At 37.8% G+C, this 72089-nt stretch overlaps 1 long non-coding RNA gene across 1 annotated transcript; it reads right to left on the reverse strand.

Annotated features, from left to right (window-relative positions):
* Nucleotides 1-38391: 38391 nt before the first annotated feature.
* Nucleotides 38392-40895, reverse strand: LOC128090133 (uncharacterized). Its single transcript, XR_008210812.1, has 3 exons — nucleotides 40658-40895; nucleotides 40433-40524; nucleotides 38392-38628 (listed from the first exon to the last, which is right to left on the reverse strand). It is a non-coding gene; the product is annotated as an uncharacterized LOC128090133 (long non-coding RNA).
* Between the last annotated feature and the right edge of the window lie 31194 nt (nucleotides 40896-72089).

Below are 72089 nucleotides of genomic sequence, written 5' to 3' on the forward strand. Positions count from 1 at the left end.
CATCTGAGCCTTCTCTTTTATTTCTTTCTACTGACTGCCTACCTTTAAAGTACAGCAGTTGTCATTTTTTCATGAAGATCAGCTGCTGATAGTTCTGGGGGCCCTGAGCTGGCAGCCTTATGCAGACTGCCTTGAAGCAGTGCATGTAGAGGCTTGGGTGCCTCATTCTGGGTCTTGATTCTGATTCAGGGACTGGATTTCTTAAAATTAGGTATTTCATCAGCTCAGCTGAGAAAGAAATAGAAAATAAATATCAGGAAAAGGTGATTTATCTTAAAAAGGCACCTCAGGTAGGTGAGATTAAACACTATCCAGAGATGCCTGTCTATCCTAGCTGACTATTATGGGAGTTCAGCCTGGATTTAGGTAATTAATTTTTAATCTTCGAAGCAGATAAGATCTCACTCTTTGGTTCTTTGATCCATTCTGGTATGTGGCCAATCTTACAGCCAGTGCCTGGAAACCACGGGCAGTGTTTTGTACATTCCTACAGTGGGATAGCAGTAGGTGTCTAGTAGTGGTTAACAACTTTATCTAAAATACACTGAGGTCATTAGACTTGTCTTCAATGGCTTTGTTTTGTGAACTGTTAAGATTAAATGTATGTAAGTACATCTCTGTGTGTGCTTGCCTCTGTGCGTGCATTAATGTATATATGCATACAGTTTTACATGACACGTATGTGGTACTCTTCTGTAATTCCTTATTTCTCTGTGTTAGTAGCAGATCTGGTTTGTTATTCATCAGTCTTTATCTTCATTTAGTCATATAGCACAAGGAGAAATGCTTAGTCTTTTTTTTTTTAATTGATGCTAGTGGAAGTAGCAGTAGTAATTTTTGCTATTGGCCTTACAGGCACAACTTTATAGACTATTACCATTAGAATCACATAAAGAGATTAATATCAAGCACCGTAAAATACAAAGAAAAATCATCATTGCTATGCCCAGAGCTAAAGAAAACCCATATCTGCATAATATTTGTTCTGTACCTTGCTTTTCAAAATTACTCAAATGAGGTTTTAGGTAATATCTAAAGACAAATAATGACATGGCAGAAAAGCATCAGGACCAAGTTTCAATTACAGAGGTATTCCAATCACAAGTATGCAGCAGATCAGTGTATTCAACACACACAGCAGGTATCTTTGTCTATGGCACGAAAATGGACTCAGGCTGGACCAGGCTCTGAGCAGCCTGATTTAGCTGTTGTATATCTGCGTTTATTGCAGGGGAATTGGACTAGATGGCCTTTTAGGATCTCAACCAACTTAAATGATTCTTTGATTTTGTAGTTCAAATGAAGGAGGAAATCTTGCATAAAACTGTTTTCATCTGTGACCTGAGCAGCTGGCCAGACGTTTGTTCTTGCAGGTTATTCCTGTTGGAGAAAGCCATTGATGCTACTCTACTAGCAGAAATGTTCACAAACCTGTTTTCTTCAAAAAAAAAGTGCTTTCAACAACTAGAGGCCATTTCCTTGCCAATGGTATGAGATCTTTTCTGCCAGAACCCTACAAAGACTGTTTGAGGGTACCTTCCTGGGGGCAATGTTATTGTGCTTTTTTTGGGCATATCTCAATAATTCCTCCTCAGGCTATTTCTGAGCTGAGATTTTCAGTTTGACTTTTCTTTATTGTATGCACATATTTATACATACACACTCATTTATCTAGCTATAGAGCTTGAAATCCCAGGGAGATACAGGACCTTTTTTGCCTGAGGTAAAGATCTAAGTCAATACTTTAGATTTGGAAAATACTGCTATTTCAGCCACCTGCATCCATAAAAGAACTTATTGGAACATAAATGAAACGTAGTGAAGACTCTTTCAATTAGATTTAAGCTGTTCTATACCGATATTAAAAGTATTTTGGTAGCAGTTTTCAGAGGCCATTTTAGTGAAATGACTCATCATTTTGGGACTATCTTTGCTTCTACATCATTCTCAGAAGACAGACTTGATGAATGCTTGCTTATTAGAGAGAAACAATGCTGTAAAGGTCCAGCAGCTAGCAACTTAAATATCACATGGGGATGGAATTTTTCTAGATGAAGGTCTGAGATTTTCAGAGGATAATAAGTGTGTGTCCTTGGGAGTTTCAGATACATTAAAGAGAGTTTCTATCCAGCTGATAAAAAACAGAATTAATAAAGATCAAGGGTCGCCTCAGAAACTTTGTATTTCAAGATATGGAAAGCATCACAATTTAATTCTCTCAGTAGATATCATCACTAGTCTCAGTGCTTAAACCAGGAGAAGAGCATTCCTCTGAAGTAAAATAAATTACCAAAATAATTATTTTGCAACAAAAAACAGTCTATTTTGGAGATAAACAATAAGCTCCTGGCACTTATGTGTATGAATTTATATCAGAACCTGTGTTAGTTGCTAGGCCAGACTACAAACACTAAGAAACTTAAAAAATGTGTTGCTACAAGTTTCAATTTTTGCTGACCTTTCAAATGAAGATTGTATTTCTAATTCAGGATGATTCTTTATGATAGTATTTTGCAAGAACAAATTTCTTACAGATTGTACCTCATGGAAAAATGTGTTTTCTGATTCAGTTCAATTTTATTTTATACTGATTCTTATCCATTATTGAATGGATAGCATTATTCCATTATAATATGCAACTGCAATAATACTATACCCCTGCCAATGTGTCTGTGGAATGCTACAGGGTAATCAAAAACCTCCTCAGCAGGTAGTTCAGATATTCAATATCATTTTCTATATATTTTTTTTCAATGTTATTTTCTATATAAGTTTTCTGTACAAGACATTTCCACTTATCCACTGATTTCTTTAAGACTTTTCTATAATGCAAAGAAAAATGTGTAGTTAGATACGAAAGAAGGAGCATGGAAAACAGTTAGGTTTACAGTATAAAAGAATGGCATGCAGAGATGCTTATTTTGGTTTAAAGTGATGAGGAATGAGTTTGATCCTTCCAGAATGATCAGACTTCAATAACCACTTAAATAAACAGAGTATGCATTCCAGCAGGTCTCCACTTCAGCAATATTGACAGGAAGATAGGCTATTCTTGTCAGATATTTTGGGAGTACATGACTAACATGTAATCAGAATACATAGACTAGCCCTTCCAGAAAACAACTTTTCTGAGAACAAAAACCCTAATGATGAATGTCCTACACTATGACATCAAGTTAAATATATCTGCAGGATACTTAATTCTTCCTTACAAAGGCTAATGCATATTATGAGCAGAGTTATTCACATGATGTAAGCATAGTTACGGATACACATAACATTGAATAAATTACATATCATTACATACTATGTATGTTAGCATGTTGTGTACTCAGAAGGTTTTGGCCAGTCCCAGCAACCTGGGACAACTGAACCTCCACTACAGTTTTTCAGCTTCTTTAGAGTGACTCATTAAGTGAAGCTAATTTATGGGCAAGTGGTACCATCCATCCTAGGAAGTGAAGGCAGATAAGAATCTTATCTGTCATGGATTCAACCTCAAACTTCTGTACACAATCAATCTTACTTGCCTTAGAGTTTCTCAACTGCCAAACATATCACAAAACATCTTAAGTAGGAAGGAGGTTATTCTAGATTTCTAGGGCCATAGCTGAACTTATGTCCCAAACTAATTGTAGATCTTGTACTCTAGAGTACATCTTTGATACAGCATTGCTGCACTCTAATGATCAGAGAGGAAAATAAGAAGAAATCTGTTTAAAAGTTCATGCTTTGTGTTTTAAGTATTTTCTTTCTATTTATTTAGTATTTTTTCAATTATATCATTGTAGAATAATAATATAATGTGTGTTTAACTGTTGTCTACATATTATGTAAAGATATGATTATACGTATGTAGAAATGTATATTACTGTATGTATCAGAGTAAAAAGGGTGTGGTTTACAAAACTTGAAATGTTTTGTATTCCACTTACTAAGAAATTAATTCACCTAAGTCTTTTGTTGTTTGTCTTGCCAATAATGTGATTGGTATCCAGTGTTAGTGTATCTAACTACTTTCCTGGAAGATGATTTCTAGCAATCAATTTTACTTTCAGTTCTTTGGCCTTCTATCTGTGTGGTCCTTACATAGAAGTCATTAGCATTCTTGAAAAATATTTTTCCACTGCCTGTTATCTTCTGCTCACTAAACTGAGAGCTCACTTCTAAGTTATTTGATGCTCACAGTAACATGAAACAATCAGCATCTATCTAGCAGCAGTACTTCAAAGAGAAATCACTACTTCCCCTGCCAGTCCTGCCCTATGCTCAGCAGCTCCTGGAAGCAGCTGGCTTGCTTTGAACTCAACTATAGCCTCACTTCCGAGCCAGCTTAGGGCTCTGATGCAGCATGCAAATTGGTGTAGCAAGGTGGTGTAACCCACTGTTGAGTGGGTGTTACAAGGCCCCCTGTGCTGACCCCTGGCATCTGGGAGTTGTTATAATCTCTGAGCACAGCTCCCTACTTCTTTAGTTCACTCTGGAGTAACTTATGCTTTTCCTTCTGCACATCCACAGATGAACCTTGGTAAATAATGCTCACTGCTAAGTGTTTGGACCCCTGGGGACTAGATCTGGGGGAGTCTCCATTAAACAAACAAAAATTCTTTGAGTAGAGGAAATGCACGGGTAGGAATATGGTGCCAAATCTATTTCCTTAAGTTTTTCCCCATAGCTACTATTCCCTTGACCATCCAGGCTGTGTATTTATCAATTTGTGCTCCTCTTGAGCTATATTTAGGAGCAAGTCAGCCTGTTTCTTAGGAAAGGAGACCAGCTTTTCAGATGGTTGCCCTGGGGGCTGTAATGCAGTCTTCACCTTTCTTCAAGCACTTTGAACTGAGGAAACATATGGGTGCCAAATGGCAGCCAGAAGCTCTCTGGGTTGATGATGTGGTTGGAGACACAGCCAGCCCAGTCTCAATGGGGACAGTCATGGGAAGGGCCAATATGGGCTGCCATGGTCAGACGAGGTCTTTCTGCAGAGGGAAGGCTGTTAGCAGCAGATGTATTCAGAACATATTGGTAATCATAGAGAATCCTTGTTGTTATGAGGCTTGACTCTTCCCTTTCTCTGGTGAATGCCCCGTGGCCAGCCTTTCCTTGTCAGGCCTATTGGTTTTTTTAAGTCAAGAAGCCTTTGAAAGCACACCTGTCTTGGATACAGTCAGGGCAGAGGGTGCACCTAGACTTAAAAAAAAAATCAGTTGATAGAAGGTCTTGAGCAGAGGAGGGAACAAAAAAAAGCTTTATTTGCTTTAGGAGTATGTAGTAACTTCTCTACAAATGAAACAAGCAGAATTTTCTGACAGATCCCTGAACAGAATTTTAAACTGGGTATACTGGGCCAGAGCTTGTTGTCTTACAACTTACCATTATTAACCTGCCTGTTGAGTGCATATCTGCTTCCTCCACTCCAATCCAAGAGTAGAGAGCTGTGGCTTAGGGTACGATTATCAGCAAAATATCTTTGACTGGCCAATGACAATATGGTTTTAATAAATCTATTCACTGAAATAATATGATACAGAAAGAGGAGTGCCTTTCTAGCAGAAAAATTGTGTGTGTGTTTTTGACATTGTACATACATAATTGCTGGTAGTGGTTCCCACCAGCCCAGTAAGATGAAATCTCTACATGAATCTTTAATGAAAAAGACAACATTTCTGTCTGATAGAAGTCCTTCAGGATTTGTTTGCACAGGAGCTCCAAATAGGAGCCAACACCTTCTGAAGGCTCTGATATGACAACATAGGACTGTTGTGTAATTTAGCTGAAACAGAGTGACTTTGTCTTGAACAAAGAAAATAATGTTTTATACAGCACAAAAACAAGTCAAATTCTTTTCTGTACACCAGCTGCAATGAACACTGTTTCAGTGGGAGAAGACAACTTTCAGGAGATGTCAGAGAGCTTCACTGCTGATGTGGGCTGTGACAGGGCTGATGGAGACCTCCAGCAGAAGCATAGAGAGTTCTTGGGGCCCCATTTTGCAATGTCCTCCAACAAGACAAGCTCGGATCCAGGCGAATGACTAACATGGAATAAACCATGTACCACATTTCAGGAAATTAATGGAAAGCAGATGGCTGAAAATCATGGTGTGGAGGACAGTTCTTAAGGAAAATCTGAATCTACATGGTGTCTTGTTTGCACATTCAGGGGTAGCAGAGTATACACAGAAGTGTGAGTAACCACAAGGAAAAGAGGAGGAAGGCCCAGAGCTGAAAAAATCTAGCAAGCTAAATTAAAATCTCCAGTGCACATGGTGTATTTGATTTGATAACTTTTTTTTAACTATACAAGCAAAGCATTAATACTTCACACATTGTGAACACAATCATGCCATAGGAAAAGATCCCATGAGCAAATACAGCCTGACATAACTCCTTTAGTATGTATTACTTTCCTTTCTTATATATAATTCAGACAGATCCATCAAGTCTTCACTGAACACTTAACTTTAACATCTCTCATCTAACACTTCTGGTAGATGGCCATATTTTCTCCATTTGCAGTGCATTCCTCTTTTTTGAAGCACTTCAGATTGCCAAGTAGCAGCTTAACACAGAGGGTCACAGAGCAGGGAAGAGGCTATGGTGCTGCAGAGCAACCCAGTAGGATGCTCCCAGCAGGGCCCCAAAGGTCCTGCCCCACCCTGTGACCCAAAGGGCTGGGTTTGCTGGTCACACAAGGCAGCACAGCATGATCTAATGTGGGGAAGTGGGAAACAACGAAGAGATTTGGTTAAAATTGTGCAATTTCTGTGATGTGACAGGACCTTAGTTACCTAGATGTGAACTACTTAAATAAATGGCAGTCATGAAGGAGAAAAACTGTCCTCTAGTTTTGTTTATTGCTTAACCACATTAGGAAGAGTGAAATGGCTACTCTGGTACTACATCATTTACGAGGGCTGAGGATCTGGTCATTCAGTATAATTTAACAATTTTCCAATCCCTTATTCAGCAGAATATAGTCTGAGCTGACCTCTTGCATGAACCTCCAGGGGCCACAGAAACTGAATACTTCCCAAGCTGACCATCTGACTTATCCTTGTGAAAAGTTACTCTGTATTAGAAGGTCAAAAGAAAAAGAGAAGAAAAGGCTCCTCAGCAGGGAGCTGCCCTTTGGGATGTTAGGTAATTTAAATTAACTGGCACCATGCTGAGCAGCTTACATTTCTATATCTGTATGTGAGTGGGAACAGTTCAGGTCAAAGGGTCAGTCTCTTCTTCAGCAGGAAGATGTCCCTCTCTGCCCCTTCTTCACTGAGCATGATGCTGAACATCAGCGGTTTCTTGTGGGGTCTGCTCTTGCATTCTGCATGTCATGGCAGAGTACATGAAAAAGTGAAGGTAACAACAAAAGTCAAAGGAGATTCCTCTTTCCCCTTACTGCTGCCATTCAGGACTCCTTGTCAGAATTGCTCAGAACCCTCACATTTACAGTAAGGATATAATGCCTACTCCCTTGGTTGGGAGAGGTTGGGGGGGAGGAGGAGGAGGAGAGATTTTGCAGAAACTTAGCATTAACTTGTACAGCTACTTGAATGGAGAAATTTGAAGTAAATGGATAGAAAAGAAGATATTAGGAACTTTTTAAAATGTCTGACCTATATCTGTGAAATTAGAAACATTATAAAGAGTCAATGAAGTTTTCTGCTTACAGTGCAGTGGGAGTTTATGATCTTGTAGCTTCTCCACCCAGGTCTTTTAGGAGCCAGAGTCTCTGGCACTGTATCAGACTTTCTCCATGATGTTGAGACTCTGCAGGCTCTGCCCAGTATGAGTAAAATGGAAGAAGCAATAATTCAAAGTGATTTTGCAGTAAATTATCTCATTTATTCTTGGAGAAGTATTTTCACATTCATACATAAAATCAGCATATTGTTTCAAGAGGATCAGAAGCAGTTCCAGAGGAGTTGTTCTTACTCAGATGAAAGGTTTGTTTTGATTTTATTTGGTTCAGTATCACTTGATTCAGTTCTGCTCCTATCAGCAGAGTTCTATGCTTAGAACAGTTGTTTTTGGTGTTTTTTTTTCTTTACCTCTTCTTTCTATTTGAGAGATAAGGGGGGAAGTTTGCATGAGTTTTTGAGATGTGGGGGTTTGTTCATTTTTCATGTAAGGTATGTTAGATGTGCTGTGTGTCAACTAAGAATGGGAAAGCCACAGAAATCATCTTTCACCTGGAAGGAAGGACAATATTCCAAAACCATATTAATGGCGTCTGTGATGCTTCATCCTTTATTCACTGGAATTATCACTAAGAAACACAAACAAATGGCTAAAATGTTTCAAGCAGAGCACTTCTTTTATTACAGTTCATGACTTAGCCACGGACAACTCAATAGCCTCTTTCCATATGTCTTGTGATGTAAAAGAAAAAATCCTTCAAGGGATTTCAACCAGTTCTCCTTTAAATGCACTGCCCAAGATCATACAATGCAGTGTTGCAGCTTAGCAGACTTTTCAGGCTTTTGAATTTCCTTGGTTCCAATTGGTGTTTCACACCACGTCAGAGGTGTGCATTATCTCACTGTAGCACAGTCTTGTCATGTCTTGTTGCCTAATTAAACTCCTGCATATCAACTAAATCTGTTAATGGATGTTTTACTAATAAGTTTATTAATAGAAGAACCGGTCAAACTGATTTGGAGGCAATAGCATATCTCTAAACAGAAGATTGCATTAGAGAATGAAGGCAGGGCTGTTTATTTCTGTAATTGCCCTATCACTGAACTGTTGACTAGTGCTGTTTTGTAATTCAGGAAATCTTCCCATTGTTCTTGCCAGACTGAACTCCAGAAAATGTATCACAGACTTCAAATTGCTATATAGATTAGGATTCTGGCCAGTAACCAGCTGCAAAAGGAGTGAGGGAGATATGGAAATGAGGACTGAGGCACACATGCAATGAAATCTAGGCTACATCTTTAGATGTCTAAAGCCACATGTGTCAAGCACTGATGGTCTACTTGCAGCCAGTGGTTTGAAGAGTGAACCATCTCACCTGACTTTGACACCCACTGCGGAGAGGAAGAGGTGAATTGCCCTCCAGGACTGCCTTTCTCTTTCTGGTGATGAGCCTTGAGTGCCTAGTTTACGATTTAGACAAACAGCATGTAGATATCGCCATCCTGTAGATGAATCCTGCGCTGTATAACAGGAAATAACTGCCCGACAAGTAATTACCCCATAGGCAAAGGTCTGTATAGAGCAGGGAGAGATATATACAGGCTGACTTTTGCCAACAGGTTGAGCAAAGAGGGCATGGTAGCATAGACTGCATAGTTGTGACACTGTAATTTGGTCTATACTTTACTAGTCCGACCTGAAATCCATACCAGTTTCTTCTTTGACATTGCTGTCCATGCTTACTGAATTGGCAAGATGCACCCTCATTCTTCAGTCATATCTTCCACTTGCAGGATAGATGTGTCCTACCTAAATCTGTGATCCACACATGTCAGGGAGCACAGAAAGGTGTTTTGTCTCCCAATGGTCATGACTGATGTTAATCCTGTCAGACATTAATTTCTTTCCATGTTTCCAAACATCTTTCCAAAATGTATTTACTGGATTGGAAAACAACTTCCTTAAATTGCACGAGAAAACGTCATTCCCGCCAGGCTTCCCAGTTACCAGGAGACAGACCTTCCCTTGTCCTGGGACAACCAGATCTGAAGAGAAGTTCAAACCGCTGTTGAGCATGTGCCCTCTTGGAGAAATAAGATGATTGATTTCATATTTATGTGATGTTAGGCCTGTATACTCGAGGACTCAGATGAAGCCAGAGACCAATAGTAACTCAGTTCAAATAATACCATCACAGACTAAACAGCTGCCAGCAATTGCCAGATGATTATACTGAAGATCCTATCTTGATTTATAGATGAAAAGAGCTAAGATAAACAACTGAAATGTTTATGTAAACCATCACAGGGACCCAAGAGCAAACCTGTTAGCCAGACTGTGCTCAAACATTGTGTTAACAGCCCATCTGAAGTTGTTAGCAGATTACTTTTACCTGATCATTTTGTCATTGGAGTAAAATACAATTAATCAATACCAAAACACAATTTCGATGGGAGGAAAATGGCATAACTTCATGCAAATATGCATTTTCTTTGCCTCTGAATGCCCTTGCTAAAGCTCAGCCATGCAGCCATGGGCAGGGTGCACTGCAAGTGAGAAGACCTGTGTTTTCTTGTAAGTGCCTTCTATGTAGCAGCAGTCACTGGGCTGCAGAGGTGTTGCATTCTCATTGATCTCAAGGAATACAGAAGTTGATCATTAATGAAGGAGCTTGCAGTTCACCTCATCTTGCTCTCTCACACCGTGACTCTCTTGTGATTCCATAGATAGATAGTTAATATGTATTAATTATCTTGTTATAAATGCCTCTTGCTTTTCTTTGCATTTTTCAAATGCATCCAGAAGACACTTTGAAAAGGTTGGATGAAGTCTAAATGAATCTTAACACTGGGAAAAAATCTTCAGTTTTGTCTATTGTAAAATAGAGTCAATTCAAATGAATTTCTCCAAAGCAAAAATGGCAGGAGTGAGAGCCTTCCATTACATTACATTTGAGATGTTGAAGTAATCCGTTCATATAAACTATGTAAATTGTGGAAAATTAAAAGAAAAAAGCTCACATTAGATTTCTTTATTACTTTCTTATCACTTATGATTTTAGCTGTGATATTCATTCCATAGAGTAAAATTACTTTTACTTTATATCACTTGGTGCACAAAGTACCGGTAGAATCAAACAGTTGGCATACAAAGTACAGGTAAAATCAGATGCTTCCTAGCATAGAGACCAGATTGTCACATTTACAAAATACTGTATTTCCACTGATTTCAAATGATTTACACTCCCCAGTAGAGAATTAGATGTTTGAATACATTCTGAATAGATTTTTTATTTTCATTTTCATCTGTTAGCAGAAAGGTTTGATTCTTTGGGGATTTGAAAGCACACCTTATTCCTACAAAAAAATGGAATCACTGCACATGTTTTTCATCATTTCACTGCAAATGGGAGCGCAACTCTTCTGTGCAGCTCTACTTAACCAGAAGCATTCTTATTTCATTATAAGGTATTGCTACAAAAAATGTTCTCTGAGAAAGAGTGGGGAGATGTGGGCAGTATGTCTACGACCACATATGTAAGGAAAAATGTGCATAGATGTATTGCAAAGGCTCTGCTATTGCACTGATCTCCACGTGGATTTAAGTTATGCTTGCTAAGGAAGCAAAGCTAAATGTGCATAGATGTTAAAGCTAATTTATAGCCCACTAAATATGTAGCCCCAGAAGCCCATATGGAGGTGTGCTGACCATGAAAACCTTTTCTCTAATAGTGAACATTTTTCTGCATTAGAGGGAAAATGGTGGTACTCAGAGGAAATAAGCGCTCTTGTAACTTACTGAGCATTCATCCATTCCTAAAGTCTCTGCTCTGCTCTTCCCAAAAGTGCTACATTGTTCTTCTTATATTAAAAAAAATCCAAGCCCTGAGAACCTAAACACAGAGGATGAAAGGTGAGCAAAAGAAATGATTAAAAATAATGTCAACTGGGAAATTATATCTTGAAAAAGGTGCTTTGGTTCTCAGGTGTGAAATATATCTCCAAAGACAGCATGGTTTGAATTACTCTTTCCTTCTTCTGTCTATCAACATACCCATCAGTCATAACAAATCAGTGTAAATGGTAGGAGAATATGTAAGGTCTGTTTCATGCAGTCTGCATCTATGTGGGGCTGAAGATGATAGATTTTCCAATGGGCTGTTTATCTTTTTGTGTATTTGGAGATATTTCCGTGGATTTCACCCTCTCCATCTGACTCTTTGTTCTCATTTTTATCCATTCAGAAATGCTCATCCTTTAAAGGACAGACCTCTTAGGCCAGATCCTGTCCTCTCCCTTCCAGGAGTGCTCTTGAAAAAAAAAAAAAAAAAAAAAAAAAAAAAAGGGATTATTCTCATAACTTTGATGTGTTTTCTGTGACAGCAAATGTCTGCAGTGAGAGTTTCTCCTGTCTTTTTTTCATGTGTTCAATGTATTATTGATCATATGTGGATTTGAGAGATGAGAGAATCTTTTCCCCACTGTATGTTCATGAACAAATTACTCTGGCAAAAATTACAGGCAGGAAGAGATGAAGAAATCAGGAGGAGAAATACAAGTCAGTAGGAGTTTACTGTGGCCCATTGCAAACCAAATGAGGAAAACAATAGTTTGATTAATCAAGCTCTGTGGCTGGAAATAAGTGATTGACAGTCTGAAATCAGAAGCTCCACTCCCCTCTAACTTTCTCCAAGTCGTGATTATTTTCCTAATAAATATGTAATGGAAATTCTCATCCATCAGGAAAAAGGAAAAAAGGCCTAAATGAAGAAAGTGAGAGGAAAGGAAAAGGAAACATGAATTTGTGAACCTTGAAGATGCAGAGTTATGATTCAGTTCTTGGATACATTTTGTGCCATATAATGTGAGGATATAATGATTATTGCTGAGGTGAAAATGAGTTTAGACATCCGATAAATAGATGGAAACATTTTGCTGCATTTCACAAATATAATACTAGGTATGGCTCAGATCTTTACTCATACACAACCTGAAGTAGTAATTACAGCTATACATCTGTAAACGTGGCACTATTTCAATTGAAATTATAATGACATCCAAGTTATTTCATCGTTTTTCAGTCAGACTCTTCTGTTTAGCAGGGGACTGTTTCATACTGCCTACTGCTTTCACAATGAGCACAGTAAATTAATGGTTGTGTATTGCAATACCTGGGTTATGTATAGCTCAGAGACACAAATATTTACAGTTATATATGAATTTACCTGGGGCAAAAATCCAGAAAGCTGTGTAACATCTTGCCTAACATCAGCACCAAATCATTCTGTAGAGAAGAGTGTCAGGAATGTAGATGAATCAATTTGGAAACTACTGTATGTCCCACATAAGAGAATAACTCTAAGCTGTTAACTGAGAGGGCTTATGGTCTTCCATACTTATAGATGATTCCTAAACCTGAGGAGATGGATCCTGAGAAACAACCTGGAACACTTCTGTTTGGTTCCCATCAATAGTGGGTCGTTCTGTAAGCACTGCCTACCAAGGTAAATGTGTGATTTTATCTGGGCATACCAAATGTGTTGCAGTCTGTGCCACCACAGTCTGTGAAGATAGAATAATCTCTGATTTATAGAGGCTTAAGGTGACAAAATTAATGAAATTTGCATAAAATTGCATAAATGATAAAACTGAGAATAATTCTGGATTTCTTGTGCCTGTTAGGGTCTTATCCCACCCAGTTCACATGGGCTACAGGAGTTAAGAGACATAAAAACCATTTTTATATAAAAGATTTTTTTCTCAATCAATATAGGAAGAAGCCAATGCCTTGTATTTTACTTTTTTTCCCCCAAAAAAGTCACCCCATTCTAGAAAGAAAAAAAAAAATTGTTTTGGAGAGTAGAATATCTCCTGTGCTGAGGATAGTCCCTCATGCATGCATATTTCTGCCATGCTTGACTTAAACTTGGGCATATTGAAGGAGCAAGCCAGGTTATATTGACCAAGCTTTGCTGCTCGTTCTATCAGAAGCAAGCTTTCATTCTCACTTTTTAACTGAAAACTCCATTCTTAAACCATTGCTTGAGATGCTGAAAATGCGAAGTTTGGGTTTTGTGGAATTGGCCTTTCCTGACTAGAGGCCAGGTGGAAAACCCCCAGCCAGCACTGCCCTAGTGGAAAAGCGCTCAGGCAGTCACTTGGCTCTGACCCAGACCCATTTTGGAGCTGTGTCCTTCCCTTCCAAGCTCGAGGTAAGTGCATTGCTATTTCTGTCATTTTGAATTCCTCTCTGGCTAGTTACTTCATTGCTAAGTGCCATCATTATGATTTTTGATAGCATTAACATATTTTAAAAATCAGAATAAACTTAATTTGTATGGGTGTATGATTATTAAGGTTATTATTACAGCACTTCTAAAAAATCAAATAATGTATAGTAGGCTAAGGTGAAATCTAGGCGACAACTAGGAAAGGAAATCAGGAGAAAAGTATGTGAATTTCCCTAAAGATTTCACATATAAGAATTTAAGAGTCTAAAAAGATGCTAAGACATTTGTACAAAAGAGATGACTTCAGTCATAATGATTTCTGTAGCATTGTTAAAGTCTTCCAAATTTCTTACTTATGTAAGCCAAGAAGTAGTGTTGTCATAGAGCACTGCTGTGATTTTACAAGATTTAGTTAGTTGAATATGTATTTTTAATATAGTTAAAAACCAAGATCACAACTTGTCCTCAGAGCAGAATAAAAGCTCTGCAGCCAATTCCTTTGATTTGCTCAGAAAATTCCCATTTACTTCACTTGGTTCTGTAAGGGTGTAAAAAATCATGTACTGACAAAGCTAACTTACTTTGGGAAAAGTTGTCTGTTTAAATGGTCAGATTAGACACGACACAGTTAGAATTATACTGTTTTTTTCTCTTTATTTCCAGTTTCCCATGAGTGTATTTATGGATCTCAAGAGGGATGCTTTTTGTCCTGTTAGCCTTAATTGCATTTTGTTTAGTTCGATGGTTTAAACAAAAATCTCTCTCCAGCATGGCTGAATTTATGGATTTCTAGTTTCAGTAAAGATTTAGTTCTTGCTGTAAGCTGACTCTTCATACTTGTGAACTATTTGGGATCCTCTACATTTTAAACTACAAGTGGGAAACCTGACTTGTAGCTATAGGGAAAACAACCAAAATCATCACTCCAACAGAAGTTGGAAAATGTTTCAAAGATACAGAAGTAGAATTCAAGTTTTACATTTTCTATCACTTTAATTTAATAATTCAGCCTAAGTATGATTCATAAAGTAAAGTAATAAAAAGCAGGACAACATCTGTTCCATGCTAAGTGAATAGGAGGGAGTTTGGACATTCAAGAAGTTGTTATGCAGACGTTTCATTCTACATGGGAACATATGAAGAGTGTTTACAGTAAAAATAACTTCTGATGCCTACTTGTATTTCTTTTTAAATGTATACATATGCCTTAAGATTTTAGTACACAAGCACTTTACCTTTTATTCTAAATTTAATTTTGAAACCAGACTAGAATAAAGGGCTAAAATCATGAAAAAAGACATAGGTGTATGCTTTTATTTTTAAAAATTCTTTCATGTAGTCTGCTTAATGGAATACCATCCTCATGTTTCTATATTATTTCCCTGATTAAAATTCCAAGATTCCTCTGTGCAATTCAGATAATTCATGTGAGAAATACATCCCAACCTCTCACTGTTTTATAAAGCTTCCCAATCTTATATTCATTGCAATGTTAACCACTAATTATGACTACTAATAAAATCCCATGGTACACTGATTTATAAGTAGGGATTGCTTAATTCCAGATCAAAGCCAAACCTTTTTATTCATATCTTGTGAGATGAAGGTTGTAATTGAGTTCATATATGGGCTGTTAAGTAACTTGCATATTTACCTCATGTTTAAAACTGCTTCCTGAGCTGGTATGCTAGCTCTTTTATCCAGAGGTATAGAGTTCAAACAGTAACACTACTGAAAGAGAGCCATAAAGAGGGATAGATTGGGAATCCCTGCATCCTGATTACCCAAGATAAGAAGGTAGTTGGGAGTGGAAGCAAAGGTGGTGAGAGCTAAATTAGCTGTCTTTGAGATAAAAAGTTAATTTCCTTAAGAGAAGAGCCCAGCAGCTAAGCAGTCATCCTTTTTATAACTAAATGCTCACAGTTAAGACAGCAGCCAACTTTTAGGTTTCTGGAGATAATCATTCATGGATCTGGTAGTTTCCTCTACAGATGATGGCAGGCAGTGGTATATACAAACACCTCCAGAGATAAACATCTGCAGAAGAATGCAGGCTCTCTGTAAAGCAGTGAATACTGAAATGAAAGAAAAAGAAAGGAAATTAAAAAAGAATGAAAAAAAAAAGAAAGAAAGAAAGAAAAAGAAATAATACATGCATGAAATCACTTTTACCATCAAGATAAAAATATGCAGGATTTTCTTGTAGAGCTCCAGAATGATTATAGCTGATCAGAGCACTAGCTCAGAGAAATGCCAATTACTGACTTTCCAGATTGCTTGGCATAAGTGATCAAGTGAATGCACAGCCGATAGATTTACACAGAAATGTTGCAGTGTGCACACACACTGCAAAATTCGGTCTCTGCATATTGAAACCTATTTGTAAATATTTTGCTCTGATTTAAACAATGCTTTTGTGTTTGCGAGCAGCTGGTGTTGTACTGTTACACTGATTTCTATGCTGAGAAAGAAAACAATTTATGATTGATGTTAGCAGCAATTAACTGTGCAGCTTTGTGTGCGCTTAAAAAGCCTTTTATATTATGGTATGTCTTCATAGACAATACAAGAGAGAAAAAGACAAGGAGACAAGACAAGACAAGGACTTTTCTCTGAACATTTTTTTTCTCTCTGGTCTAAAATGTCTTCATATTAATGGGGCAGGAATGTGAAGAAATCCCAAGAACAACACAAGATATGTTTCAGACAGCTTTGCATCCTTCATCTGTGGCCAGTAGGGACAGGGAGGTGATTGTCCCTCTCTGCTCTGCCCTTGTGAGGCCCCATATGGAGTAATGCATCCAGGTCTGGAGCCCCCAGAACAAAAAAGACAGGGAACTGTTGGACAGGGTCCAGAGGTCTGGAGCACCTCCACTATGAAGACAGGATGAGGGAGCTGAGCTTGCTCATCCTGGAGAAAAGAAGGCTGCAAGGAGACGTCATTGCAGCCTTCTAGTATTTCAAAGGGAAGGAGGGAAATCAACATTTTACTCAGGTAGATAGTGATAGGACAAGGGGGAATGTTTTTAAGCTCAAGAAAGGAAGGTTTAGATTGGATGTCAGGGGGAAGTTCTTTACAGAGAAAGTGGCAAGGTGCTGGAACAGGCTGCCCGAAGAGGCTGTGGATGCTCTATCCCTGAATGTTTTCAAGACCAGGTTGGACTGGGCTTTGAACAACCTGGTCTAGTACCAGATATGGAGATTGGTGGCCCTGCCTATGGCAGGGGATTGGAACTTAATGATCCTTGGTGTCCCTTCCAACCCGAGCCATTCTATGATTCTATTATCCTCCCTTGCTTGTCTGTGAAGTAGTCTCAAACCCATCCCAGTTTTCCCCAGTCTTCTCAGCAGGCTATGGGGTGCCGTTTGCTGGGGCGCTAGCTCCTGTGTCTTTCCTTTCTATGGTCACTGAGATAATCTTTTTTTCAGTGGTAAATATACTGCTCGGTATTTATAGACCTATATCTTAGAAAGTGCTCTCACAAGCTTACTTACAAAGTTACAGAGATCCATTAAGTTCTTCACTTTTAAACAAAAGTAAAAGAATGAGCCTGTAATTTTCTTCATATTGGATAAAAATATACTTGAACCTGGGTTAAAACTCAGTTTTCACACTGAACTTCTAGTCCTTGCTAGGAAGCTGCTCATCTTGCTATCACTGCAGTGTAAATATAGGCATTTGCCTGAATAAAGACTTGTCTGCCGCCTGTCATGTTTTAGAACATATTTTTTTTCATTCATCTAATTAAGCAAACTGGTTCATTATGAGCAACACTAAGGTGTTAATTCAATTCCTGCTTGTGATTTTTTTCAAGCTTGTTTACCTGTGAAGCCAAGTGTAACTAAAGAAAATCCCCACAGCAAGTGGTGGGAGATAGAGGGAGAAGAGGCCTCACCACTGCATTTCTTTAAGCTTTAGTCCAAAATCTCCAAGCCCCCAAGGTTTAATTATCGTGTGCAGTCTAGTGTTGAATAGGAAAAAGGGACTGTAGCACGAAGGAAAGATTTTCACACTGATACTCACAAAGGAACAGGAGCATTAAATGAAAAAAAAAAAAAAAAGTTCTAAGGTTCTAAGCGCATTTGAAGCAAATAAAAGGGAAATAACTTTCAGGAGCTGAGCAAATTATGAATGGAGTCATAAGCGTTGAGCATACATCTTTCCTGAGTGAAATGGATCTTTAAGCTTATTGCAATCAAATAAATAAAGTAGAAGAGTACAAGCTAGATTTTTTTCAAGCTTTCTTAGGCCTTTTCTTTATCTCATTTCAAGTTAGGTTACTAGCTTAACAGAACTCAAAAGGTGAGAAAGACCTCACACTATTATTCACTTTAGCACATGTGTGACCTGAAGAGGATTAAAGGTTTGTTCAATCTCTATTCATAGTATTCTTAAAGAGTTTTCAAAGGACCTTTTAAACAAAGGTTGCCAAACAAAGCACTTCTTTTGTTGCTACTTAGCTGAGGCCTATTGTCAATTAATAAGCAGTCTTTCACATCAGTGTAATTAGGGTTTTCAATTCTAATTACATTACATACTATAGGAAATGCAAATGTAATATTAATAATAACATAAAATCATACATATATGTATGCAGAGACATACGTGCACATTCTCTACAAGCAACAGCACGCAAATCTCCATGTAACATTATTTAATGCACTGTTACAACAGGTGCTGTGTGTCACCAAAGACTTGGCTGCATTTCAATAGTACCTTCAGTCTGTATCTCTAAAAAATGCTTTGATGTTTTACAGATAGGCTGTATATGTAATAATTGTGGTCAAAGAAAGAGTAGGTGCTGTGGTTACTCCCGGCATCAATGCATTTTCCATATCTATAATTAATTTCATTTAATTTTCTAGATTGAAATTTTATTGACTATTTGGAAAATTTTCAATTAGAGACGTTCCATTCTATTTTGATGAATTGAAAGTGAATGTGTTTACTATCCTTTCAACCTTTTCCAGTATAAGCAAGTCTTGAGCTGAAGTACCTCATAACCTTGACTATAACAAAAGGATTGTCTTTTAGAGAGGAAAGGAAATTTTGTTTTGATTTGACCACATTATAAGATTTTGAGAAACCACGTATTCTATGACAGTCATGTCGGACATCTGGAACTCAATGTACAGATGTACTCGTATGCACTCACGTGCCCATATATGGAGAGCATATATACATGTGCACATGCACATATTGTATGGAGGGATAAACAGAGACATATATGATGTATATGAGGACTGCTCCAAATGTAATGCCTCTTATTTTATTATCTTGGTCCATGACATCAGAAGTGGATGTGGTTGGCATGGCAGTAGGTGGTGACCCTTCCCACCAATATTCCATTACATTTTGTTGCCATGTGACAGATGGTAGCAGAGGGGCAGTGTGGCATCTGACATGGATGAGTGTATGAAGAGAAGGTGTATCACTGAATTCCTCCATGCAGAAAAAATTGCAGCCATTGACATTCACTGATGCTTGCTGAAAGTTTATGGAGACCAAACACTGGATGTGAGCACAGTGAGGTGGTGAGTGGTGCATTTCATCCACGTGATTTGAAAGACAAGCCACATTCTGGATGGCCATGCAGATTTTTATGAGCGTAGCATGCAGGCTTTTGTCCATCACTGGTGAAAAGGAATAGTTAATGCTGTGTTATATAGTACTATGGTACTACAGTACAAATAGTACTTTGTAGCTGCATATTTGCTCTATCAAATGGTGTTATTGTGCTCTTTGTATCTGTTGTAGTTTCCACGGAAATAAAGAGGAGGCATTACTTTCAGAGCACCATAGATAGATACATTCACAAGAGTTCTTGTGGGATCTTGATCTCTTTATAAGAAATAGCAATTACTTATTATAAGAGGATATACATATATATAAGTAAATTACATCCATCTATGCATAATTAATTTAGACCAAAAGGGAGGTGAAATGAGCTAGCTGTCAACAGATCTGCAAATGCATGAGATTGGCCTAAGTTTCAACCTCAGATACAAAGAAGGGAGGGCTGCTTATCTACAAGAGGTAGAAAAAGATATAGTTGCACTTCCTAAGCATTTACAAGAACCAAGGCAATGATGCGCAGGTACTATGAAGCATCAAAGTCTATTGTGTTGCCCATAGATATGACCTGAGTTTGGGTGGAGATTCTGTTCATTTTCTTAGCTATAGTCACATCAGAGCCTAACAGAGGAAGAGAAAAACTTTCTCCCATGTGCCTTTCTCTCATTCAGAACATTTCCCTCTACAAATCCCATTCATTTGCATTTTAAGGATAGAGGAAGGTTTTTGCCTGTTTCATTTTAGATTCCTCAGTATAAATATCACGTGTCAGTTTTTATCCAACTGTTTCTAAATTTCAGATTTGTATGCCCACTTATATCCCTCATTGTTATTCCTAGTTTATTGCAAGATGGAAGAATTTATACAACTTTGAAAAGAAAACTCCTTAAATCTTCACTTTCTTTCTTTAAAATCTCTAGAAAGTAATGTGTATTCCTGGGATCATAGAGTAGCAAATATTGATTTTTAATGTACACACATGCCATTGCTAATATATATATATATGTGTGCTAATGTGCAATTTTTCAGAAGCCCAGAACTGGATGGTATAAAGCCAGAAGGTGCTTATCATATGCAGATTCTGTATGAGTAGAGACTTATCTAGATTTGAATGATCTATGCAAAGAAAATAACATGAGGAGAGCCTCATGTTTATGCAGTAAGCCTAAAGGATTTCTTAATATTTAAATGAAATACCAATATATAATTCACGTCAACTTCTCTGGTACGATGCAGCTCTTGTAAAATGTAGCTCTGGACATAAGACAACTTTGCCCTGAATACTGTGAACATCCTCCATAGAGCACTACGCTTTCATACCTTTCCAAGCACTTAAACCCAGCAAAACCTCACAAAATTCCCTAGTATGTTTGGAGGGAAGATGATCCAGCTTATTACATTCCTCCATTTAGTAAAAATTCATCTGAGTTTTGTTAACACTGATATTCAAATATATATTCCACCTTAAGAAGTGATTGATATCCTTCAGGTTTGCTCAAGTCCTTAGGACTGTCCCTGAAAGTATCAATAGCAATAAGTAACATGAGGTCAAGATGACAAGAAGCTCAGGATATATCTCATGCATCCGACTCCAAAGCACAATAGCCCTTCCTAAGGTATTAATGATACAACTGGTAGTATCAATATCCTACAGCTACTTTAGGGCAAAATGGCCTGAGTAAAAAGTGTGTCAGCTGTTGTGTACCAGGAGTTTGTACTGGTGTCTGTGCAGCATTTGAGTTTGGCTCAGCAAAATCACTTCTGAGAGAAGATAAAAACTATAAGTGCTGAAAACTAATTTTTCTGCAGTACCTATAGATCTTGTCCAAGAATGCCAGATGAAGCTGTTAAAAGATTCAAATGTGATATAGTGCATGGCATTTGAACTAAGATGCTAAAATAAGTTTAATTAGTTCTTCATTATAAGAAAGAGATGGCTCTGAGATCCAGAAACAAAACTTGCAAAATTCTGTGTTTTTCCCTTCAGTAAGGCCTAAATGTAATTATTTCTATGGGTCTCTGATGGTATAGTCCAGATAAGTTTAATCACCAACAGGATGAGAGGTTTGTATTCACATAACCTCTGAAAATGTGTGCGCAACTAAGAACTGCAACAACAGTCAGGGAAAGGTCCAGGTAGCCTGATCCACTCTACAAAGAAGTATAGAACAAAGAGTATCAGGAGAAGAGGGTTTACAGACTGATTCTCTGTAAATCAGCTTTTGGCATTCAGAACTTCCAGGAATTTTTGAGCTGTAAGCTTTCTATAGACTCTCACTGAAGCAGTTCCATGAAGATCTGTCCTTTCTGACGTTATCTTGTGTCTTCCCCTTTGCTTGTATTTTCAAATACCAAGCCAAAGCTCAGTCCATTTGCATTTCTTCCCTTTGTTTTCAAGCTGCCACCTGGAACCCCCTTAGTTTCTCCTACTATTGTTCTCCAGTCACATTCTTCATTACATCATAATTTTATTTATCTATGACACATCCCCCAGAGACTTTTTTCCTACTCCTTCTAGCCACTGCTCTTATGCACCTTTGATCAAATTTTCTACTTTTCTGACTGCTCCAATATCCTTTTTGAAAGATTATGCTCAGATGGCCACACAACATGTGAGATGTAAGGAAAAGGATGTATACGGCAGTAATATTGCTTTCTGCTTCCTTTCCCTTTTAATTCTAAGTTTTTGTTTGCCTTTTTTGCTACAATTGAAAACTGAGTCAATGCTCTCAGAAATGCATGCATCTCTGTCGTAGGCTAATTTATATCAGTCAGTGTCTATGTATTAATGAGTCTAATCACATCTGCATATATATGCCATTTTACTATTTAACCATCCAATATATTGAAATCACCTACATGTTTGACTATTCCAAGTTAAGTCTGTATCATTTACTGTTTTATTAGCTTCATATATGCTCTCTTTTCTGTAACATAAATAAATGTGTTGAATGGCACAGATCCCAGCATAGATGAAATCCCTAGAAGTGTAAAACCAGAGACGAAGGAGAAATTGTCTCCTCTGTGATGGTTTTCTTTCTCTGTAGTAATTAAAGGATACAAATGTCAAAGATAAACTTTAGCAAATCCATTGCACTTAATCCTGATAAGAAAACCATCCTTTGAAGGCCCAGATGCCTGAACTATGGGAAAATATTTCTATGGAGTACCTTCAGTTTGCTATGTGGGAAAATCAAATAACTTTAAGACAACTGTCTCTATTCATGGGGACATTATTACCTATGTAAATAGATTCTGCATATTACTGTATGTATTATGTAGTATAGGTATGTGATAATTACATAATTTGTAGCCATTAGGTAGATTCATCTGCACAACTGTCTAAAATTTAGACTGAACACAGCATTTTTCCGGCTTTAGTCACTTTAACCTCAATTGAGTAGCCAGGCTTTGCATATAGGCTTGTGCCACTGTTGTAGGAGAGGTGCAAGTCCGAAGGATGTCCCAGACCATCCTAAAAGAGGTGTCTCAGCCCAGCAGGATGATGCACTGTCTGGAGAAGTGCCCACCCTTCTCCATGGACTACAGACAGCACTTAGATGATCAGATAGACTGGACATCTCACTTTTAAATAACAGACAATGAAGATGAATCTTACCCCTCATAACTTAATTCATTTAATATTCATTACAGCCGCAGACTGCAAGCACAAGCAGCTGAGTTGATGGCTATGGTAAAAGACATCTGTAGAATTTATTTCAGATAGAACCATTTCCTCTGTAAAGACTTCCAACAAGTCCTGGATCTTAAAGACTCGCTTACATGGAAAAGTAAGTGATTCTGACAACTTTTCCATGTAAGTGGAAATGATGTCAGTTTAATTACACTGATAAACTCCACCTGGAAATTTGCATTTTAGAGAGAAGGGCTTCCAAGCTCACCCTTTTCCAAACATCACAAACAACAACAACAAAATTTATAAATGTATTTTATCACAATATGAAACTTTTAATCCTTGACAACACAGAGAATCTTAATTTTACTGTTAATTTAATAAATTTGCCTTCCCAGTCGAAGAAATTGGGAAGAATTGGCAGCTGCTATTCCAAGCAGCATGCATGCCATTTTTTGTTACTCAGCTGTTAGACCTGATACTCCAAAACATTTAGGAATATAAGCAGCTCCTATTTCATGAGTTTAACTCCAATGGCTGGAAGTCTGAGGAAAAAAAAACTTAAGAGGAGCAAAGACAGGAGATGGATATCGCTACTACCTCAAAACTTCTGCTTACAAAAACACCCTTCCAGCAATCTGCAGCAAGCCAGCATAGAGTCAAAGTTGAATTTTTCAATCTGCTCTTATGATGTGTGTTCAACATCAGTGCCAACATACACACCCTGTTCAAACAAGCTTCTATAAGTGATAGAGGTTATCTCTGAGCTGTTGCCAGGTTCTTTTTTTTTTTTTCCTGCAGTTGCTTTCTGGTAATAATAATAATAATAATAATAATAATAATAATAATAATAATAGCAATAATAACAAAATAGTCCTCCAAATCAAAAATTTCCCATGCTAAAAAATGTAGATGTGCAGATATCTGCAAAATGTCAATACTTGTTCCTGGTGTGGAATGATGATTACTAGAGGAAAGAGGATGGTGTCCCAGCTGGCAGTGATGATGCAATGGGTGAGGCTGCTTTCCTACTTCTAGCTTCATGAGCTCTCACACACTCCTTGAAGTATCCTGAGAAGTACATCCCAATAGATTTGAGCTGCTGTCTGGACAATCTAACTGTAGCTGTGGCAGGGATTTTCAAGAATAGTCAATGTCATGGACAAGCAATATATTGCTTTAAGATACTGGAGATGTTCCCCTTAGATATCAGAAGGAGCAAAGCTTTGCTTCCAATTAAATCCCCTCTTTCCTATGTTACTCCTGAAACAACCTCTGGCCAAACTGGTACTAAGGGTACTCCAGAAATAAATGTCACTGAGCAGCCAATGCAAGAAATTAACTCATGTATGCTGTTGTATGCTGTGTTTTTGTTGTTGTTGTTGTTGTTTGGTTTGGTTTGGCTTGGTTTGTTGGTTTGGTTTGGTTTGGTGTTTTTGTTTTTTTGAAGAAAATTAACCTACATATACATACATAATCTAAATCTTCATTTCTCATGAAATCAACTCAAAAAAAAACTGAGAAATCTGGAGCCAGCTGTCCAGCTCCTTCGGAAAATGACAACTATATATCCCTATATCCACCCAATTACTCTCACAGAAGGGACTGATGCTTATTAAATAACAATCATATCAGCATGCCAATGATCTGGGATGCCAGTGTACCATCAGACACTCATGTGAACAGTCTCTCTGTGTGCAGTTATACAAATTCCAGGAGAAAATGGCTTCCAGGAGGCTAAACTCTTTCCTTGGAGGTTTTCAGTAATTATCTGCTGACAGCCAAGCATTTGTTTAGCTCTCTCATTAAATATTACGTCACTGCAATGAATTATGTTCTTTTTTTTCCACATAAAATTCCCCCATGCAAGCCAAATTCCTGAGTCATCATTTGTTGTGGATGTAGAGATGCAGGTTCCCAGCCAGCACACCAGCACAGTTCCTTACACCAGAGAATTAATCTGCTTCCTGAAGTTGATTTCTTGTCTCTTGGCTACTGAGTGTATAGTAATTCTCAGAGCTATAAATGTCACTATTTTATTAGTATTCCCCTTTATTTAATTTGTCAGCTTTCATTCTTATATTCATCATCTTATTAATTCTTTTCCATTATTTTATCTATAGTTCATAACTTCTCTGTCTAAATAAAAAATAATGTGTGCCTTGACTCTTCAGTCTATCCCCAGCTAACCTTTGGCTGAAGAAAATCTAAACTCTTCTGTACTAATTTCTTATTTACATAGGAAAGATGAGGAGAACCTAGTGACTTAACTGCCTATCCTCTCTATTTATTGTGAAGTAGCAGTCACTAGAAGAACCTGTTTTCATGGTAGCCATTATTATTCCAGCAGAGGACCAGGGACACAGAGATGGGGTGGAGTGCATGGAATAAGCCCCCCCCCCTTTCCTGTCTTTCCTTCTCCTTCTGTGATGCACCTTGCAATAGCAAATAAACACAGTAACCAATGTTTGATTTGACTTTGCAGGAACAGAGTAAATGAATTGAGAAACTTGAATAAAAAAGTTTCCAGAGTTAAAGAGCTTTGGATATGCCAACAGACACTCAAGGTTTGAAGAAGCAGTACATGGAAAAAGAGAGGTATTTGGTTAAAAACAAAGAAAAAGAATTATACTGTTTTAATTTTACACACCTGTGACTTTCTTTTACCCAAAAGCCTAACATTTTGATCTAATTTTGTGATTAGCTTATAATGTAATAAAAAATGGTGGGTTTTTTTTTTCATATTCAATTCAAATTCTATCACAATTTAAGAAAGTTTTATAAAATCAAAAGGCTCAAAGTTTGCTCAAAATAGATTTCATCCTGAATGAGAGAAACCACAGAAATCCTCTAGGTACTCCATTTTTTTAATACTTTCTACATAAAGCACTCAGATAACATTGTTCTGAGCAATGCTATAAAAATGGAATACGAAAAGTGGAAATAAATGAAAGGACAAGGACTTTGTGCAAGGAGCACTGCTACCTTGAAGTTTTTGTTACCATAAAATATAGTTAAGACTTGTGAGATTTTTTTGTAACAATCTGAAAGTGGTTGAGGTAAAAAAAAAAAACAACACATTGAAGATCTTCCTGAAGATTTTTGATTCATTTTGAGCATGAGCTGAAAGAAATTGCTAGTATTTCAATTTATTATAGAAGTGGAATTTGATGAAGTGAAACCTTGAAGTGGTTACTCACACTGGAGAGCAGGAGGAACAGAGAAGAAAATAACAAATATAATATCTTTCCTGAAGTTCTCTTTAAAAACAAAACAAAAAAATAATAGTAAAAACAATGGAATTTGTGTGGCTAATTCCCATGTTTACCTGGAAAACCTTAATTAGTGGCTATAAAGAAAATAATTTTCTGAATTGGGAGAACACCAGTTGTTCAGCATTAAGGAAAAAATATTTTTTCTATGACTATTTACTACTCTTATATTAAATCCTGTTTACTGAGAATGTTTCCCTTCAGCTGTTGATAATGAATGGGGACAGATTGTGTGCATCTTGCAAAATTGCCAGCAAATTGCTCTGGGTTCACTTTCAAAGAAACCCTCAAGCCATCAGGTAAGGAGAAAAAATGCTTCAGCTGTCACCTGAGCCAGAGAAATACAATGATGAACAGAGGTTTTGAATGGTAGAAGCCATATGGTGCGACACAAAGAAAATTATTTGCCTTCCCAGTAACAACCACTTGCACCTTTTTCCAAGGCTCCCAATGCACAATCCTTTCAATATGCTAAACACGTTGATGTACTGAGTGCAGAAAAAAGCAGATATTATTTGTACACATTAATAACAGGCAAAATATCCAAGAAGTCCACCGTGCACAGCCTCGTCTTACTTTCTTTTCCTCAGTGTTTACATTTTGTGTTTACACAGACCAGGGAATGAAGATGATTTCTCTCTCTCCTAATTTTGATCATGTGGAAACTAGACTTCTAATTTCATGCCATGTAGTCAAAGGAGACCAGCATGACCAGGGTTCAGTTTGTCCCAGCTGTCTTTGGATGGGACAAATAATCCTTTGTAGGTATCAGTCTCTGTTCATTAATTATAGAGGGAGACTAGGTGAGTAATTTAGACTAGACATATCACTTGTAGATGGGAAAGCTAAATGAGATGGATCAAACACTGACTTCAGTGATCAAGATTCAGCTCCATATGTGAACTTTCTAGGAGTGATGAATTCCAGGAGTCTTTGTGCTAGCCAAGAGAGTGCATGTTATATTCAGCCACTTTGAGTACCAATTGGCAATAATAAAGAAGATAGCTAATATAAAACATTCTTACAGGTTATAAATTAACAACACTAGAGAAGGTTAGATAAAATTGAACAAAGAGAAAGGTTTTCATGCACACTGAAATACTCTCCAGTGTTCTAAAATTGCCAAATTGTAATTATGATCACAAGGGTCTTGTTTTAGTTTATCTTCTGGAACTACAGATCTGCTACATTAGAATTTTTCTCAATAAGCTCATGAGGATTGTTCCCATCAAAAGAACATTTATATGCTTTTTTTTCCCCTGGAGAAAAGCATGTGTATTGGCAAAAAAGTTTGTATTTTCCAATGAGGAGAGACAAAATAAAATCTTTTATTCATTTCTTAACAAAATTTCATAAGGAAGTTGAAATATTTTTTAAAACCTTCATTCAGAATGATCTTTCTGTACTTCAGAGAATCTATTTGGAGTGTCAAAAATGAGTTTTGGATTATTACTTCAGAACATCTGACAATTTTGGGTGCAAATACATTACTTGACATTTCCAAATTTAAATATAAAAAATATTTATTCGATGAGAAATAAATGCAGTTTGACTTCTTGTTCCAGTTCAAAATTCAGAAATTGCAAAATGTCAGACAACTTCCTGTGTGGGGGAGACTCCATTTTGAGAACACAGGGTTTGGAGTCCCTAATAAAGATGAAAGCCCCATTATGTGACTTGCTACAGTAGGAGAAGATAGTCCTCACCCAAGCATGTATGAAGTCTGGCCCACCAGTTGTGGAATGCAGAGGGTTACCTGGTTTTCCGAGGTCACACATGAAACATGTGGCAGAGGGAGGATTTGTGCTCGTATCTGTTGAGCAGCAGTCCGTTGCTTCCAGCAAAAAGGTCCCTGTAGGGTTATGTGTACAATTTGGACTTAAATACTGTTATTATGTTTAAGTTGTTGTGTTTAATTGCACAACCCTAAGCGGTTACTTGTTTTCTAAGATGGACTAGCTCCTTGAGCTGCTGTGAATAGGAACTCCCAAACTCATGGTGAAATGCAAGATGCTGAATGAGGTCATTTCTAGATGCTTTTCACCACCTGACTGCAGTCTTCAGAGAGACAAGCTTTCAGTAACCTCAGCTTCATTTCTGGTCATTGCCTGCTGCAGGAGCAGTTTCTTGCTGATAAATCAGATGCTGTGACAGGGCAGCAGAAAGCTGTTTACCACTTGTGTGTATGTATATACCCATAAATTTATATATATGTATGTTTGCAAATGATAAATATAGTTAGGGTTAAGGTTATATATTTAGAGTTATATATATAGATATATACAGTTAGCAAACATATTTTCAAGTTCTATAATTGTCTAGGAAAGATGGCTGGCTGGATTTTTCCCATAAAAAAACAGTGGTGCTTGGCAGTGCTGGGTGTGGGAAACCACATCTTAACTTGAAATCCAAAATACTGACCTGACACCAATAGGATGTAGCTTGTACTTGGTTTCTGGCTTCTTTCACAAGCAGATTTTAACTCTGTCCCTTCTGACATCATGCTGAACATAACCTGACTTGCTTACACAAGGTCAGGTTTTGCCTTCCTGACTCATATCAGCTTCAGCTGAGCAAAGCCCTTAAACTTAAACACATGCTGGAAATTCAAGCACATGTCTAAAGCTAACCACATGATTATGTGGGTCTTCAAATAGGCCACAGAAAATGTCTTTGCTTTTATTTCTTTCTCTTCCTTTCTGTTTTTTAACAGCTCACCAACAAGGAGGTGTGCTTTACCTCCACTTGCTGAGGTGAAATTCTGAATGGATATACTATACGAACATGGTAAAGGTATAAACTAATCATGCATAAATAAATGGGAAGTAGATTTATCGTAGTTCCTAATATTGCAAAAGTAACAAGATTTGGGCATTTGAAGATCCTGAAGGATCCTGAAAACATCTCAGAAGTCCAAGTTGTGGCTGTACTGTAGTCCACACCCAGACAAACCCCTGAAATCTGACTGAGGTGGATTCATTCCACTTAAATTGTATTTTTGACTGTACTGCAAGTTGCTGCAGCAATCAGTTTACTGATCTAACAGCCAAGAAGGATTTCAGTATTTCTTTCATCCTTGCATCCTATTCAAAGGTATGGCTTCTTGCACATTTGGGAGGCTTATTGCTTTGAGAAGCTCAGATAAGATATAAAACAACATCAGACTTCAAAAAATTTCTCTAATGTATTTCATATTTTCAAGCCACTGTCCAAACATCAGCAATCTAATCCACACCATCTTCTTCGTAAGTGCAAATACACTATTAACAAGACCCTATGATTTTAACACATTGAATTATTGCATAAATATATTAGAAAACAATTACTTGCAGAACTATACCTCTCTTGTAGGAAGTCAGTAGGTTGTGGGAGGACAACGGAATGATGAGACAAGGCCACCCCAAATTTCTGCAGCTGGGCTCAGAGTTCACCGCAGCTCCCAGGATAAGTCCAGTTGTAGCCAGGTGTAGGTGTAGGTGTATGTGGCCATACACCTTCCCTCGTGACAGTCACTCCCTTGATGCTATGTAATGCATTTCTTCCATGTAAACATATTTGAACGTGATATTCTCTGTGAACCTGAGCTTGCAGCTGCTCCATTCATGGGAATATATTGGAATTAAAGATGAAAACGAACGCTTTGTGTTAAAGACACTTGGTTTTTCTTGCACTGTTTAATATTGAAGTCAAAGCATTTTCTGTAGTTGTCCACACTCACACACATGCTCACTGAAGTCCTGTGAAGGTTTTACAAGGATTAAAAGAGAAATTCTGGGCTCTGGTGGAGGACTTTGGGAACTCTAAGACAAACAGGCAGGGGAAGCACATTAGGACTGTGGGGTAAGAACAGGCCTGGGGAATTTTGCTTAAATGGCTAGCAACTGAATTAGCACATTTGGATTTTAGCCTTAAAGGGACTGTAGAGGATTGTTCTACTCAGATCATTCCACTCTGGTGAAAGCGTATTATGTATTTTCAAAATGGCTAAATCGAGCATCTACAGTAAATGCCATGACTGTGCATTACCTCAGCTGTGGAGATGAGTAACGGTAACAATATTCATATTTTATGTCAGCTGAAAGCTCTTTGCTTCTGGACTACAAAGCAATGTGCATTGGGCAAAGGATATTACACATCCATAATCACAGAAGTGTAACCAAAGTGGTGTTACACAGTTTGTATAGCGCTTTAAGAAATATCCAGCAATAAGATTGGCTGCAATATTTAGAGGAAGAATTTAAAAGTATGTATTTCATGTAAAACATTAGGATCACAGAATTTAATATATTTTAGCACCACTAAACTGAGCAATATTCTGTCTGCTGTCTGTTGACCTCCCAGGGTCCAGAACTTCACTGTCATATAAACAAGGGGCATGTTTGCCTCTGGAGGGCAGCTTGCAGTGCTGGCTGTGCAGTTCCAGAATCCCTAGACCCGGGTTAGGCTGTCTCAGGCTAACCCTGATTAATATCATTTTATGTCAGAGAAGAAGCACAGTTGCACAGAGCTGTGATGTCTCTTTTTTCAGAGTTCCTTTTCATGTTTGTAGGAATCAAGGCAGCATTAGGAATGACCCAGCCACTAAACAACAATTGCATGTCATTCTGGTTTTGATTTTATAGCACACCAAACTAATTTCTTCTGACAAAACTCATGCAGGATCTTTTCTTAGAATATCTTCTAATTCACCACAGATGGAAGTTGCTGTGTATCTGCAAAGGAAGGCTGCTCATTACTTGCTAAATATATTTTATCCTATGTGATCTGCTTTGCATATGTGTTGCATATAAATTATATGCATGCATGTGTTCCTTTGATTACAAATACAAATACATACAAGAGGCATACAATATGCATGTATAGCGACATTTTACCTTTGCTTGTATCTATAAAACTGTACTTTTGAGAAAAGCACTTTAAGCAAGGATGACAAATATTTAGCAGAGCCCTGACATTATTAATCAATGTGATTAGTAAAATAAAGCAATGCAGACTAGATTTAAGTTTGTGAAATGTGCATGAGAATTCTTTTCTTAAAGTACACTAGAGAAAGCAAAAGGTTAATTAGAACCAAATGTGGCTTAGATTGGCACCCTAATGTTCTCTGATGAGTGTGACGATTAGCCTCAGATATTTTGAACAACAGTTACTGAAGAGATATTACATTACTTTCCATGTCTAAAGGAGCTTAGTAACAATAAATATTCTCTTCAAGATGCTATTATTTTCAGTGCAGCATAGGAAGGCTTGACTGGACAACAACTGGAGGAGTGTATCTAATTCCTTGTGCACAGAAGTAAAAATTAACACTTTAGCTCTTACCAAGATACATGTACATTTTATTTGGCATATTACTCTATTCTCTTGTAAAGAAATAACAGGTTATGACTCACAGGAATTAAATCTTATGAATATTCCCTTTTCCTGAAGATAACCCTTTTACCAAATATCAGAATGGGGTAAAAATGGTCCTCCACAAAATAAATTATATGAGGACAGCTGTCTTGACACCTCTCAAAAGAAATAATACGTTGTCTGTTAACCTGGCAGAAGCCATCCCAGTGACACACCCTGGGCACAATGAGGTGGGCTCACATCCCACACATCAGAGATGCTGTCTGGTTGCCACCCATCTCAATTACAGGATCTTGTGCTGTCAAAATGCTTTTTTTCAAATTGAATTTATTTGTTTGTAAAAATGAATTTTTTTTCAGGGCTACAGTGAGACATAAGCACCGTAAAAATAGCTACACACCAGCCTCTGAGCCGCCTGTAGCCTTGATAGTAAACCAAGAAGTGGAGATTTAGCAAGTGAAAGGCTTGGGCAGAGAGGTGGGGCTTTGCAGCTCTTTTAAAAGTAGCCAAGCACATACTTAATTGCATTTCTGCAGGGAATGCATTCCAGTAATGCGGGCTTGCTACCAAGAAAAGTCTGTCAGCACAGAGCTGGCCTGTGGTTTGGGCGCTGGGCTGTGACTCAGGGTGTCTGGGTGCTGGTCACAGCTCAGCCGCAGGCTTCCTGTGACTTAGTGCCAATTAGTTAATCTCTCATAGGTAAATCCAGCAATAACTCTCCTTTCTAGGAAGGGTGTTGTGAGGAGAAAAAAATCATTAGTGTTTGCAAGGTATTCAGTCTACTGAGATATTTGCTCTCGGGAGAGAATTCACACAATATCTATCAAAAAGAAGTCTATAAGTTTTTTTTTTAAAAATCCATTTTTGCAGATTATATGCAAATCATAGTAAGTAGACCAGAAAAGTCAATAAGTACATAATGCTTCATTTAATCTTATACCGTTTGTAAGATCAGATTTCTTAAGATCAGATTTCTCTAAATCATGATGTTACTGATTTGCTTGTTGGGTTGTATTTCCTACGCTTCAAAAATGGAATGATCCCCCGTCAGAGAGCTGTTCAACTCTGTCTAACCAACATACTGGTCTGCATCCATCTTGGGTAAACTGAGGCTGGGTCACAACTTGTGGCATATTGAGTGAGCTTCCCATCAACTCTGGGCTTGCTTGAAGGGTACATTTTTACAAGAAATGTAAACATTTACATAATTAACACTTGTCTAAGACAATTCCACTTTAAGTGATCAGTGCCAAGCAGGAGGATAAATCACAGCAGTGCAAACTCTGTTGCGTCTTTTCTGAAGGTCTCCATCAGAAATTTGCATTACTGCAGAAAAGTTGATGAAATCTTCCTTAGTCCAGAAGGAGCAGTGTCCTGGCTGATTGCTGAGGTACCAGTAGTGAGGGTATGAATTTTAAGGCCAAAGATAAAATGCCTTAAAAACAAAACAGAACAAAATAAATCTACTTTTCTCCCCTTTCCCTTTCTGATTTCAGTTTCGGAAGCAGTGTATGAAGCTCATTCTATGAAAGCCTTGCTTAGATCTGTTCTGCTCACATCAGTAAATCCTGACAACTGAGTGTGACAGAGCTGAACTTCTTCAGGAGGAAAAAGATCTGGGTTCTGCACATTCAGAGAAGAGTGTGAAATTATTGGTGTACATTTCATTTTCAGACACTGGAATAAAACTTTCCCAAAATGGCATTGCACTCTAATAACTTTAAGAAGCCTGTCTCTGTTTCAGTTTAATGCTCTACATTCAAAGTGCTTTTTTACAACATACTCCTTAAACCAAACTAGCAGTGAACATCTGTCCCATCCAGCACACCTTCCTGCACTGGTTTTTCATAATTATGAAGGCAAGTTCTGATTACTACTTCTTGCGTGTCCTAACTCCTAATAAATGAAACAAAACAAACAGGCAAACAAATATGTTGATTTCACAGCAACTGTTTGAGTAGGGAATATGTTACTCTATAAAAGTTTTGCAAAATCAGCCTAGGAAAAACAGTGTCAACAAAATTTTGGTGAAATTAACTGCTTTAATCTCTTCCTCTCACAATTATGTAGAGAAGCAGATACTGCTATTATTATCCTTGTTTTTTTCTGATTAGTTGTATATATGACCTTGGAGCCTAGAAGGCCCAGAAGGATTCCAACTCAGTTTTATTTTTCTTCAGTAAAACCTTGGAATACAAAACTCTGACTCAAAGGACAAGTTCATGCCTTTCCTGGCACATGTAGAGGAATTTCTCTGTGTTGAAGAAGGAATGTCAGGAAAGACTTCATGGTGTTTGAGAGCTTCATCAGTGAAAAAAGAATGTTTACAGGTCCAAGACGGTCTACCAGGGAAGTTGTCCAAAGAGTAGTGGTAAGCAACAGAGAGCACATTGCAAATTCAGATGGTTACTACACATAGTAGAAACACAAGAGATAGAGGAGAAAGGGAGTACAGGTGAGACCTCAATAATATATGACCAGGGAAACAAATAGTCTGAAAAAGTATAGCCTGGACAGATCACAGTCAGGAGAGGATAGGAAGAGGAGTTCTTTATTTTCTTTATTTTAAATGGGAACACTAAACTACCCAGTATGGCATGTTAATTAATTTTCATATTTTTATTTCATTCTGCATTACTGTGTTATTACTCAGGTCTGTGTATAAAAAGCTGTGGAGAAGTATGAGTGATTGTGTGTTTGAACTTTCAGACACCTTGTTTGCTTGGTTTTGATTGTTTCTTGCCAGATGGTTAAACATATGTTTAGCAGTTACAGGGGGAGGGGAAGAAAAAAAAAAGCAAAAAAAAAGCATAACACATGTTTTATGCAGTTAGGAGCCTAAAGGGTACAGGCAAAAATTTATTTATTTCCAACACAAAAACAATGATAAAAGGGCTGAAAAGACATGGATTTCCCTCCCCGTTCCTCATTGGAGATACGGGATCCACAGACCTGGAAAGGAATTAACTTATTTATCTTTTGCAATCTAAAGTTTAACTGAGCAGTCTGGAGTAGTTGCATAAGATAACCCTGTCATCACAGAAGAAGGAAAGTTATCTCTAAGGAGTTTGTTTGCCTTCCCTGTCTGAAATACCCAGCCATCCACATAGGAAAAAACCAATCCTTGAGCTCAATTTCTCTTCTGCAACTGATGGAGCCTAAGCCATTAAGCTGGGGTGGACATCCACATTTAAATAACTACATTTATGTGAAATCAAAACAATCCCACCTCATTTTATACCACCATCTGAGATGATCACCAGGTATTGCACAATTAATACAGAGAGAAGCAGAATCATTCCTTTATCAGGATGAGACAGCAGAATAGTCTCTGCTACTTGTGTTTTCCTTCCTAATATGTTTTCTTCTGTTTTTCCACCTTTTTACATTCATTTCCAGCTAGAAATGATGGCATAGATTAATCCCACCTCATTACAGACACTTAAGCAAGGCATCTAAATTAGGAGCCAGGTTGCCCCTGTTTCCTGTGTAGATGATCAAAAGAAAGAGGCACAGACTTGCTCATAGGGGCTGCTGAGAGGTGCCAGGTTACAGTGGGGATCCTACAATGAGCATCTTTGTAGCTTGGGTACTGAAGGTAATTGTTTGAGGTTAAAAAAGAAAATCTGAGCTCGAGTGACATCTGATTGTAATGATGGGATTTCATCCTCCTCTAAAGGGCCACTAATGCAAGCAATGAAATAAAGCTTTTAATCTTCGAAAGTTTTAGGCTTTTTCCTCTAAATTCTGTCTATAAATAGTAGGGTAATTATTTCCCAAAGGGAGAGTTGGTAGTTCATCCTGTTCTATGACTGCTTAAGGTAATCATCATCGTGGGTTTTTTTGCCCTACAGTGTCTAATAGGGCAGTTTGGAAGTGTAAAGAAGTGTAAACTAATGAAAGAAGAAAAAAATCAGTTAAGAGGACCAAACACAACTTGTCCCTCCTCTAGTTCAAAATGCAGACTTACATATTAAAAATGTACAAGGAACATATTTCTTCACTGGGAGAGTTCAAAGAAGGGTGAGGATGCAGGAGGATGATGGACATGCAGGTGAGCCAATCTTCCAGGGAAACCACCAGGAGTTAAAGTGCACTTTAAGGCGGGCTGCTGCAAAGGAAATAGGTGCCTGGTGTTTGCTAACCCAAACGAAACCTTTCCCTTTTGGTGAGGAGATAAAAGTCAGAGTTTCATACCAACACTCAGCTATCAGGAATGTGCCTTTCACGGCTGATAAGTGATGGTTTCTACTCACAGCAGACTGCAGGAGCGCTCGCCTTGCCCTCTTTCAACTGCTGCTGTTTGAATCTGTAATAACGCGCTTGCAAGCTGCTCTACAAAACTGCATTGAGGTGAGAATTATGGAAAAAGCTGGACAGGGTTCAAAAAAAACAGCTTTGCCAAGCAACCAATGCAACAAATACAATGTATTTTAAGGGGGGGCTGCGGAAGGGGAAAAAAAGGGCTTTCAAAACCTATCAAATGAAGCTTGCTTGATAATCACTGCAGGTGGTGAAGCTGATTTTAAGTGTGAAAAAAATTAACTTTTTATTGCACGCAAATGCTTTCATAAAGTGGTCATTTGTGCATGTGTGTGTGTGCACCCGCAGCACATGCAGCAAACAGAAATCTATTGAGTTCCACCAGACCAGACGTCTGCATTCTGGAGGGCTCATTGCAGCCAATAAATTTGACTAAAACTTTTTTTTATTTTATTTTATGAATTCTGCTATAAAAGCTAATCCTCCTTTCTAGACTTAGCATAATTACAAGACACTATTCTGAGTGCCAAAAATGTCAACTCTAGGTTGCAAACATGGACATGTTTAAGCAGAACCATATGTCAGAACTCAAGGCAAGGCCTGAAGTAAGTGAATCAGTTTACCTTTTTCTGAAGAGTCGATTTATAATGCAACCTAAGCTCTACGAAATAGTAATACAGACAGTGATAAATTACATGGCTCAATTATTTATTAATAAGCTTCATTGGAAAGAAAGATTTTATCGGTGCTCAAAATTCACTAAGTTACAAGATCACAGATGTTCAGGGTTCTGGAGCCAGAAACTTAATATTAATGAACTCTCATTAATACCTAATCAACTTGTGATATTTTGATCCTGTGAGAAAATTGATGGCCAGTAAAAATAAACTCAAGAGGTCTTCCCATCTAAAAAAAATACTTACAAATCCAGGAATGTGCACAGTAACAGAGATGTAGTAACTAAGGTTAAGCAGCTGAAGGCTAAATTTTAACTTTTTTTTTTTTTTGTACAGGATGGATTTATTCTGTCACCTAGGCAATTTCAGAGTCTTACTGGGTAGGATTTATATAGGCATTCAGACTTAGCAGATGTATTCACATGCAGAACATTAACTATGCAAAAACTACTTTCCAGGATATTCTGGATTAGGGTCTTAAAAACAGACCTCTCTGGAAATGAAATCCTTCAAAAAAAATATCCCTGTTCATCTCTGAACGTGATTCTGCTGCACTGAAAGTGTGAAATCTACTTAAACACATATGGCATCTGAAATGATATCATATGCACTTCTGTGTAAGAAGAATGTGCTGGGTTTTAACCCTGCAGTGATGACAAAATGGGAATTGCAAGAGTATTTTGGACTTTAACTAGTAACACAGAAATTGTCACAGTAGATCTGAGCAATGATCCATCTGGCAGAATAGTTTTTCTCCAGAGGTCACCAAAATCAGCTGCCTGATTTACCAATGAATAGAATCAATTAGGAAAAATATCTTACTTAGAAAAAAATTACCTTTTAGTCAAATATATGTAATTGATGGGTTTGTCTTTTATGAAATTCTGAGACTTATGAAGTAAAGATGCAGATTATCACTACGCTTACTATTATCTAATAGGATTTTTAAAAAATCCATGTTTTCCTTAGGACCCTGTAGGAGTCTTCAAAGCACTTGCACACGAAGCAAAATAAAGTCCTTTATTCACTTTCATGTGAGTTATCCATTAGCTTCCTTGGACATCCTTATCTTTGTATGGGTAAATAGAAGTATTGGCAGCACTATATATTATATTCTTATCATACATCGTTCATTTCTGTTCTGTAGACTTCTTCCTTTCTTTTTTTCTTTTTTCTTTCCCCCCCCCCAGTTAATAATTTCTACACCAATCTCTACAGAAGTTACACTTATGGTCTTTTTTTCCCTCTATTTTGTTGGGAAATTCCCTCTGGGAGATACCCAAAGAGAAGAGAACAGCCTCACTCTGCCCTTTTGGGAAGGTGGTCTATAAAAAATGCCAATAATTTTCATGAATGTTATATCAATTTCAGCTTCTCATGGATAAGGATAGAGACAAAGGATTTTCTCAGGATACTAAACTTGGAATATTTTATCAAACTGAGACACTAATTTTCTAGATTTGTGTAATAACTAAAGAGAAAACTTGTCCTGCAAAACCGCAGAAATGGAAGTTGATGATCTGTAAAAGTTAGAGAGAGGGAGATACAGGTTTTCAGGCTTTAGGCTGATTCTTGCATGAATTTGAATTATTCGGCTAAATCAAATTATTGAAATGAAGAGCTGACAGTTTGTACAGAGGTCCATGCAGAAGTCTGCTATCATAACATTCATAGAATTTCATTTCATCTCTAAAATCAAAAGCAAATGTGGTAAATAATGCGTAAATCACCATGGTGGAGGAAAAATCAACTTGATTAACTTTATTCTGGCTTTGTATTGTTAGTTTATTTTCCACCGTTACAGAGGGACCTGCCGACTTATGGCGATGACAGAAGTTTTTCTCAATTCTTCCTGCATGCATTCCATATACAAACTTAGAGTTTTCCTTCCACTGGAGAGATCTGCCTCAGAATATGGCACTTCCTTGCTCTAATGTAGTGAAGCTTCATCTGGGTGCAGCAGATGTTGAACACTTGGTGCTTCTGCAAACAAAAGAGAGATGTTGGCCATATTTTACGCTACCACCAAAATGGAAATGCACCTACCTGGCTAAAAAGGACTGAGTAAACTGTGTTATTATGCCTTTAACATTGATGGATGTCATATGGGCATGTTTTTAGTAAACAAACAGGCCTGTCAACAGTAAAGGCCTTGGAAATAAGTCAGATCCAACACAAGGTAACAATCATGAGGGGCCTCACGATTTCCTTTTGTATTTAAATGTACCAAGTGAGTAAGACTGTGATTCAGCCAAACGGTTGTTTGATGCAATGGAACCTCTGGCTGTTTATCAGGTGAGCTCCTAGTATTTATGTCAGTATTGCTGGTAGAGCTTCACATCTCTTTCCCCATACCCTCTGGAGTGTCTCCAATGAATGTGAGTGATTCTGATGTTATTCAACAGTGCAGCAGCTTGTCAGTGCTTTTGTTTCTGAACAGTATGAGAGAAGTGCCAAATGATGCTATTGTAAAATGTAAGAGTGCTTCAGCATGTTGGGGAACACAGAGTGACTGTCGACGTGACATTGATTAATGACTGCAAAGTCAAAATGAGATACTGCACATTCTATATTTGCATAAATCCAACCAAAAATCATGCCTTATCGGGTAATACCAATTTCCAACCAGCTGCAAACAAGGGCATCGGTGTGTGGTGACTGGATAACGAATTCTGTCATGGTTATTACTAAACTAAAACCAAAACAAAACTAACAAACCAACAAGTAACAACAACAACAAAAAGCATTATAAAAATTTAAAAATTAACAAAGTGGAGAAAGAAAAGCCAAAATAGCCTACTGGTACGGTGACAGAAACAAGAATCATAGTTCATATGATGCACTTCTAACTTTGTGTTTAAGTGAACTAGATGCTTCTTCTATCTGTGTCGAAATCTTCCAAATTATAGTACTAAAAATGTACTTATTCACTAGGCAAACAAAATACAATGACGCATCAGCTAATGTTTGCAAGGCTCTTAGAAGAGAGTGTCTCTTTATATGTAGGTTACTCCAGAAGTAGTGCATCTAATTATTTCCATGGAAACTACAACAGATACAAAAAACACAATAATGCTATTTAATAGAGCAAGTTCTCAGCTACAAAATATTGTTTTTCAACATAGTCACCACCACTAGTTATACATTGCACCAGTGATGAACAATCTGCATGATGTATTCATAATAATCAGCACTGGAGGAGGTGACCCACTGTTTCACAGCTGTTATGTCGGCATCATTTTTGGGAAAATGTTGCTAATGCAGTCCATCTTTCTTCAACACAAACAGATGTAAATCAGAAGGTGCCGAATCTGTATTATGTGGTAAAAGTAGCAGGATACTCCAGCCAAGAATGGCAATGTGCATTGTGGTCTTCAAATTGGTATGGGGCCTGGAGTCATCATGTTGCAAGAAAGGATGTCCTCTTCCATGATCTCACTTTGGAAGTTTGAGTCTTCAGCTTAGTCAGTGTGGTGATGTAGCAGTCAGCATTGATGGTTTATCTGGGGTCCAGAAAATCCATAAGGAACACCCCTTTCCTGTCCCAAAAGACAGTGCACATAATTTTACCAGTAGTTGGCTGTGTTTTGAACTTTTTTCTTCTATGGAGAATTTACATGTTGCCACTCCGTGCACTGCCATTTTGACTCTGGCTCATAATGATAAAATCACATTACTATTGATGATACAATAAAGGAAAGTGCCACTTTCAGCCTTATTCAGTAGGTCCTGACAAACTTGCATATGGTCATCTGTCTGCTCCTGTGTAAGCATTCATAGGACCCACCTGTTGCAAATTTTGTGATATTCCAACTGTTTCCAGTGCACTAAAACTGATGTTCAGCTCTGTATACAGTCCCCTCTTCTTAATCTGTCAATCTGTGCAGATAAGCTGATTAAGATGCTTTGCATTTTGTGGTGTGACAGTAGTGCACGGCCATCCACAAGATGGCTTGTCCTTAACATTGTCACTACTGCCAAAACGCACTACCCACCACCTCACTGTACTCACATTCACTGTTTGGTCTCCATAAACATTCTGCAAAAGTAGACAAACAGACCCACTGTAATTGATTTCAATTTCTTCTGCACGGAGGAATTCGATGGCACGCTTTTGCTTCGTATGCACTCAGATGTCATTTTGTCAGACTACCTCTCTGCTACCATCTGTCACACAGCAACAAAATATAACAAAATGTCGGCAGGAAGGTTCCACCTCTACTGACATCACCAACAACCAACCCTGATATCACGGGCCAACATAATAAAATAAGAGGCATTACTTTTGGAGCAGCTCTTGTATTTGTTAAAACATAACCTAAAGCAAAATGAATACAATGATAATTTTAAAGTACAAGAAATAGACAACTAGGAGTTGTAAAATACTATTGTAAATGATGTATGTAAAAAGTTGTTCAAATTTATGTAAAATAACAAGTATTTCTGAAAACGTCTGTAATTTGCATCCTTGTCTTTCAAATTGGTATCCCTGGAATGAAATAAGAATGTCAAAGTACTGAATTTTTACTTTCTTCCACTGAATATTTTACTGAAATCAATGAGTACTCGTGGTTTATATGGACTGTGCAATTTCTGTGCCCAGCAACAATCACAGAGACAAATGCTGCTACCACTCTTCTTACTTTTAGCTCCAATTTATACCAAAGGCTTTCTGTGCTACATACTGGGTATATAGTCACACTTTATTCCAAAAATGTGAAAAAGAAGAGTAAAAGATGCATTTCCATATGAAATATAGAAGTGTTTGACCAACTAAAATATGTTGAAGTGGTACATTTTTAGAAGGTTCACATGTCAAAAACACAAGGTTTACTGTGAAACATCATTCTACACACAGAGGTGGAAGCTCTGTAGTAGATGCTTGAAGATGCAGCCATTTGTTTCTGCTCTAAAAAATAATTGGCAGTTAATCTGGCAATAGTCCTACAGGCCCATGAAAGCTGGGAAATCTGTTAGATACTTATTACTAACATCATTAACTTTACATTGCTGTAGTTATCAATCTAGTTTTCTCATGCTGGTTCAGTCCCACTTTTCATCTACCTAACTCAAAAGTTAAAATGAAATGGTTGTGAATTTTAGAAGAGATCCATAAGCAAATGAGGACATCTCTGTTTAAACATGATTTAGTTTGCAATCATGTTTCTGGCCATAAAGAATAAGTATATAAGGCAAACGCCTTCCAATGATCAGGGAAATATAAACACTTAATTACTGTCCAAGTAAAGCACATTCATTTTTTTCTCCAACTTGCATAGTTGTTTAAACATGTTATTCAGAACAATAAAAAGTTTTAGAAATAAAGGTTTAGAACAGTAAAAATTCATGCATCCTACAGCCTATCTCTGGATTCAGTAAGAGGATGATGTTAGTTTGGATGATGAGAATAATAGAAAGACGAATAATTTGAAAGTCTATGCTGAGATGGGAAACAAAAATTATTTGGCTTGAGTTAATTTAGAAAAAAAGAATACTTCAATAAAGGTTTTGATGATAAAATTTCAATTAAACCGTAATAAATTTTCAAAAGAAATTTTAGAACATAGAGAAAAAATAATAACAATTTTGCAGTCTAACTTTGCAGACTAAAGGAGGTCTTTTGAAGAATAGCTTGCTTGCCCATCAGTGTGAGCTGAGAAGAAATTGGATCATATGTGTAACAAACATTTGTTAAGTTGGACTTTAACAACCTAGATTAAATTACAAATGTAAAAGAATGGTGGAATGAGTAAAATAGAGAACATTTCCTTCTTGTTATATGAACTTAATGTGGACCAATCTCTGACAAAAAATGACTAGTATCAGCTGGTGGTGAGGAATATGACACTGCGTCTGGTCGAGTAAGATAAAAGCATTCAGTTACTAACATACTTTTGCTGATGATGCCCAGGGAGAGTTCAGGGACTGCTATGGGTTGACAATCAAAGGTAATTCAGGTTAATGGTTGAACTTGATGATCCTGAAAGTCTTTTCCAACCTAAATGTTTCTATTCTATATAAGAAGCAAGGCAGATAGGGAAAGATAGAGAAATGAGGTCTTGAAACATTTCTGGGGGAAATTTCAGAAAGAACTATTGGAAATAAAAACAGGTAGGGTTTTGGAAGATTAAAATGATTAATTTCTCTCTCCTTCAGTTCTGCAAGGTATTCTGTAGTAAATACCATGTGCAAATTGGAATTATATGACTCCAAGGATTCCTGCTGTACAGCCTACTGCTTTGAATGAGTACTGCTTTGTTAAGAAAGTGTGTGGACCATGGAACAACATAGAGAAGTAGCAATAAAGAGTTTCTAAAACCTTCTTGATGGGAATGATTTGGACTTTAATAGATCACCTTTGCACCTGAGTTTAAAAGTGTGCACGGAAGATACTATGCCTTCATAGTAACATCATAGTAACTTCAGTTTTGCTTTCTATAGGGAAAACATTAGAGCTGTGCTTTAAATGAAGGAAGACATTCACATATGTGCTGTGTCTGAAAACTGCATTTCCATAACAGCACCTAGGCAGATGGGAATTTAGGTCCAGCATAGAGAACCTCTACTGCAGGCAGCTACACTAGTGTGGCAGCAGGGCCACAGAGGCTATCTAGCTGTGCTGTCAGTGCCAGCACCCCCCTCAGTAATAAAATGGTTGCTCAAAAATATATTCAGCTTCGCTGAATTTGAAAGACCATAAAGTATTACAAAATTATAAAGAAAAACATAAACTTTAAGGCCTCTGAAAAATAATTTACTTTTTCTGCCAAATCTCCACTAAGGCACAAACTTGCAAACTGATGGAATGACAGATTTATCCCCACAATTCATTTCTGCTCCATGGCTTAAGAAGAATTAGTATTTTTTAGCCAATCAGACAACCTGTAATAATTGTTTCTGTTTCAGACCTGATTTAGCTTTCATTTTTCTTAAAAAGCAGCCTTTACAATAACATCTTCTAAAGCCACTTGCACTCAACAAATATTTCTTGGCAAACAGGACCCTTGTTTCTTTGTTGTTGTTGTTTTCTTTGATGAGTTTTTAAAATGTGATTTTGAATTCCAAACAGGTGTTTAACCACGAACTTCAGCTTTCAATTTAAAGTGGTTTCAGATTGTAGATGCTGTTATTCACAATCTATACTGAAAAGATATGGTAATTTTATTTTAAATTATCACGCACACACAAAAAAAAAAAAAAGGCAAAAGGCACCTTTAACAATTTGAAAGGAGTAGCTCCTTATGTCAGCTGAAATGCATTTGAATTGCATTGGCCACTCACACAGTGCTGCCCATCTGCATAAAATATCTGCTTTCTGTGGGGACTCTAAAGCTTGTGGCAAAGCTTTGTTGGTTTGGTAACCTCTGTTAGTCATTAGGTGTAGCTAAAATTAATGATGAATGTCATCTGTTCCTCTGCCAGCTAAGACCAAAGTATTAATAAGGAAAGAAAATAAATGTTTTCTTTCCCTGTACATACTTCAAAACTTGAACATTTTCACCCAATAGGGACAATGGAACTGAGGAAGACTACGAATATTTAAAACAAGTTCAAACAATATAATTTTCTGATCACAAATTTTGTGAATCTCTCTATCCTGATGTTTCAGTCAGCATCTGATTATACCAAAAACGTTACTTGATTTTCTTGATGCGTAGATAAGTTTCCCTCACCTGGCTCACACAGTCACAGTCCATTTTTACTCCAAAAGATTTCCCTGAAATGCACAAAATTTTCCAAGTGTAGACAAGGATTAAACATTGCTTATGTTGTTTTGTGTTTAAAAGCCTTCATGTACATTTTATGATCCAAAAATTTTGGAGGCATTGAAAAATCCCTTGTGATTTCGCTGGTCTTTGGCTCAGTGCCATGGCTTGCTTGTGGAATCACGTTTGTGCTACTTGTCCTTGGCCTGACCTCAGATGGGAATGGGACTATTAGTAGGGCGGCACTGGCTGTGGTGTAAGATGGGGCTAACCTCTTCTATCATACAGAGATAATGCTTAGAGAGGAAATATATGAGAAGAAAAGACCAGAAGAGATGCAGTGAGAATAAATGCATGTTTATGATAAAACAGAAAAGTACAAAAGGCAGGAGCAGTAGTGAGAGAGATGGAAAACATGCAAACTTCCTGACAGAGTGATGAAACAATCTGCTTTTTGCAGTGGTTCTACACTAAGACCAAATGCAATTAACAGAGAGAGAAGAGTATTGCTCAGCTGTGTGGTAGAGAACGCTTTCCAAATCCCTTCCCATTACACACTGTCATGGAGGATGATGGACTGACCTTCAAAGAAACTGAAGGCTCTGTTTAGTTTTACCCAGAGAAGTTCTCCAAAGCCAGAACTTTTGATTCTGTAGTATTGATTTAGAAATATCATAAAAAAGGGAAGATGGAGATAAGGGCTACATTATTTCAGTTATTTTCAGTGTGGGTTATAATAGATTGTTATTTTTGATTGTTCCAACATCCAAACACACAGCCATTGTTTGCTACGCAAATTTTAAAAAGGATATCATTTTGGAAACAGTCACTATCTTGTGCTTCAACTGCTAGTCAGGAATAAAACGTAAACTCATTCAGATAATGCTCCCCCCAGCCTTTATATTACATTTTAGTTACACCCCAAGTACAGTTTTACATTTTTCTTGTTATATGAAACTCTCACTCTGCTGATTCTGTATACTATATTTGGCAATATAATTACTGTTGCCTTAAGCACTTTTTTCCCCATAGAATATTTCCTCCTCATTTATATTATTACATTCCAAGAGAGTTTTCGGGAGTCATAGTGAGTTTCCTTGTATTGCCTCCAAAAAAAGCCTCACTTAGGCTATAGCTTCTGGACTATAACAGTGACAAGCCACAGATGTTCCAGAATTGTGTTTAGGCAACACATAAATGTAGTAATTATTGCTGTTGTTCCTATTGAGCCTCTTGGCTACAGCTAAGAATAAGGTCCTGTTGTGCTAGACTCTGCATTCACGTGTAGTAAAAAAGACAAGCATACAGTTCCAGACCTTAGGGACTGCTCCTGGCAGGTGCTGAGCAGTCATTCTAGTTAGTTGGAGCATTAGGAACCATCTTACACAGCAATGGCAAGGACGCATGCCATACACAGCAATTTAAGATTATCCATATTTTCCCTTTCCGAATGGAATATATTTATGTACATCTAGCAGTGTGTGTGTACTTAACAAGTATTACTCTGTGAGAAAAATTGTTATTTATTAAAGCTATTATTTCATGTATTATTAGCTGATACACTTGTATCTGCCCAGAACAAAAACTCTGGAAAATTGCAGAGCCCTCCAAGAGGAAGTGATATTTCTCAAGTTGGGGTGTGGCTTGCAAACCCCACATGGTTTATTTCTACTCTATGCTTTCATCTCACTCTAGGAAGATATATGCGCATCCAGTTGGACAGAAGTAGTCTCTGCTTTTCTAAATTTGCGTTCAACTTAGATACACTTTTTTCATCTACATTGGACTATCAAAATGAGAAAGGTCAACTCTCTTTTTCATAAAATTTATCTACATTGTTAACCAGTGTTTCGTGTTTAAAGGAAAATTGAAGAATATTCCTCCTTGATATCATGTCTACACTTTCCAACAAGGGAGGTCTCAGATTAACATTTTGGCCTTAGATCAGTAATGTACTTGAAAATGTGCTTAACTTTAAGCACTTCCTCGAGTTCCATTGAAGTGTACTGTCAGCACTCAACGAATAATAAATGGCAACAACTTTAAAGTTAATCCACTTTCCTTTCAGAAAGCTACATGATAATGTCATAGAGCAAACATTATATGCAAAAAGTATTTCTTTGTGAGGTCACTCAATGATACTTCAGCAAGAGCTTAAATGATTTGCTGAACCTGAGTTTCAAACGGGTTTAGATAATGCAACAAGATCAAATTGCAGTGTGTGTTTTTCAAAATGTCGGCCTGATCCTGAAAATTACTAGGTGAGTAATTTAATCAGCGATTTTAGAGTATAAGTGTAGGCTGCAGCTGAAGCCAGAAGGCAAAAGTGTCAAATCCCATTAAGAAGTATAATAAGTAGCATAGGTGATTACGGTAGCTTGCTGAGTACCTGCTGATAGATGCTGACCTCAAGGGATTGAATGCTCTGCACTTCCCAGAAGATTCTTGAATGAGACAGAATAAGAATAATACAAAGAAGTGTCCCTGACACTACTTAAATGTTTATTGCTTCTGAAGCTTTTAAGGCAAATCTGTAGTTGTGGCTCTTTGTCTCAGTGGGAGTTGAAGTTCTCAAAAAGCTGCGTTGTTGGAAGGTTGGCTGAATGGCCAACTCCATGGGATTTTTTCGTTTAGTATATCCAGATGACAATATCAAGAAGTGCAATAATCATATCACCATTGAGAAGCAGGCTAAATTATGTCATCTTTGAGTTCTGTTGATGCAGCTACATTGCTAATTTCTCCCCATCTCACGAGTATAAAACTCATTAAAAAACAAAAGAACAAACAAACAAGCTCATGCAGACATAAAAGCAAAATAATAGTAATAAAAAAAACAATAGTTAGATAGAGGTTTTCTCCTTCTTCAGCCTTTAGGTTGCTGGTGGATGTTCTGGGAAGCCGATTCAAGAAACAGCTTTCACTGTGGCCTCCAAAGGAGGGGTGCATGAGCTTGTCCCTGCACATGCAGAACTGTGACCTCCAAAACATGGCAATGAGAAGACCTTGCTGTGTTGTGCTTGCTGGAGAAAGCCTTCTTTGCTGAGGCTTTAACACTTTCACTGCACAAGACATATGAGATCACGTGCCTGGTGGACTGGATTTAAGTAGAAGAAAAGGAAGAGACTAGAGGAGGCTGAGGGAAGCCCTTATAGAGGCTGCAGGTCCTCGCACAGAGTGGAGGGGCAGCACTGAGCTCTGCTCTCTGTGACAGATATAGGGCCTGGGGGAAGAGGATGGAGCTGCGTCAGGGAAGGACAGGTGGGGGTTAGGGACATGCTCTGCATCAGAGGGCGGTAGGCATGGAACAGGCTGCCTTTGGGTCCTTCTGCTTTCCTGGAGGATGTGAAAGGGATGACACAAGAAACCCTTTCTGTATCGCTGTGCATTCTCCCTGCAGCAAGCTAAGCCCAGTCCCTCCACACACTCCAGAACAGAGGTACACAAAGCAAAACTTACTGCAGTGCAGACAGTTTTATAAAGAAGTTTCCTCATCCTTCAGACTGATGGACATTGGTGCATGTGCTGGGAAACCAACCCAAGAAGCAGTGAGGAAAAGGATCCCAACAAGGACTCCAGCTCACATTTATGCAGCTGTATTATTTGGGGTGAAAATGGGTGTCACCTTCACCCCAGAAGAAATGGAGCTGGGGGAGTCACTGCACCAGGTCCTCACTGAGCGGATGCCTACAGGGCAGAACTTGAAGAATAACTCAGCCAAAATAACGCAGTGTGTCACAGCCATGCTCAGCTCCTGTAAAATGCAGCTTACTGGATTCCTTTACAATTTTAATAAGGTATAGGAGAGCCAAGCGATGTTAAACAGTCTCAGTTGAGTCCCCACAGTGGAGGGGGTGGCAGCCATTCCAAGCTCTTGAGGATAATCTGGGAATGCAGCTGCACCCTTCCTACAAGTAAGTGTTAGGACATGTTCTGTCAGCTGTGTTCCAGCCCTGTCCCTTTATTTAGCATTAGAGCATGGTCTCATAGCTCCCAGACTCAGCTATGGGTGCCCAAGAAAGGCTTTGCAGAAGGGAGGGTTACACCAGTAACCCACTGATGTTTCTGGGGCCATAGATAGGGCTATGCTGGACACTGCTGAGATGACAAGGAGAAACACTGCAGGGTGATGATACAGAGAATGTAAGGGCTGAGATCAGGTGCTTTGCAGGGGTTGAATATGGAGATTTGGAGGATATTGGGAATTATGAAATATCCATCACTCCCTGAGGATGGACTCTTTAGGCGACATTTCCTGTTTGAAAACATTCTCAGTCCTTCTTTGTTTCCTTCTTCTTTTTCTCTCCCAAAATAACAAAACTAATAAAAGATTGTGGATCGTTATCACTAAATATGTGTTTTCTTCTCATATAATACTCAGTAAAAAAATACTTGCCTATAATTAGGTAAGGAGAGCACCTTCTTTAGGGCATGTGGGAGGAAGCAGCTGAGACTGCAGAAATTCCCCTCCAGCCTGAGGGCCTTCTGCTATGGCTCTGGGTAGCTCTCTGCTCACTGATTATTTGTGCATCTCTTCTTTTAACAAGTACCAAATTGTGAAAATCTAAAATATGAAACTTGAAACAATTCTGAAGCCGGAACAGCCCCTGCTGACACATATAGAGCAGGGCAAGGCTGAAGGCTCTCTGTTGCAGTAAAGCTTGCTGTCTCCAACACTTTGTTGTTATGGGAAGATCGGCACGAATTTAGATCTCCCAGCTCAACATTACAGGTGGGAAAAATATTGATGAACACAGATTCACTCTCAGCATAATGAAATAGATTTGCACAGAACTGTTGTTTTATTGTGCATCTCTGTAGTCCCTCACACAGAGGGATCCCTGCCTGAGACATACTACCTTTGTGCATAACGTCAACAACAATAACCAGGCTGACTATATCTAAAATGACATGGAATTATAATTGCCAGTTGCACATTTGGTAGCATAAAACTGTTTTGAACAAGTAGGAGGAAAAATAAATAGAAATGCAGTAAAGCAAATGGAATAATGTTGATTAAAGTAATCTCTATGCTCTCCTGAATATGTTCTTACCATTGCTGGCTGCCTTTTCTTCTGCAAGATTCCTTCATCTGTCTGAGAATCCTGCTTTTACTTTCAGGCTTTGTTATGATTCTTTCTAGTAAAATACTTTAGCACTTTTGTCAAGTAGATGAAGTCTTAGAAGCAGGCATCTTGAGCAGATTTGTATGCTGGTGGATCTCTGTATCTCACTGAGATGTGAAAAAGAGGCCACCGTTTAATTTACACAAGTGTCTGACTTAGTGAAGTGTGAACAAGTACAATTTTATTTTATACTCATGGGAATGCATTTGCTTTGAATATATCATTTGTAAGACATGAGCTGGATTTCTGGTGATTTCTATACCTTTTCATAAAATAAAGGAAAGCATTTTAATTTTTTAACTTTTGCTAGAAATCTTGTCCTCTGTTCACAGATTTAAGCTGCTGCAAATGAGCAGCAGCAGTGGCTTAACCTTCCTAAATCATTTTGAGGAGCCTTGAAGTTCTTTCTATGCAATGTTCTGTGTTCCTGCTCCAAATGGATACCTCCAGCTACAGTATGAAGACATGCTTACACTGAAGACTAAAAATAAATATCCATCTGATTCCTCTGATTCAAGGGAATTTAGTTGCTTCCCTAAGTAATAACTACCAATGGATAATTAGTAAATTTTTTTCACATGAGTTTTATATGTACATTTATATGTATAAAATAATATCTGTATGTGTACATTTTTCCCTTTGGTAAGTGAAAAATTCAGCATTATTTTCTGATAGACAAAAATGGATATTATTTAAACATATGCCTTGTCAGACAATCTAATGATTTAAGGTTCTCTTGCTGACCTTCCACTGACTTTCTCCAATGTTAAATTGTTTTGCCTAATAGAAGATAAAGACAGATTAGTACTAACCAATGAGTGATGTACTGAGTAAGGACTGAAAATAACATGTAGGCCATGTCATATGTAGTGTATAAAAACGGCAAGGAGACAAAGAAAATTAGAGGGCTTAGATAATAAGTAAAGAGGAAACATCCAGTCGTCTGATTTTAAAACTGGATTCATATGTAAACTGAAGCATACTAAAACTTTGAAGCAAATCAGATATGGATAGTTGGAATAATCCTGCATTAGTTCAGGATGGGCTTGAGGGCTAGTTCACACAGAGTTCAGAGGAGTTTCCAAGCACTGATTCCCTTTTCCCTTTCTCAAAATACTCCGCACTGATTGCTCCCAGGCAGGATGGTCATTACACCATCAAAGGGTAGATGAATTTAGTGAGATCTCAGTTCACCTCACCCATGCCGGTTACACCACTTTCCCATAAAAAAGATGAGAAGTGTGGACATGTCATTGCACTGTAAAGTGCCCTGAGAAAAGACATTATTCTTCCCAATATTTACTCATTTGAGGTTCAGATGAAGATCTGTTGTTTGAGAGGTTTCCCAACCATCTGCAGCTAAGGGGCACATGTGGAAGCTCCATATAGCTGTTATGTGTGTGTGTGTGTCATGGGCTAGAATGGATACCCAGCCAAGAGGCAAGTTCAAGGCTGCCTAGTTCCTCAGGTCAGCAGCTCACCAGAACCCCACAGCTGCCTTTGCACAGAGCACAATAGCTTCATTTTTTCCATTCACACATATAATTAGCATATGCAGAGTGTCAGCTGTGTTTCTGAGTTTGTCAGCTGGAGTTTCTGTGCCAAGAGGGCTCTAACGATGCTATGGTGTCTGTACATACACCCACAGCAACAGACCCGTAGGCTTCTTGAGACCAAATTCTAAAATGTGATTTATTTCCCCTGGTGGGTCTGGCATGTGTGTTTCAGTGTCTGGAATACATGCTACATTATTATTTCTGCTCAACTGTGTGCTTTAATAATCTCCTAGGAAACAAGGAAAAGTGTGTGTGGGGGGGAATAACCATAATTGTCTAAAGACAAGTATATACAAATTATAAAGTATTTTTTTTAATAGAGTGCAAGCAGCTCTAATTATAATGAAGCATAAATTCAATGTTAGGGCTGTCAGACCTCTAGAAATAACAGCATGCTGACTTCCCAAGAAAGAGTTTTGCTCAGTAGTTTCTGATCCTTCTACTTACTTCACTTTTGTGCAGGAAGTACATGAGAAAATCCCATTCATAAATAAAGAGATTTGTGTGCCGGCCTGCTTCCCTCTCTCTTCCCATGCATAGTCCCTTTTTCAGGACCAAGCTCTTTAAAGTTTAGCAAACATGAAAGGAAATTGTTAAACTCTAGTAATTACTCTAGGATAAAAGTGATGTATGGTTTCAAACAGGATTTAGCTCAGCATTAATAATGACAACATATGTCATTATTAATGGATAAGAGAATGAACTTTATCTCAGACTGCTTTTTATGTGTTTTTCTTTTAGCTATAGTAAATTTTTATCATTATAGATACATATATTAAAAAAAAAAAAAGAAATTACTGAAATATATCGACATTTGTGGAAGGGTCCAAAGTAAGGAAAATAACTTAGTATTTCCAAACTAAGTTAAACTCATTTCAAGGGTCATAAGGCCAGAAAAGGTTAAAATATCTATATATTGATCACAAAAATGGAAATTACTTCAAAAATTGTGGCCAAAATTGGAGCAGTTGAATAATTCTGTAGGCGAGGGCAGCAGAATCTAATCTATAATGCAAAGGGCTCTCATCCAGGAAAGCACATAAGCAAGTGCTTAGATCCATTACTTTTCAGGAAAGAATTTTGGCACGTGTTAAATTTTAAGCATATGCCTAAAGTTAAAGTTAAGCATATGGTTAAATGTTTTCCTGAATGGAGGCTTTACTGATTCAAGGCTTTATAGGGCAACGTATGGCTTTTCTGAGCAAACCTAAAACATTCACACTCTTTGCAGAAAGACAGAGAAAATGTACAAATCTTTCTTGAAATACCTGACTTATTGAATTCGATCGAGGAAGGATAAAGGTTTAACATAAAGCCTATGAGGTGCAAGAGCAACAAAACCAAAATACACATCTATTAGGCTCATTCAATAAGCACACCCAGATCCCCAGAGTTTTCCGAGAAGAAAAATCAGTCCCTAATGCACTCATCAAAGAGAACGGCAGTGTTACCTAATGTGTTTTGGATTAATGTTCCACTTTATCTCCTTTACCTGAGTTTTTATCTTACCTTTTTTTAATGTTTAGTGAGAAATTAGGCCATGGCTGTAGACAGGGTGCACACAAGAACTAGAAATCATAAATCTCTCTAATGCTAGCCAGTTTCCATTCTGTTCTCAATTTACTTCTATTTTGTTAATAATAGCCCCACGGTCTATTTTGGTGACATAATGCAGTGCTTAACTGCGGCTAGATTTGAGCTGACTCAGTGATGGTCTTATTAGGATGTGGAAGGAGTCTTTCTTTCCATTGTCTTCCAGGTCCTACTGCTGGAGGCTGACACAGGCTTACTCAGGAGCAAAGATCGACAGCATGCAGTGTACATGGATGTTCAGGTCAGGGTTTAAATCCCACTCCAGTGACCAAGCACTGTGACAAAGCCAACCATTCTCCAGAAATCATCTTCCTAATAATGGAAGAAAGAAACAAATGGGCAAAAGAGAGCATAAACAAGAAGGAACTGATCACTAAAAGCCCTCACAGCTATAGGCTTGCTATTCAGTCTAATTTTTCCTTTTTCCTCCCTCCCAAACCTTTTGTGCATGACTTTCATATATTGCTTACTGTTAGTATTTCTAAATGCAATTAGAGATCCTGTGAAGGTGAGTCTTATTCAAATGACAATAACTTGGCATTAAGTCATATTAGTGACTGAACTTAACTTTGGTTGAAGAAAATAGCAATCTCTTGGGAGGAGTGGTTGACTCTGTTGATGGTTGAAAGGCCTTGCAAAGAGATCTAGGCGAATTAGAGAACTGGGCAATCACCAACACATAAAGTTTAACAAGGCCAAGTGCCAGATTCTGCCTTCAGAGAAGGGCTGAAAAGATGGTGAAAGGTCTCAATTCTGTGATTCTTCAAATGTGAGTCCCACTGGAATGAATATCCAAGAAGGCACAGCTGTATTATGTGTGTAGTATTTGTGGATACTCCAGCTAGCAGAAATATGTTTTAGTTCACAGATAAGGTATTTCACATCTGGGTTGACTTTTTGATTAATCCCAACTCAAGGCAAAAAGTGGCATGGAAGAAAGCAGTTTCTTTAGTTGTTATCATTGCTGGTCAAATCTAACAAGAGATTTTATTTTATTGCTAAAAATATTTCTTTTCAACTTGGCTCTTGCAGGTTTCAGCTGAACCATTCTTCAACACCAGTTATTCAGAACACTTCTCTTTATATCTGTATTTATTATCCTTTTTTTTTTTTTACTTGTCACTCTCAGGAGAGGTATGTGAGGGTCCTGGGGAGCCTGGGGGATTTGGTGCCAAAGCTGACTAAGGGTGTTATGGATTGAGAAAGAGAACAGGACTTATTTGTGTCACAGTGGAGTTATCCTCATCCCTTGAAACTTATCAAGATAAAAGAATAAGTCTTAACGACTCACTAATATGAAATCAAAATGCACTATGAAAATAAGGACCGTTACCTCATTAAAAACAAGTCAGTATTGTTTTGATAGAGACATTCACATGAGTTATATACTGAGATTCAAGCCACTGTTTCAATTATAAAACAAGAAGGATTTGAACCCATATTTCTTTTGAAAGCTCTAATACCTAAAATAATCATTATACTTGGGCAAGATGTACATGCTGAAGGTTTTGGACAGAAATCACGACCCACATTGGAAAAGGTTGTCCACTAAAATATGTTGGAAAGATCAGAAAGCTTTTGTTTTAATTTTGAACCATTAGAGTTTTCCGATGGAAACAGAAAAACAAAGCAAAACAACAACAAACATAGCACTCAGAAAGCCACCAACTCTGTCAGATTCAGCTCATATTGACATTGATAAGTTAATGTTAATTCCTTTCCAACACCCCTGCATCACTTCCATGCTTGCAGAACAAAACATCAGCTGAAGATTGAGAGCAAGAATAGGAAATGCATAGAGCAGCCACCTGCATTGCTGCGCAAAGAAATTCCAATTTTTGACCACTGTTTCACTTGCCCTCTTGCAGGCCTGTTATCTAAGATCTTTCAGGCAATGGTAAGGTTGCACAGACACCCAATGTATTTTTCCATTGAGGAAGAGGGAACTAATAGCAGGAAGCACAGACCTGAGGCTACAGAAGAGTCTTCCTAACAGAAGAGTTAGGAAGACAACAAAAATCATTGCCACTGTTGTTTTTCCTCTGACAGCACTGATTCATAAAAGACACTTCTCTTCCTTTCCTTCTTTATTTGAATCATGGACTAGTCTTGTTAATGTAGCCAGATGTTTTTTTCTGCCTTTTTTTAGTTTTGTTTGAAAGTTGGTTGGTTAGTTACTTTTATTTTTTTCAATGTCCAACTTCTGTCAAGTCTCCCTGCTTTGTTGAGACTTGGGATGGCTGACTTTGCCAAAATGAGGCAGGCCAAGTTGTTTACAGGTAGCAGAGGGAAAAAAAAAAAGACTGAAATAAAAATAAAAATGGAAAAAAGTCACTGCGAAAAGCACTGTAGAAAGAAAAAACTCAGACAGAGCAGCTCTGTGGTCACCCTGGAGTCAGAGGGATGGATATGTAATTAGAGGAAAGAACAATCTGAGGAAAATGGAGGCAGAGAGAAAGAGGCAAGGAAAACCATGGTGAGAGGGCTATGAAGGAGAACAAAGAGAGAGAAAAGAGAGAATTAGGCAAGAAAAGAGGTCTGAGGGTGAGGGAGGATACTGGGAGTGCAGTCTTGGTAGTCCTGGGACAATCTCCCCAATGCAAAGGGTACAAACAAGGTGAAGCTGGTACAGCAAAGAAATGTCTGATGTTCTTCAGTTCATTTCTGACCTGTAACAGCTTTCTTTACTTTTACCCAGCTGTTCATTATTCTTCTTAATTACTGGTGTAATTAATTTTCAAACCAGAGTGGGCAGGAGATGGTGTTGAAACAGTTTATGTTTTTGTACCTTTAAAAAGAGGAGCAGGTGAGAGGTACTTCCTGGGACATGAAAAATAGTTGTTGGGAGGAGAGGGAGAGGAGGGGCCAGAAAGGCTTGGTAAAAGAGAAAAATAAAGAAGAAAGAAAGTAAACAGTAAAAAGGGTGGATAAAGATAAAGAGGAAAAGATGAAAAAGATAAAAGTGATGGATGAGAGAAAGAAGGAGCTGAAATAATAAGAGCGAGAACAAAGGAAAAGAATGAAGAAAAGGAAGCAGAGTAGAAAAACACGCATCCAAATGAATACCTGAAAGTCTTCATGATTAATATCTTTTGCTGAGAATGCATTTCTACTATGCTTAAATAGTACAGTGACTCACCATTTATACCTTGCCACAGGAAGATGCCAAATTTGATCTTTTTTTAGGGTTAAAGTCCGTAGGATGATTAAAATCCATTCCCAGCAGGGAATGTTATGACCCAGCCTTGAGGTTAATAATTTCCTCCAGTTTATGTAAGTAAGTAGACATTAAAGTGTGTAAAAAGTATCAAATTTGCTCATAGTTGTAACTGTGCTTTTTTTTTTTTTTTTTAATTTGAAATTCAGGTTAATTAAAACCATGGTAATTTTTCACAAGAATACCTAATGCAGAATTTGTTTGAGGGAATCTAACAAGCTTTGTTTGACTTTGCCCATTAAGTGAAGAAGGAGAGGAAAATAATTAATGATGGCATGAGTATCAGTCACTAACAGTCTATTCAGAATTTATAAGCTGAATGTTCTTCAAACACATAACACCTTAAACCAGCTAACAAACAATAGAACAAGCTTTATTCTGCCCTTTCCTTTTCAGCAGTGCACACAGCAAAGGAGACATAGGAGGAAATCAACTGTAAATGGCATCTTCAATAATGAAGGAAAAAGCTGGATATCCACAAGTCTGTTTCCTAGGCAACTGAATGGAGGGACAATCAGAATCTCTCAATTGTACCCCATTATAGATATTTTCTACACAGATCAGTAAAAGGAAGAAAAAGGCGATTGGAAAATCTTCAGCAAAAATACTCCAGGAGCACTTTGAAAGCATGGGGGAAGTGAGCAGATAACACACAAAATGGCTGTCTATGTGGGGCTCTGATTGCAATCATCTTCCCAGCAGAGAGAGAAGGATGACAGGAAAATCACCCATTTAAATACGGCATTCTCGGAGGTCCCAGGTTTCATCCCTGGCTCCAGCCATGAGGCTGCACTGACAATTATGCTTTATACATAATATCTCACAAATGGACTTTGACACAGCATGGAGAAGGATTATTCTGAAAATCTGCATTGTAAATTCGCTGCCTCTGTTATGCTTTGGCACCTTACCAACCTAATGGTCCAAGGTTTTTAGTATGACCTGATGAACCAGAGCTGTTGTTGATCCACTAATAACACTTCTCTGAATAATTTATAGAATGCACAAACTTAGGCAAATGAAGTAAGGATTCGCAAAGGGAGTTCACTTCTTTCTGCGCTGGGTAGTCTCTTAGTACCAAAAGTAGCAGTATATGCTTTATTCAGGATCATACTGAAAGAAAGAAAAGATATACAAGCACTTAGAGGATAAAAATATTACAAGGTATCAAAGCTAGACAGATCAGTGAATGAATCTAGATGAGCCATATGGCCTTCTTCCATCCCTAAATGTTAATTTTATAAGTAACACAGTCACTCCAATCTTCCAAGGAAATGCTGGCAATACAGCCCAGCTAATGACAGATTAAGTTGCTTATTATTGTGTCTGCTCTCTCTCTTTGGGAGAATTTCTTTTTTGCCCTCAGTACATTTTTTTCTTCTTTTTTATATGCCTTCTTTTTTTTTTAACCGGGAGGCAGAAGCCTAATAAACATCAAAGTGTTTCACTGAGGCTGACCACATCAATGCCAAGTCTTCACTTCAATGCAAATAGGTAAGTGCAGAAGTGCAGCGTATGGACAAGAAGTGTACCCTGCTAGGTAACCTGCCTAGCCTTCCCTCACTTAATGTGTTCATAAAAACATAACAAAAGAAAAAACTACTACAACAAAGAAGCACTGCTTAATTCATAAAGAAAAAGGTTGTATTTCCTGATTTGAACTAAATGAGGCAAAACACATCTTTCATACCCCAGCAAGCGCTAGTAGAATGAGCACAGGAAAATCACTGTCAGCTCTGTCAATGCAAACAGCCCGGCAGAATAAAATGCTATCAGAGAGGGTTTCTGGAAAATGGGAGAATTCCTTTTATTTCTTTATTTATTTTAAGAATATTTGGAGTTTATACGGTTGTACTCTTTTCTTAAATGCTTTCTCACAGAGGTAGTCTGTTTGGCATGGGACTGAGTGAAACCTCTTTACCCTCAGTTGTGCAAGGCTCTCCAGTTGCAGAGAAGTCAGATTTCTGGGTCATTTCCAGGGATGTTTTTATTGCTCTGCATCTGACCAGTTTGCTTTCCTGGATGGGGTTTATTAGTAACTTCATGAGAAGCTGGGAAAACAAGAGCAGAACACCAAATTGCTGAGGAAGAACACGTTAAAAATATACGGGGGTAGAACTCTGAAGAAAATAAAATAGAAGATGTTTGGAGAAAATACTGTATATGTACAGTAGCCATATACATTACTTTTTTGTGTGTGGAGGGAGTGGGAAAACCTTCTTGAAAGTATTGATTTCTAATAACAGCTGGAAATGAATGCAGTTTTAATGAATGATTCTTCATTATTATTGTCTTTAGGATGGCAAATCCTAGAGTTATGGCAAAAATAGCCATCTTCTGAAATGAACAAAAATATTTTGTCTGGGTAACTTCTGGACTGACAAAATGTTTTTAAACAGAAGTACCAACTGTAGGATTGTACCTCAACAAGTTTGCAAAGTTCCCATTACTTTCTGTCTTTACTACTGAGAAAAACTTATTTCATCTGAAATAGGCTGTAGAAAAACTAGCAGTTGAACAGCAGTTCTATCAGCAACAGCAACATACCATACATTAAAAATAGATAAAAATAAATGATTGAACCAAAAATGAAGCTCTGCTACTGCAAGCAAACAGACCTTCTCTTGAGCTCTTTGGAACTGCAATATCTTCTGTATTTAATTGCTATCTCTCAGTCACTGATATTTTCTTTTTTTTTATGTCTAATAATCCCAAACATGTTTCTGTTCAGCAGTTTGGTGTAGTTTGCCAAGATTGCTAAGCCAATGCTGGTGGAACATAACAGAGTTGATGACATCCTGACGAAAAGTGTACCTTTCCTGCTTGTGGAAAGAAAATTCCTGCTCAGAGATATCTTTCAGTCCTTATTTCCAATTCTTTCTTGCTATGACACAAACTGGATAAAACTTTGATTATGAAGGGAATAACGATTATCCTTCATTCAGGGGAAAAAAAGAAAAAGAGATATTAGTTATGCTTTTGGGAGAAAAGTAGATGAGAAAACAGAAGTCCATACTCTAAACTTGTTCACAGAGGAGACTGGCCAAAACCAGCCACATCTCTGGAAATGGATGGACCTTCAATAGGCTATCTATAGAAGCTCAGGGCAGAATTATGTTTGAAGATATGCTGAATTATCCAGAGAATACGCTGGGAGGATAATCCAAAAAGCCACCTAGAAAGCACTTGTGCAGTGTTCCAGAGAGAGAGCCAGGAAAAGAAGCTTTTGGGCGGTGAAGAAGCTGGAAAAAAGCTCCGGAAGAGGAGAAAGACTTTTCAAATGCTGTTTCTGTTATAAGGGTAAAAAGGATGTTATATATATTATTCATAAATAGTTTTTCAGCATGTACATCACTGATTATATCATCAAGGATTTCCCATAAAAAACCTTCCAAGCTCAGAAGGAATAGTGTTATTAGTACAGCAGGGAATGGACTTGTTCCCAGTGTACCTGGCAGACGTTTGTACAGACACACGATGACATCAGTCACAGCCAGGACCACACATATACATTCACATGTAAATGTAAGTCAGTTGGACAGCCAGTACATATGGTTTATGCCCTTCTCCCTCTTAGTCAGGAAGGAATCCAGCTATTTCTAAGTCTGGATATGCATATGGCCAAATATAATGATATTGCTTGTGCAAAAGAAGAAAAGGATAAACCTAAAGTCTTCAACACATTCTCCTTATTTCTGGCAATTTTCCTTTCCCATTGTGCTTATTCACTCTTTCCCTGGAAGAATAAAATGTCTTTCAGAAACATTTCCCATTTATACAGCTAAGGTTAACACTCACGAAGTCACAGAGGTTATTCATTCCTGTAAATTGTTGTGAAATGACCAACTAGGACATCCAGCTCACGTAGATGTGGTGGTGCACCTGTCAGGTTGGAAACTGCTGGTTAGATAGAGCAATCAGAGAGCAAAGTAAAATTTGCACCAGACAGACTGCACACAACCTTCAGGCTACTAATCATTCACCCCCAAAATCAAGCAGTTCTAGAGAGTAAATCCATAACTCTCACAGCTGTCTTGAAGCTAACTTCTGAAATAGAGAAAATGACTAAATCCTCTGCGTAACTTATTACCGATTGTCCATCTTGCTTTTGTTAAAATAGGAACAGTGACAAAGGCCTTGGAAACCATGAGTCATTAATTTTCCAGGGGCAGCCAAGTGTATCATCCTCTGAAAAGAATATAAAGGAGAAAAGCTTACATTTGCTGAAAGTTCCTGCCATTAGCATGCACTTCTCTCCCTATTTTGTACAGAAATAATGGTAAAGTAGAAAGTATGTCTGTAGAGATGTCAGCAACAGCCAGTCTTCAAATGACTGTCGCAGTTTATGTCAGTCTCATCACTGCATGTGACTTTGAGCATCAAAAGTGTAACAGTTTTAACGCCACATTTCCTTTTTCAAGTCATCGTTATACAATGTGGAAATCCAGGTTTTGAGTGCTTACTGTTGTTGATGGTGGTTTTTTTTTTTCTTTTTGTTTGTTTGTTTGTTTTGTTTTCTAACATTGGAAAAGAAGTAGGGAATAGCCATCATTAAGTGTCACCTAGGATGCCTTTCCAGATTTCTACAATCCCGCAAATTATTCAGAACCAATTAAGACTGTATAGAAAGGAGAGTACTGGCTCCACATATTTCCAGTTATCAAGTAAAACTTCTGTGTTCCTATGTCATCTGGTTTTATGCTGAAGGAGCGAAGATTTAGGTTGGATGTCAGGGGGAAGTTCTTTACAGAGAGAGTGGTGAGGTGCTGGAACAGGCTGCCCAGAGAGGTTGTGGATGCCCCGTCCCTGGAGGTGTTCAAGGCCAGATTGGATGGGGCCCTGGGCAGCCTGGTCTGGTATTAAATGGGGAGTTTGGTGGCCCTGCATGTGCCGAAGGGGTTGGAGATTCGTGATCCTTGAGGTCCCTTCCAACCCTGGCCATTCTGTGATTCTGTGATTCTATCATCTGCTTTAACAAGATTTGCTTGTCTTTTTGGCTTTGTTTGTTTGTTTTCTCATAATACCGTGCTTTCATATAACAGTACAGAGTTATGCCTTTGTATTTCTCACAAGGTATCTTGATTTATATCTCTGCTGTTCTCCAGAGATTTTGAAAAGGTTACCATAGGACACAGGTAGCAAAATCTGTGGATAAAACCTAAACTAATCTTTGATTCTGGCACCACTCAAAAATCTAAAAGGAGGTCAAGTGTTCACAGTGGCTATGTCTGACTGAGCTACTGCTACCAAGTTCTAATGCAGGTGATCTCCTCTGGGATGGGCCCTTTGCAAATGCTGTTGAAGCTTTTAAGGAAGTTCAGAAAGCTCAGATTTTCCTTCTCTGAGCATTATTAAGCTCACCTTATGTTTTATATGCCTGTATTTCTATGTGGCTATTTTAGTATATGCTACTGCATACTCAAACTCACAAATTGAGTATTGCTCCAAAGTAAATCGACTAATGTTGCTTTTGCACCCAGGCACTTAGTCCTTCCATGTACCTGGAGGTTCCCCAGCCTGTGGGAGGAGCAGCACTCACCTGTCCCTGCAGCACTGCTGCATGTGTGCAGAGCAGCTGCCCAGTGCTGCAGCCCTTCCAGAACCTGCCTTCGTCATTAGTATATATTGCTGTGTGTTTGCACAGCTTATGAGCCCAGAGGTGTCATGCAGCTCCATGTCTTGTGCCAGATGGATGTGCACTAGCTCCAGCAGATCCCAGGGCAGAGCTATTAACCAAACATGCCAGTGCTTTCTCCAGCAAGACTAACAAAGCCAGCCGACTGTTCCCAGCCCAGCAGGGCAGCAACTTTTGGTTTATATTCACTGTTTTGCTGTACTGTAGTGCATGTCTTTGTATTACCTTGATATTTTGTATGAAATCAAGATAAACAAATGCTGTTCACTTTTTGCAGTGTGATCCTTCCCAGAGCTGATTTCCTGAAGGTTCATCCAAATCTGGCACAATATCTATGTGATTGCAAACCATTCCATGGCTCCGTTAGCCAATAATCCTCTAAGCCACAGACAAATATAGTCAGGACAGAAATGAAGTATTTGACTAGCTGGAGCCCAGAGTGTCAGAGTTGTATAACAGTCTGCAGAAATACTGCCAGAGAAGTCTTCTGGAGCATAAACAAAAATAGCATAGAGTAGTGCATAAAAAGAATGGTGATATTAACCATTAAGTGCAGAAATGAAAATCAGGTACCGAAGATATTACTGGTTGAGAAGCAAAGTCCTCCAACAAGATTTTTTAAAAATTGCTTCAGCTTTTAAATATGATGCTGTGGAACAAAAGCTATAAAAATAAATCCTGCCTAAGAAACTTCCCACTTTGAGATGTTTCTCCCAAAGATCTTAGTGGATCTGTGTCTCATTTGATATGAGTTCTGTAATTGTGCGTAGGCCTAATGTGAATCTCTAATAATGATACTTAAAGAAATGTCTAGAACACAATTATTACTATGAAAAACAAGAGAAAATGTTTATTTAGACTGAAGCTGAGTACACAACCTATGATTCCTTAGATACATTTTAAAACAAAGTGGCCAAATACTCTTCCCCACATTACTAGTGGTCTGCAGAGCCATAATACATGAACTGTAGCTGATTCATGCAATAATTTGAAGGAATATGTCAATCTCAGCTATATGTAGTAAAACATTGATAATGCAAGCACGCAACATTCTCTGAGAACAGAAAGTTCGGGAACCACTGCTTGGCATGTAATACTCCAAGGCCTTAAATATCACCTTTACTGAAGGACAAAGATATAACTAAATAAATTGTTAGTCCTTAAGTTAGACTGTCCCAGAGAAGAGAGCTATTTGAAGTGACCTCCAAAGATCACTTCCAAATGAAATCTTTCTGTGGTTTGATTGTGTGAATGATTTTGTGAACGTGTGCACTCTACCAAAGAGTCTACCCAACACAGTGGAGCCAAAAGAACATGACTGCAACCCAGGTGTGTTGGGTGCCAAAATACTGCTGCAAACATTTGGAAAATGAAATCTATGATACAATTCTCTTGAGTTACCACCATCACTTCAGTCCTGTATGAGAGTCAAAAAGGGGACCCTGCTCACAACCCACAGGATACCCCAATGAGAAAAAATGAGTGTTTACACAGAGTTCCATGAGGATAAAATATTTGGGGAACCAAACATAAAGGAACATATTCCTATCTAGACCACTTATTGCAACTGCTTAACATCATTATTATTATTATTATTTATTGAGAAGTTTGAAAAGGACTGACTTGAAGAATATGTTTCTCAAAACGTAGTAACTGGAAATTATGTTTTGCTTCACAATCATTCAAAGTTGCAGATGTGCATCTATTATCTGTGTTTGCAAGTCATGTTTTCAAGTTTCACCTCAATATGTTTCTATATGGATGTTGTAATCAGCTGTTAGATAAACAAGACCTGGTCAAGCTTCTAGCAAAAAAAAAAAAAAAAACCAACATTTTTTTTACACAAGTTATTTACCTGAAGGCTGAAGATTGAGGAGCCTCTGATTGAGGAGCTCAGGAGCCTCTGGGTCCCTGTTAGCACTACCTAGCACAGAGCAAGCAGATCTGTGACATGGCTGAGGTCTGTGATGAGGAGTTTTTACATGAGAACTCTACTCCTGAATCTGTTGTGACTTGAGCATCCCAACCTGGCTGCCACTTGTTCTTCTGTCAAATGCTAAAATGTTTCATCTGTTATGTTTGAACACATATATGTAACTTTACGATCCTTCTTTCTTCTTCTTATTTATTTATTTATTTATTTATTTTTAATGTTTAACTTCTGTTCTTTAATTGGCTCAAATAAACATCTTTCCCACAGGTCTCACAAGATTGTTATTTACTCCGTATGCAGTTCTCAGTTAGCACATCTCTAAAATTAAAACCAAAAGAAGTAATGTCTGAACTGCTTGTAATCTGAAATAATCTGTACTGGCAATCATCTCAAATGTAATTATTCAAATCTGCTGCTCATATCCCACTGTTTGGTACAAGGCTCTCCTTGTAAGACAAGCACTTATAAGTATATTGTATTCTCTCAAATGAGTAACATGAAACATCAAACATTTCTTTTTTACTGCTGTCTGTTTATTTTCTTCTGCTTTCTCCTGATTGCTATGACTTCTCCCTTTCATGGTAGCATAGCTTTTTTCTTCTTCTTAAACTTTCATTGTTTTCAGTGATAGGAATGCTGACATTACTATTATTTTTTTGTTGCTCTCTAAGGCTACAATGCACATCTAGGCTTCACTGATATTGTATTTATCTCTTAAAGTACACTTTTTGTCCTTAAAAAAAATGATGTTGTTGTTAAACTAGAAAACAGGCACCTCTCAGTGTAATTTCTAGATGTCATCCAGTAGCCTGCAATCATTCTTCCTGAAATTAAAATCTCTGTCTGCCTACTAGTCCACTAACCATCACACAAAGAGTGGGACTCACAAATCAAGTCCTGGCAGGGGGTTTAAGTAGAGAGATATGGTGCTATGAACATTGGTAGCCTTCACTGCATAGATCCTGATGCTGTAGGCTCAACCAACCCTCTTGTTTCCAAAGACTGCTGAGAATACTGACTGTTTTTCTTCCTGTCTCTAGTAAAGTCAGGATGGATTATTTGTTTTCACGGAACTGTGAGGGATAATAAAGAGATGCAGGTCTTCAAAGAAAGAAAAGTGTGCAGTTTTTGGCCTTTTATTTAGTCATCTGCCACTCAGGGAAGCCAAGGTTGTTAAGTAGTGTCAAGGGATTCATGTTCAGTGGGATTCTTTTGGCTTTGCGGTTCTTCAACTTGTGCTGACATTCCATCACTGTCAATGGTGTGAGATATATAAGACTCTGCTGCCTGGCTGTAATCTCCCTTAGATGAAAGACCCCATGGTAACTTTTAAAATGTCAGTGTTGTTAGTCCATGTCTCAGTGGATGATAACGTTGCAAGTAATGTCAGAAGTGATTACCACAACCCTTCCTCTCCACTAAGGACAAGGCTGGCATGGTTTCCTTCCACTGGACAGTGCCCTGCTTTGCTTACCAAAGGTGTGTGGGGGGGGGGAGGTTTGCAGACAGAGCCCAGAAATGTGTTTCTGGTGGAGAAAATAGAGAGCAAGAAAAGAATTTAGCCTGAATCACTGCTCATTTCCTGGCCAGCTCCTGGGGCAATGCTCACACATGCTGCCCTTTGTTTAAGGGAGATTTCAGCAGTACATGTTAGCCCAGTTCTCAAAATGGCAACATCACAGCCAAAAGTAGTATGAGATAATAACAGGTATCGCACACAGCTTGTGGTTTCATAGTATCCAAACTCTGCCAGACTAGTTGGATTATGGGCAGTTTTAAGTTAATAAAACCAATTTGTTTAAAAAGAAATTACCCATTTGGCTCTTGTTGATCATCCAGTTGGTCTTATTTTTCCAAGAGGCAGAACACATCTGCATCCAATTAGTATATTAGTTGGAGTGCCTCTGCACTGCTGCATTACGGTTCCTGTGCATGGCTTGAAAAAATATGTAGGATATAAACTTTTCTCTCATCCTGTTGCAAATCAGGAGAGGTTTTAATGGAGCCACAGAACCCAGGGGGTGAAGGGAGGAAGAGGGAAAAGAGCAAGGCGGTAAATACCGTCAGCATTAAATCTAGTTCCTTGAACTCAATGAGTGTTTTTCAAGTTAAAGGTAGATCCTACACTTTGTTTCTGGTAGAAAGAAAATTCCTGTTTATTTTAATGGAAGTTTAAGTTTCTCATGATTGTAAATAGAGCACCATTATTACAAAGCACAGTCCATTATAGTCTCTGTGCTTGCATCTGCCTTCTCTTAGCTCTCCCCAGTCGGAAGGCAATCAAAGACATAAAAATATCAATTAAAGTTATAATTAATACAGTTTGACCAATATAATATGCTACTCTGCAGCATTCTGGCAGTTGGTATTTAATCCTCACATTTATTGTGTGTCCTCTCTCTCACTCCAAACACCATAGCCCACCTGTGAGCAGTCATTGCAGCTGTTTGGGGTTGAAGGTGACAAAGACCTAATGAAGGCAGCCTCCTTCAGTATGTGGCAGAGAGAAATTACATCTTTAAGAGGCTTGAATTGACGTTTGTTTTGGGTAAAGGCTCATGCTGCTCAGTTCAAATGGTGAATAAAGCATCTATCAGACTTCTTGGCTCTCAGCAGCTCAGAAGTGAAAAACAATGGTCAGATGCCCTGAACGTCTGAGATCTCAAGAATTGTGGAGATCAAGACAGTTAAATAGTATGACATTCTGATTATGCAGTCTGGATACATATATATATATAAAAGAAAAGTATCGAGAGGTAACGCTGTTTCTGACAAAAGCCTGTGTTGCACTTTGGGAGAAGATCAGATGCATACACGTGTTTTGTGCCATTTTAAATACTGCATGGTATCAAGGAGAGGTCATTCCACATTGAAACATTCACTTGCTATTTTTACTGTGTATCATTTAGCTTTGGTGAAGAATGATGCTGCTGGTATGGTTACAACCACAGCACAGCTAGGTTGTATGTTGTGGGCTGAAAGTGACTACCTTGCTTAACATACTCCATGATGCTCCTTCAGATGTTCTTGCTGCAAGCGGAAAATTACTACTTTTTCACACCCCAAAAAGGAGGGGTGTGTTCTTACACCCTACCCCAGCTGATGAACAGATTTACCAAGAGAAATACCTGTTGTGCAAACAGCAGCACAGGGCAGCAGAAATAAAGAACAGGTACTTTTGGATAGAGAGTAATCTGAAGATAGTAACTGACTACAGACAGGATAACAAGAACAGGTTTAGGCTAAAAAAATAATCTTTTAGATAGATGATAATATACAGGAACTCTCCCACCAAATGAGCACCATCATGCTTTAAGTAAGAAATATTGGAGATGCCACAATGATTTAGGATTGTTTCTTCCCTTCTTGACTTAAAAGAAGATGATGTGAGTGCTATAGCTGTTACAAAATCTGGCACAAGGTGGTTGGAGCAGCTGTGCTTTGCAGAAGCTCATGTTTCCCAGGGCTGAACATCTGCGGAGCCATTGCTGAAGGATGAAGATCTCTCTCAGGATGCTCGCTCCTGAACCGTTATTGACAAAGAGTAAATGAATGAGAAATTAAACTGAAATCTTGATCTGTTTGAAATGCTTGAAATTTAAAACCATCTGTTTCCTTTCTTTTCTTCTAGTTTTCATAACTGACTTTGGTGGAAAAGGATATTTAATTTTTTTTATAGTTACTTTCTTTTCCTTCTTTTAGTCCCACATGGAAGAAAGGCCGAAAAGTAGAACAAATCTTCCTGTTCTTTCCATGGCACTTGACATGCACTAAATTGTGCAAAGTAGCTTGTGCTTAATTTCATAATAAAATTGTGTTCAGTATTCAGTCCCGCATGCCAGCCTATTAAATGTAGTGGTTTAGAATCATAGAATCATAGAATCATTTGAGTTGAAAGATACCCTCGAGGGCACCTAGTCCAACTCCCTTGCAATGAACAGAGACACCACAGCTAGATCAGGGTACTCTGAGCCTTGTCCAGCCTGACCTTGACTGTCTTCAAGGATGGGGCATCAGCCATCTCTCTGGGCATCTTATGCCAGTGCCTCAACATCCTTATTGTTGCAAACTCTCCCTGGAGCCTTCTTCTCTCCAGGCTGAACAGACCCAGCGCTCTCAGCCTGTCTTCACAGGAGAGATGTTCCATTCTTTAGATCATTTTTATGGCCTTCCTCTGGATGTGCTCCTACAGATCCATGTTTCTCCTGCACTGAGAACTCCACATCTGAACGCAGTACTCCAGGTCAGGTCTCACCAATGCAGAGAAGAGGGGCAAGATCACCTCCCTCAACATGCTGGCTATGCTTCTTTGGATGCAGCAGTAGCAGCAAGTTTGTTTCTTCCTAAATTAAGGCAGTTTAGGAAGACTGAATATAACAAAGTAAACTAGTACTTGTAACCCATTCTAGACATTTCCACAGCAATCCACCTAACATATGTCCCTGTATTCATCTAATGAATTCTCAACTTGCAAACACCCATTAAGAAGAAAAAGAAAGAACTCTGAAAATGAAAAGCTAGTGAAGAAACATTTAAACAACTAATTAAAAATTGCACCTGCCCCAATCAGGAACTTTTTTTTTAATTGAACAAATAGATGGAGAAAAACAAAAGGATAAATTTTCCAGGGCTAAAATGCAGTTTTTCACTCAGTTATTACTAGAAGAGAATGAATATTTGGCACGTGCATCTCAGTTGTGCCTATACACATCTTGCCCAGCTTGGACAATGTAGTGGGGAGGGAGCAGGGTAAGATGGCAGTGAGCCACAGCACAGAATCGCACCAGGTGTTGTTGCAACATTATACATCGACCTCTAAAGATAACTGCTTTCTCCAGACCTAGGAGGGGTCAAATAGCTGCCAGACGGTCTGACTAATCTGTTTTGGAGACAAGAGCCCTTGGGAGCGTGGTGGTTCCTTCTCTACCCATTCAGAAAAGGATGAATTGTGTTGGGCAGTACTAAGACTGCAAGTAGTTCTTCTTGCTATTGAGATTTCAGCTGTAATCTTTCCTTCAAGGCATGATGAAAAAGGCAATTTTCCAGAATTTAATATGCTTTTGGTAAGTTTTTCAGCACTTCCTAGCAAATATGGGATACAAAGAATGCAAATATCTTTGATATCTCTCTGTATATTTCTGCCTCACTTTCCAACACCTAAAGGAGAAATAAAAGTACAGAAGTACTGTTAGTTCTTATCTGCAGCCCTGTAGTACAGGAGTAGGATGCTTCCATCCAATTCCAAGATTATCTCCTGAGTTTAGAGAAAATCTGTCCTGGTTTTATTAATAAAATACACATTACAAAAATAAATAGATAAATAAATAGGAAATTAACTGTCTGAATTTTATTTTATCCTACAAAACTTTATTATACTGTCTTCCTTCATGATCACAGGAGACTGCATTGCATGTCTGTCTGACAGGACTTTAATAGAAAAAAATGTTGTTTGTACTTCTGCATTTAAAATTTAATATCGTAAAATTATGCCATATTTTTTTCTGATGAATCCTACCTACCTTCAGAGGAATCTGTCTAATGAGAAAGAATGTTTTTAATTAGTTCTAATAGTGCTTGGAATTTGTGCATAGTTTTATTAATAGTATATGGAGACGGTATTGCAATTCCCTGGGCACAAAAGTAAAATTAGTAAGTACAAACCAGAGGTTAAAAATAAGTAAAAAAATGCCTGTGTAGAGGACCTATTTGTTTTCTACTAGCATCAGTGATTCTTCAAGTATGAACTCTTTCCTATTGAACCACCTGAAAAATGCATGAAATTAAAGAGCAAGCTAACATATTGATTTTTTTGCCCAGTGGTCCTCTGAGGGAAAAAATGTTATGATAACCCACCATTGACCAAAACACATACCCTTACTTGGGAAAAAAGGGGAAAAAAAAGTCAAATCCAAGCTTTCACAAGTGTAAGAAAGGAAGGTCTATTTGACCTGGTCAAATGCCTTCTAGATATCTAAGAAGCAGATCAGTGAATTTAACTACATCAATGTGGACAAGTGGAGTTCATTAGATTTTGCTTTCATCATTATCAAGAAAGCTTCACTCTTTAATAAAAACACTGTGATTTCATTTTATTGCTTCCAGGAGCTACTTTTCTTTTTCTTTTTTTTTTTTTTTTTTTTTTTTTTTTTTTGGTAGCCAAAGTTAGGGAGAGAATTTGAAATCTGCTTTTAAGTGAAAATTTTGGCTAGCTACACAAAATGTTTATAATGTTCATATTTCCTGGGGTGCCTGGCTATTCTCTAGAAGAAAAAAGTCATTATTTGACTGTTTTATTTCTGCTAAAAATGCTCTGAGCACTGCAGTGTTATTGCAATCTGAAGAAAAGATCTTTAGGAAGTGCACTCCAAGTAACATGACTTTCAGGGCTATCATCATTTTTAGCCATGCAGGATATTGCTCAAAATCTGGATCTTGACGATAAACAAGTTTTTAAAAATTACTAATAAACTTTTAAAAATGAATTATCAACTTCTATTTTATTCCTTGCTGAATCCTGTATCTGACAGTAGATCATCCTCCTGTATGACCCACACCGCTCTATTCTGTAACAAAGTGACCACAATAACTGTGGTAGTTGTTTTCATTATTATTGTTGCTGTTATTATTCACAGATTTATAATCCTAGACTCCCCAGCAAGTGCAAGCACCAGGGAAATTTACAATTACTTACTTGTCTTGAATTTTCTATTTTATGACACAAAATAGAGCTGAACAAACATTATCTCATAGTCTAGTATTTACAGATTTATTTTTTTTTAGTAATTTAAAGACATGGCTTAAAATTTACATTGCTCTAAGAAAGAGATGAGTGTCTCAGATGGGTCTTTTAAACACTGTGCCTGGCAAAGCTAGGCCCGTCTTCTGCCAGTGTTATGTGTAAGTGATGGGGCTGCACATTGCCGAGAACTCCGAAACCAAACAGAAACCAGAACATTTGCCTGTTGCTCAGTGTTACTCAAGTGTTTCATCATTTAGTTTTAATGATAAAAAGGCTACAATAATAAAAATCTAATGGCTTTTATTTTCTCAGGGAAAGTTTCTCCTTTGAATACTTTTTATTGATTTTTCCTCCTTGTAGTCCCAACAAAGAATGCTACTTCAGTGCTTATATATTTGTACCACTTTTACATTAGTCAACGGAAAAATAGCTGCCATTTCCCATACTGATGGTTAAACACCAGTTCCTCATTCAAACTACCCAGTCTTTCTGATTTGCTGTTAACTGTTGTTGATTTCTTTTGGTTTCGTGGGAAGCCCTGGCTTCTTTTTCTATTACATTCTATTCTAATTTTTCTATTACGTTATTCTATTCAGCATTAGGTTCTGATCCTATCAAACATAAGAAGTTTAGTGATGGATTCTGTAGAGTGCTTAAGTCCTCACCGAACTTTAAATTCATTAGCTCTAAGAAATCATGTGCTTAGCTGTAGACATACATAGAAGAACTACGATACCTTGTAGTTGACTCCAGGATCTTAGTATGATGTACTAATTTCATTGGAACTGTGAAAAAGAAACCTTGAACCGTGTCAGATTTCTTTTCTGGATTCTGGCCAAAGTTACTGTGGACTAAAAGTGACATCTCTGTTTCTCTTATCTTTTAATAAGAATTAATGCAGTATATAAATATTTATATGATGTGTACATTACTTAGATTTGTAATTAAATCAATAATGTATTGAATTAGCACTTTGTCTTATCGAGCAGAAGCAAATCTGATTAAAAGTATTTATCTTTGAGACTAAAATGTTAGTGTGAGTTGCTTCTTAATTTTTTTTTTAAAATCATGTATTCTTGGTAAGACATAGTAGTTTCATACAAAGCTAAGGATTATCTGCAGATGATAAATAAAATAAAGAGCTATGGATAATAATTAGAACTGACATTTTGCTGTTCAAGCTGGCAGCAGAAATTTGAACTGTAGTTATCATCACTGAGGAATTTAACAGCAAGGAATGGATAAGTCCACTTGTAAATACTTGAGGCCATCAAATACTTCAGTCTGACTTGAGTCACATACCAAATCTTGAAATATTATCACTTTACACGTTACAGTCAAAGTCATAATTAAAGTTGATACCATTCTACTTGATAAAGAGATGAAAAATGATTCATATCACTTTATTTAGTGAGATCTATTTTCAGGAATCTAATTCGAAGAGAAGCGGACATCTGAAATATGTCCTTCTACACCCTTGTTGCTGTAGTCACTGTAGATTGAATTACAGCTCCAACCTTATCAAAACACTCAGAGCATCTGTGATACTGTGATACTTATTGTGATACTAACACTGAACAAAATTACTATGGAATTATTGCATTTTTGGTAGGAGTATTAAGAATAAATCTGTTCTTTCACGTGTATCTATGATAGTGAATGACAAAAGTGTGTAAAAGTGTCTGACCATAATATCAGTGTACTATATACAAGGGACAGAAAAATATCCTTTCTAGGTGTAAAGAGTTTTTCAACTAATTCTGAATTTAATGGGCAACAGAAGTGAGGACAAGACTCCAATCCAGAAGGAGAAGTAACATTTCTGCTCATGATCACAGATGTTGACAAAGGTAGGGAAAACAGCGCTGTGTAGCACAGGAGGTGTACACTGGGTTCAGTTTCATGTAAGAAAAAAAGGCATTAAGAAAGTATCAACGGA

This window comes from Tympanuchus pallidicinctus, unplaced genomic scaffold, assembly GCF_026119805.1.
Source record: "Tympanuchus pallidicinctus isolate F22 unplaced genomic scaffold, pur_lepc_1.0 scaffold1, whole genome shotgun sequence".
Lineage (NCBI taxonomy): Eukaryota > Metazoa > Chordata > Aves > Galliformes > Phasianidae > Tympanuchus > Tympanuchus pallidicinctus.